This window comes from Oncorhynchus gorbuscha, linkage group LG16 (assembly GCF_021184085.1).
Source record: "Oncorhynchus gorbuscha isolate QuinsamMale2020 ecotype Even-year linkage group LG16, OgorEven_v1.0, whole genome shotgun sequence".
In the NCBI taxonomy this organism is placed as follows: Eukaryota; Metazoa; Chordata; class Actinopteri; order Salmoniformes; family Salmonidae; genus Oncorhynchus; species Oncorhynchus gorbuscha.
Window position 1 is genome coordinate 30120567 of NC_060188.1, and position 60948 is coordinate 30181514.

At 43.5% G+C, this 60948-nt stretch overlaps 3 protein-coding genes across 3 annotated transcripts; 2 read left to right on the forward strand and 1 right to left on the reverse strand.

Annotated features, from left to right (window-relative positions):
- The first annotated feature begins 21757 nt into the window (after window positions 1-21757).
- On the forward strand, window positions 21758-26082 carry LOC124000084 (peptide YY). The gene is made up of 4 exons (XM_046306198.1): window positions 21758-21892; window positions 22533-22720; window positions 25277-25357; window positions 25635-26082. The coding sequence occupies exons 2-4, from the start codon at window positions 22533-22535 to the stop codon at window positions 25657-25659; spliced, it is 294 nt and encodes a 97-aa protein (XP_046162154.1). The 5' UTR covers window positions 21758-21892; the 3' UTR covers window positions 25660-26082.
- Window positions 26083-27084: 1002 nt separating this feature from the next.
- mpp2a (MAGUK p55 scaffold protein 2a) lies at window positions 27085-53394 on the forward strand. The gene is given in 14 exon segments (XM_046307335.1): window positions 27085-27217; window positions 38549-38645; window positions 39682-39785; window positions 44227-44379; window positions 44595-44645; window positions 44647-44751; window positions 45082-45309; window positions 46084-46215; window positions 46375-46480; window positions 49516-49587; window positions 49806-49967; window positions 50184-50386; window positions 50513-50641; window positions 51602-53394. Coding segments are annotated over 13 exon segments (1653 nt in total). The 5' UTR covers window positions 27085-27217; window positions 38549-38614; the 3' UTR covers window positions 51779-53394.
- Window positions 53395-54425: 1031 nt separating this feature from the next.
- Window positions 54426-57626, reverse strand: LOC123999743 (pollen-specific leucine-rich repeat extensin-like protein 3). The gene is made up of 2 exons (XM_046305773.1): window positions 57059-57626; window positions 54426-55818 (listed from the first exon to the last, which is right to left on the reverse strand). Exon 2 carries the CDS (start codon window positions 55185-55187, stop codon window positions 54426-54428), a length of 762 nt encoding a protein of 253 aa, XP_046161729.1. The 5' UTR covers window positions 55188-55818; window positions 57059-57626.
- Window positions 57627-60948: the final 3322 nt, after the last annotated feature.

A 60948-nucleotide genomic window follows, 5' to 3' on the forward strand; every position in this document is an offset into this window, starting at 1 on the left:
GCTGCGGTCATCCCCCTCTTCAAAGGGGGGGGGACACTCTTGACCCAAACTGCTACAGACCTATATCTATCCTACCAAGTCAACAAACAGATTACTGACCATTTTGAATCTCACCATACCTTCTCTGCTATGCAATGTGGTTTCAGAGCTGGTCATGGATACACCTCAGCCACGCTCAAGGTCCTAAACGATATCTTAACCGCCATCGATAAGAAACATTACTGTGCAGCCATATTCATTGATCTGGCCAAGGCTTTCGACTCTGTCAATCACCACATCCTCATCTGCAGACTCGACAGCCTTGGTTTCTCAAATGATTGAATCGCCTGGTTCACCAACTACTTCTCTGATAGAGTTCAGTGTGTCAAATCGGAGGGTCTGCTGTCCGGACCTCTGGCAGTCTCAATGGGGGTGCCACAGCGTTCAATTCTTGGACCGACTCTCTTCTCTGTATACATCAATGAGGTCGCTCTTGCTGCTGGTGAGTCTCTGATCCACCTCTAAGCAGACGACACCATTCTGTATACTTCTGGCCCTTCTTTGGACACTGTGTTAACAACCCTCCAGGCAAGCTTCAATGCCATACAACTCTCCTTCCGTGGCCTCCAATTGCTCTTAAATACAAGTAAAACTAAATGCATGCTCTTCAACCGATCGCTACCTGCACCTACCCGCCTGTCCAACATCATTACTCTGGACGGCTCTGACTTAGAATACGTGGACAACTACAAATACCTAGGTGTTTCTGATTAGACTGTAAACTCTCCTTCCAGACCCATATCAAACATCTCCAATCCAAAGTTAAATCTAGAATTGGCTTCCTATTTCGCAACAAAGCATCCTTCACTCATGCTGCCAAACATACCCTTGTAAAACTGACTATCCTACCAATCCTCGACTTTGGCGATGTCATTTACAAAATAGCCTCCAATACCCTACTCAACAACTTGGATGCAGTCTATCACAGTGCAATCCGTTTTGTCACCAAAGCCCCATATACTACCCACCATTGCGACCTGTACGCTCTCGTTGGCTGGCCCTCGCTTCATACTCGTCGCCAAACCCATTGGCTCCATGTCATCTACAAGACCCTGCTAGGTAAAGTCCCCATTTATCTCAGCTCGCTGGTCACCATAGCATCTCCCACCTGTAGCACACGCTCCAGCAGGTATATCTCTGTAGTCACCCCCAAAACCAATTCTTTCTTTGGCCGCCTCTCCTTCCATTTCTCTGCTGACAATGACTGGAACGAACTACAAAAATCTCTGAAACTGGAATCACTTATCTCCCTCACTAGCTTTAAGCACCAACTGTCAGAGCATCTTACAGATTACTGCACCTGTACATAGCCCACCTATAATTTAGCCCAAACAACTACCTCTTTCCCTACTGTATTTAATTAATTCATTAATTTTGCTCCTTTGCACCCCATTATTTTTATTTCTACTTTCCACATTCTTCCATTGCAAATCTACCATTCCAGTGTTTTACTTGCTATATTGTATTTACTTTGCCACCATGGCCTTTTTTTGCCTTTGCCTCCCTTATCTCACCTCATTTGCTCACATCGTATATAGACTTGTTTATACTGTATTATTGACTGGATGTTTGTTTTACTCCATGTGTATCTATCTCTGTGTCGTTGTATGTGTCGAACTGCTTTGCTTTATCTTGGCCAGGTCGCAATTGTAAATGAGAACTTGTTCTCAACTTGCCTACCTGGTTAAATAAAGGTGAAATAAATAAATACAATAAAAATGCTACCACCTCCATGCTTCACGGTTGGGATGGTGTTCTTTGGCTTGTAAGCCTCCCCATTTTTCCTCCAAACATGATGATGGTCATTATGGCCAAAGAGTTCTATTTTTGTTTCATCAGACCAGAGGACATTTCTCCAAAAAGTACGATCTTCGTCTCCATGTGCAGTTGCAACCCTTAGTCTGGCCTTTTTTATGGCAGTTTTGGAGAAGTGGCTTCTTCCTTTCTGAGCGGCCATTCAGGTTATGTCGATATAGGACTCGTTTTACTGTCAATATACAGTCGTGGCCAAAAGTTGAGAATGACACAAAAATTAATTTTCACTAAGTCTACTGCCTCAGTGTCATTATATATTTTTGTCAAATGTTACTATGGAATACTGAAGTATAATTTCAAGCATTGCATAAGTGTCAAAGGCTTTTATTGACAATTACATTAAGTTGATGCAAAGAGTGAATATTTGCAGTGTTGACCCTTCTTTTTCAATACCTCTGCAATCCGCCCTGGCATGCTGTCAATTAACTTCTGGGCCACATCCTGACTGACGGCAGCTCATTCTTGCATAATCAATGCTTGGAGTTTGTCAGAATGTGTGGGTTTTTGTTCGTCCACCCGCCTCTTGAAGATTGACCACAAGTTCTCAATGGGATTAAGGTCTAGGGAGTTACTTGGCCATGGACCCAAAATATCAATGTTTTGTTCCCTGAGCCACTTAGTTATGACTTTTGCCTTATAGCAAGGTGCTCCATCATGCTGGAAAAGGCATTGTTCGTCACCAAACTGTTCCTGGATGGTTGGGAGAAGTTGCTCTCGGAGGATGTGTTGGTACCATTCTTTATTCATGGCTGTGGTCTTACACAAAATTGTGAGTGAGCCCACTCCCTTGGCTGAGAAGCTTTTTCCGGATGCCCCAAACAATCGGAAAGCTGATTCATCATAGAAAATGACTACCCCAGTCCTCAGCAGTCCAATCCCTGTACCTTTTGCAGAATATCAGTCTGTCCCTGATGTTTATCCTGGAGAGAAGTGGCTTCTTTGCTGCCCTTCTTGACACCAGGCCATCCTCCAAAAGTCTTCGCCTCACTGTGCATGCAGATGCACTCACAACTGCCTGCTGCCACTCCTGAGCAAGCTCTGTACTGGTGGTGCCCCGATCCCGAGGCTAAATCAACTTTAGGAGACAGTCCTGGCACTTGCTGGACTTTATGGGCGCACAGAAGCCTTCTTCACAACAATTGAACCGCTCTCCTTGAAGTTCTTGATGATACGATAAATGGTTGATTTAGGTGCAATCTTACTGGCAGTAATATCCTTGCTTGTGAAGCCACTTTTTGTGCAAAGCAATGATGACGGCACCTTGCAGGTAACCATGATTAACAGAGGAAGAACAAGGATTCCAAGCACCACCCTCCCTTTGAAGCTTCCAGTCTGTTATTCGAACTCAATCAGCAGGACAGTGATCTCCAGCCTTGTCCACGTGAACACCTGTGTTAACAAGAGAATCACTGACAAGATGTCAGCTGGTCCTTTTTTGGCAGGGCTGAAATGCAGTGGAAATGTTTTTGGGGGATTCAGTTCATTTGCATGGCAAAGAGGGACTTTGCAATTAATTACAGTTCATCTGATCACTCTTCATAACATTCTGGAGTATATGCAAATTGCCATCATACAAACTGAAGCAGCAGACTTAGAGAAAATGAATATTTGGCCACGACTATAGATACTTTTGTACCTATTTCCTCCAGCATCTTCACAATGTCCTTTGATGTTGTTCTGGGATTGATTCACACTTTTCGCACCAAAGTACATTCATCTCTCGGAGACAGAACGCGTCTCCTTCCTGAGCAGTATGATGAATGCATGGTCCCGTGGTGTTTAATCTTGCTTGTACAGATGAATGTGGTAGCTTCAGGTGTTTGGAAATTGCTCCCAAGGATGAACCAGACATGTGGAGGTCTCCAATTTCTTTCTGAGGTCTTGGCTGATTTCTTTTGATTTTCCCATGATGTCAAGCAGAGGCACTGAGTTAAAAGGTAGGTCTTGAAATACATCTACAGGTGCACCTCCAATTACATTTACATTTAAGTCATTTAGCAGACGCTCTTATCCAGAGCGACTTACAAATTGGTGCATTCACCTTATGACATCCAGTGGAACAACCACTTTACAATAGTGCATCTAAATATTTTAAGGGGGGGAGGGGGGGTGAGAAGGATTACTTTATCCTATCCTAGGTATTCCTTAAAGAGGTGGGGTTTCAGGTGTCTCCGGAAGGTGGTGATTGACTCCGCTGTCCTGGCGTCATGAGGGAGTTTGTTCCACCATTGGGGAGCCAGAGCAGCGAACAGTTTTGACTGAGCTGAGCGGGAACTGTACTTCCTCAGTGGTAGGGAGGCGAGCAGGCCAGAGGTGGATGAACGCAGTGCCCTTATTTGGGTGTAGGGCCTGATCAGAGCCTGGAGGTACTGAGGTGCCGTTCCCCTCACAGCTCCGTAGGCAAGCACCATGGTCTTGTAGCGGATGCGAGCTTCAACTGGAAGCCAGTGGAGAGAGCGGAGGAGCGGGGTGACGTGAGAGAACTTGGGAAGGTTGAACACTAGTCGGGCTGCGGCGTTCTGGATGAGTTGTAGGGGTTTAATGGCACAGGCAGGGACTCAAATGATGTCAATTAGCCTTTCAGAAGCTTCTAAAGCCATGACATCATTTTCTGGGATTTTCCACGCTGTTTAACGGCACAGTCAACTTAGTGTCTGTAAACTTCTGAACCACTGGAATTGTGATACTGTGAATTATAAGTGAAATCATCTGTCTGTAAACAATTGTTGAAAAATTACTTGTGTTATGCACAAAGTAGATGTCCTGTGTTCAGAATGATACAAAACGTGCCTGTAGTGTCTTAACACTTAGTACTTATTTATGTAATAAGAAAGACTCTGACAGTGCCAATGCATTATATATTGGCTCTAAGAAAATGTCACAAAGCGTGTTTCTCCACCTAATCTGTACTACGACACTGCTGTTATAGAGGCCGAACAATTGATTTTTTGTTGTTGCACTTATTGTACTTTGCAACAATACTTTTTGTATACTTTCAAGTTGGAATTAAATTAAGTATTTTTTTGTACATCTCTGGCTCGTTGGGTTTTTCCTTTTGTGGTTTGAGTGCTGATGCATCAGAATCGAACCACACATGAAATCAAATCCATCACAGCACAGCAAACAAAATAACATATGTAGTTATGGATGAATGTATTCTGAGGATGACCAAACGACTGTAGGAGGAATTCGATCGTAATAATAATTAACCATCAACTTTTGACCCTACCTAGGGCGAACTCAATGTCCATAACCCTCATCGTTGAATTAGCAGCACTCCGCTGGCCAGGAAACAATAGGCTATAACGAAAGGTGTAAAACGTCACACGGATTCTCTAAACCTAGTTACAAACTGGGGGGGTTTGAGCCCTGAATGCTGATTGTCTGAAAGCTGTGGTGTATGTAAGGGATAATCAACTCATGGCGGTATGGATTCTATGGAAAATAACGAACGATGTGGAAGGTCCACGGGAGTTGCATTATTTTCCAGAGAACGCATAGCGACATGAGTTCATTATCCCTTTTATACCATGGCTATGATTGAAGTTATTTTTGCAATGGGCTGCATCTCAATCCACCGCATCCTCTTACGTCGGCCGTTCGCATTTGCAATGGTAGGTGGCCGAGCAACAGAGGTGTTTGTCAAACCACGAGGCACGAACACAAATGTCACAAGACTCGTTCTGAAGGTAACCCGTACAAACGAGTGGAAGTCCGGAGGTAGTTTTGTGCCAACAAAAATAAGAGGTTGAATATGTCCCCAAAATGTTTTTTTTCTTTCCTGAGCTTTCTGATATCACCTAGATATAGGACAGACACTCTCAAACCTTAGTCCTTATGACTTATTTTCTGACTGTCTTTTTGGCCATTTGTGAATGTGATATTCAATGTATTTTTTTTATGGGCTATAGTAGTAAAGGCCCTCCTCCCATCAATCTAAACGATAGGTGCGCACATCTGTGCAGCTTAAAGCTGACCACGGTCCGGCGACCAGTTTAGTTTAGCAGCTCCGTAAAGAGAAATCCATTACACGTATAGTACAGTGGAGATGTGCAGCTCTTTATGAGCTATTGAAAGGATCCAGACGTGACACTTACATTTATAGAGTTACATTCACCACAAGTCAACACAAGTTTCATCAGCCTTCACGTCTCTGAGGGGCGCCAGTATGGAGCTCCGTGGGAATGTCCCGCCCCGGAGGGAGCCACGGGCGAAGGTGTGCTCACTCCCGTGATGTGTAAACATACGGCCATGCATTCGGACAGTGCCGTAAATCGTGTTCAAATCATCAGGCTGTGCCTTCGTGCCGACAAATCACCGAGGTGTCTTCATCACTACCTTCATCATCGGTCACCCACATGCTTGTCTGGGCTTCTGGGCCGACCATTTTGTGTCTGAGACAAACTGCTGCAATAACAGTGGTGGCCATTTTGCTTGTGGCTTGTTGATGCTCGTGGCTGTGAGCCTCTTGGTCAGTTTTGAATAAAACAACAAAATTAGGGCATCAGTCACTTTTTAATAGGCCTAGCTGTATTTCTGCCATTATTTGATAGATGTTTCAAATAAGAGCAATATAATTTAATGCGACAAGACAGACTTGTTAAACACTAGAAGCTAGCTGTTCAAAAAATCTTCTAAAAATGATACCTTGAGGATACCAGTATTGTCTATGTCTCAATAATCTGTGTTATGTCCGTTCCTCACTGCTTAACAGACCCCTCACCCTCCCTCTCGCTGTCCTAAGGTAAAGAGACAACAGATGCTTCATTCCAAAAGGTGGATTAATGGTCGAAATGAGCTCTGTTGATTCCGTCAAAAAAGCACTCCCATCTTTCCAACATCCACCGTCAGAAACACACTCCCATCTTTCCAACCTCCCCCTAGCACTGACAAAGTGGATGAAATGTTAGGAGGATGATAAAAATGTATGTCCTGAGTCTGCCCGGTGGTCAACCCCCTCCTTTCACACCTCGCCTTCTCAACATAAAACTCCTGGTAAGCCCCTGAAGAGCCAATGCAGCCCTGTGGATTTCCAGTAATGTTTCACTTGTATTGTGTATCCTAAAAGCCACGGAAAAACTGTCCTAACCATGATAAGTCACCTTTCATAATAACAAAGTACAGGTGACAGAGTACAAACGTTTCTTTCGGGACACATGCAATGACTACAAAGTGGCCATTTGGCAAACCCCCTTTCTCTGCCTCCTTCCACTCCAAACAATTCCTCCGATTAGTGGAAATTGCCAGCCATTAACATTACCTTGTTACAATACCTCGATGACACTTTCAATTTAGATGTGTCACTTTTGTGAGACATTTGCGACCCATGAGCAAACCAAGTATTTGCTCCTATCCTAACCATGGTAAACTGTCACAGCATGAATGGACATGAAATCATGAAGAAATGCTCTGTATTTTTCAGGTATGGATGTTGTTCACTGGCCTGACGTGATTGCAGTTCTCTTGTTGTTTCCTTTCTTTCGCAGCTGTTCGTGAAGCCGTCTTGGTCTTCTAGCGGAATCCCTTGTGGAGTTCATACCACATCACTGAGTCCCTGCTTCACTCTTTGTTGAGTGAAATTTCCTACGGATCCTGTGGCATATAAACATGCAGATATACTATACATGCCTTCACTGACAGTGATAGCTGTCTCGTGTGGCAGGCTTTAGGCTTTGATAAAGTTATAGACGAATGGGCATAACGTGTGAATTCATTTCTTAGGGATATTTCAATGTCATTTTGATTTTGACATATGGGAATATACAGCACACTGTGTACAAAACATTAAGAACACCTTCCTAATATTGAGTTGCAATCCCACGCCAAATCCTTTTGCCCTGAGAAGAGCCTCAATCCATCAGGGCATGAACTCTGCAAGGTGTCGAAAGCGTTCCACAGTTGTGTGAAGTTGGCTGGATGTCCATTGGGCGGGGGGACCACATGGGACACTGTTGAGCGTGAAAAGCCCAGCAGCGTTGCAGTTCTGGACACGAACCGGTGCGCCTGGCACCTACCACCATACCCCGTTCAAAGGCACTTCAATCTTGTGTCTTGCCCATTCACCCTCTGAATGGCACACACACACACACACACACACACACACACACACACACACACACACACACACACACACACACACACACACACACACACACACACACACACACACACACACACACACACACACACACACACACACACACACACACACACACACACACACACACACAACCCATGTCTCAATTGTCTCGAGGCTTTATTTATTTAACCTGTCTCCTCCCCTTTCATCTATACAGATTTGAAGTGGCTTTAACAAGTGACAATAAGGGATCATAACTTCCACCTGACGTCTCCTGGTCAGTCCATGTCTTGGAAAGAGCAGGTGTTCATCATGTTTTGTTCAAAACGACACAACTTTCTTCACAGACCATAATATGTGCTGTACGGGTTCCTCCGGATGACATCTTCCTTATTGCCTTTGAGACCCGGACAGTATGAAGTCTTTTATTGACCAGGCTTAGCCTCAGTAAGCTGAGTTGCTCGCCAACTGTAATATCCATCACGAAAGACAGATCTGGAGGCAAAGATAGATACGGCACATCTAAGAGAGAAATCAATCAAACGAGCAATTCCACTATTTCTGGAGGACCTCTTTATATCGCACAAAACAATGGACAAAACGCTACGAGAGCAGATGCAAAATTGTCCAACTAAATATTTTGTGACCAAATGTTCTGTCAAACCGTAAAAGACACCGGGTGGTTTACGTACACTGTTCTCTCTGGTCAAATAAAGAAAGTCCCCTTGGACAGAAGCGACACCAGTAGTGCCTTGACGTTTCATATGCAGCCATTGATCTGTTCACTTCCTTTTTGTGTGTGTGTGTGTGTGTGTGTGTGTGTGTGTGTGTGTGTGTGTGTGTGTGTGTGTGTGTGTGTGTGAATTGAGTAAATATATTAAAATACGGCCTGGGAAGCCAAGCAGATGTGGTATATTCCCTGGGTTAAGACATGATCTGCCTACTGAGCCTTGTCGCTCTCACATCTACATTGCTTTCTCTGTTGTAGCCTGAGCTAAAATCTTGACGTGATTCCTGTCCCTTCGGTGATCGGCCACTTATAATAATAATAATATAATAATAATATATGCCATTTCACATCTATTGTATGTCACGGCTGCAGCTTTAACAAAATGTATAAACCAACACTATGTGTGGATTAAATTAGCTGAATTTCTCTCATATTCAGAATAGCCACAATTACACAATTGAAAATAAAGCTTGTGTTTACACTTTTAACTCAAAATCAATGGTTGCTTTTGTGGTTTCGCGCCACAATACACCCCCCCAAATATCAATGTACTGCATTGAAGTACCTATCGTAGTATCTATCCAACTTTATAACCCTAGTACACCTAGTACTAGTAATACACCTGGTAGTTGTGCATTATCTGTATATCGTGGCCATTGGGCAGTCTTCCAACTGTTGTTTGCTTGCCTTGGCTCTGGTGAATGACACTATCGGTGGGTAGCTTATCGGCCATCCCATAGACAAACACTGGAGTTTAAACAAGCAGTGCTTTCCTAGAGTGCTCTGGACCCCTCACTTAGAAGATAAGACCCGGGATCAAATGCCTGTTTCCTGTCTAAAAGAAAGGAAGAGATGCGTATTAAGTGCAATTGCCTAAACGTTAAAGTTCTGCCCATCTAAGTTACTCTGGCTGACCTGGAGCATTGGTCAAACCGAACATCCTGCTGATGAAGCTGTAAAACCTGTCATGTTGTTAGATAAGAATGAACCGATAACACAGAAATCTGTGACCGATTGAGTAACTTCGGGCATCAGAGAACTGATTAGGGTGAGCTTTTAACATAATGTCCCGACTATCATATTTGAGAAGCAATTTGTATAACATGTAAATATAGTTTTGATACAGATTTGACCAGATTTGTTGGCATTTGATCGGAGTATGACCTTTTCTCTGCCCTCTTCAAACGCATATCTAGCCGCATTGTCTGTAGTTATACTACTCAAATAAATGCCCATTTCCATAATGCACAATGGCACAGCTCAACCACATGATTCAAGTCGTTCAGTCTATCAAGGTCTTTGGAGGTCTCCTAATAATGCCATGTTGACATTGAGAAATTTGCGAGGTCACGGTAGATTTGAAGCCTACATGGCAGATTTCATTTGTGTTATTAAGGAAGTTAAGTGTTTTCCTTGCTTGTAGGCCCATGCTAGGATCGCTGTTTTGGTGCATTTCTACAGCTCATACAGACTGACTTTTTGACTAATTCCTGGACAAGCTGGATACAGAAATTGATTAAACGAGGCAATGACAATCACATGTAAGAATGAAAGCTGCTTCTTGTTATCTCCAATAGCGGAAAGGTTCTCTGCTAGTCTGTTTGGTACCTCCATTTGTGATGACCTTTTGTCAACGTCCCGTTTGACATCAACACGAACATCAAGCAACCTGTCAAAACAGTCAGACGCAGCCTCGACGCAGCCTAGCGCCTATCACGCCATCAGCCATGCCTGACATATCCTCGGCGCTGCTAAATACTTCCAAGCGCCAGAGATGGAGAACAAATGTACTATCAGATATCACCGGGAACCAGATTGGCACTGCTCCCTCTATTAATGTGTGCCATATTGTTGTCTTCACGGTCTGGTTTTGACAGGAGCGGTTCCGTTCGGTCTGGCCCACTCTTTGCTCAGTGCGTGCCTAGTGCAGGGCCCAGGCGTGGCACCCTCCGATCTGATGTCCACCGCGAGTTAGCCTAATGTTGTTTTAACATCATTTTCCCTTCCATTAGAGGTAATGCTGCACAGGCTGCTGGAGGAGAGGGTGTTTGCTCAATTAAACTTGGCCCTGATGTGGACAATTTCGGGGTTGGAGCGGTCTGCCCTGAAGGTGCAAAGGCTCCGTTCTAAAGGCGCGCACGTACAGAACCCAGGTTCTACCAACTACCCAGTTGGCTCTGCTTCCCAAAGTATACTTAGCAACTCTGAGAACTCCCTCCATTCCAAAGTATACTAGAAGCTGGTAAGAACGGTCTTTTTCAAATTCGACTTATCACAACTCTATACACGGCGCATTGGGATGACAGAAGATGGACAGGGGGAAATCAAACAAGAGCACACGTCAACGCACTTACGTTTTTGCAAAGACCACCACCATCATGCACACAGGTTACATGCATGATGCAGTACTACCTGCCCACATCAAGTTCCTGGCTGTGATTATGAAAGTGTTGAGTTTGGGTCACCACTGCTGGACTGGTTAGTGCACAGGCAGCAGGTGCTAGACGCAACGGAGACCCTTAGAGAGGGGGGAGAGCTGTCAGCTCTGATCAAAGCCCAGACTGGATCCGTAGCAGTCTCATGGTGCCTCTCTCTCTGCACCACCCCCGCATGAAGGATGGACACGGCGGATAGTGGGCTCTGAACCGTCCCTCTGAGGTGAACCTTCAACGCAGTCGGCAAGGTGTGGGCTGGGGATGCCAATTCAGGCCAGCAAGTAAAGCTACTGGGAACAATCACTGAGGTGTATAAAATAAGCATTGTGCATCGCAGCTTGACCAAGACAAATGATTATTCCCGGGCAACTGAATCCCTATTTGAGCCAATTGGCTCATTCATCCTCCCTCCTCTCCCCTGTAACTATTCCCAAGTTTGTTGCTGTAAATGAGAATGTGTTCTCAGTCAACCTGGGAAAACAATAGTGAGATTAAAATAAATGCAATTATTGAATGGAGGTAAGTTACATATAAATGATCCAACACGTCATGGGTGGAGTTGAGCAGTGGCAATATAGGCTAAGGGTCATCCATATACTACCGTGTATAGGTAAAGACACAACAACAGCGTGACTACATATCCCATCCCATAGTGAACATCAGATGTCCCTAGAATAGTTCCGGGAACATTTACTCAGCCCAAGAGTCACTCGCTAGAAATCACAAACATCCCCTCTTCTCAGTGGTCTCAATTGTAATTGCCCTTTCAGGAACACATTAGCTCAAGACGTGTTTGAGGAAGGAACTGAGGCGCATCGCCTTGTCCAAACAGCCTCTATACACATGTAGAGCTTCCGCACACAAACACACACATGTTTGCTCATACATATAGATTGGAGTGGCCACATGTAATCTTGGCTTGGTAGAAGGGGGGGGTGTAGGATGATGGTGGGGAGAACGTATAGGTCATAGTGTTGTGGGGTTGCGGGGGTCAGGTATGGATGTCCTAGCCTTACAGTTGGCATGCAACAGAACAATTTTCACAATGAGAGTCTGGGTCAGCTGGACTTGTGTCCGTATAGTAGAGTTTTAAAGGACACACACACGCGTCTGTCTGTCTGTTTGTCTCCTGGTGTGCCAGGTGTGTGTGTGTGTGTGTGTGTGTGTGTGTGTGTGTGTGTGTGTGTGTGTGTGTGTGTGTGTGTGTGTGTGTGTGTGTGTGTGTGTGTGTGTGTGTGTGTGTGTGTGTGTGTGTGTGTGTGTGTGTGTGTGTGTGTGTGTGTGTGTGTGTGTGTGTGTGTGTGTGTGTGGGCCAGCCAATGGTATCTGTCTGGGGGTGTCTGTCTGTCTCTTTGTCTCCAGGGGTGTGTGTCTGTGTGCAGGTGTCTAGGCCAGCAGCTGAGGGACGCACTACATCTCAGCCGTAACAATGTTACACAAAGCTGATTCACTACCACTCAAATTCAGTGGTTTAGGGGCCACTGCTCACACACACAGGTGCGCACGGACTCACACATACGCACCCACGGACACGGACACACACAGACACACACATACACAGCTTAAAGAAATGGAATAAAGGCCCAGTGCAATCAAAAATGTGATTTGCCTGTGTTTTATATATATTCCCACACTATGAGGTTGGAATTATGATCATTATGATAATGCCCTTTTAGTGTAAGAGCTGTTTTGAAATTGCAGCTTGTTTTTGTGGGATGGAGTATTGGCCTGACTGTTGACATCATCAGGCGGTAAATTACTTAATAGACCAATAAGAAAGAGAGTTCCATACCTCTCTGCCAATAACAGCTAGATTTCAGTTTTTCCCTCCACATTCAGACCACTCCAAGGCAGCTCTAGCAAAATTCTTGCTTGAAAAGTTTCTATTTGCTAAGAAGCTATTTTTACTTTTATATTTTACCATTTTAATTGAAAACAATCACAATAAGGTACTTAATCAGTACGCAGATATGTTTTGATATTGAGACCCAGAGAGAGGCAAGGATAATGGGATTTGTATGGTGATGAGATGTCTGTATTTTCATACTCTTTTTCCAGGAAAGATGGATCCCCTGGTGTTGTCAAAGGCAGTGCTGCCCACTAGAAAAAATACATTTTTTACATTGAATGATTTTCCTTTTGGAAGAATTGCATGGAAACTACCCTGCTAACAATAACGTGTAGTTAGGACGTCCCCAGAACATCATGAAATGGTCACCTAAAGTGCTCAGGATGTTGTGTCATGGTCCCCGAGGACATTTTTAGGACGTTCATGTGACATTATTTCATGGTCCTCTGGTGGTTTTTGTCTAGTTCCTGGTTTGTCTCGGCAAAGTCCCTGAGGACATTCTTAGGATGTGGTGTCATGGTTCCCTGGACGTTTTTGCCTAGTAGGCCTACCCGGCTTGTTCCAGGGACGTCAACTGATCACACCCTAGTTCCATTACACACACCCCTTGTTAATGTTGCCAAGCTATGATTGGTGAAGCACTAATCCATCATGGCTCTTTGTGTTTTGGCAATGTTAAGGATAGCCCCTCACACACTGCTTTTAACATATAGAAGAATGATCATTGAATTATCATAGTGAATTATTGTAATGTTTGTTTATGTGTCAATTAATGCCATAGGGGATGGGTTGCCAATTGGACACGAAAATAGAATTTCACTCATACAGTGTATTCAACTTTATACATATTTGACACACATAATTGCACATGTTAATTCTTACAGTAATTATTATTCAATTTGACCTCAGAGATTTGAACTCACATCCTTTTGGTTCACAGCATGCTATTCTTCCTTCTATGCCATCATGAATGATTTCACCTGTATTCCTACACTTTGTAAATCTCAGCTCTGTTAAACATACACTCAACAAACAAAAAAATGATTATATTTATCATAGTGATTCAGGAATGATATTAAACTAGGATAATATGCCCCACCAACGTTAGACAACTGTACTGATAATCCAAACTCAAATTGCTGAAATAAGTAAATGACATCAATGACGAGAGACTAGTCAGATGAACTGATAGCAAAAGAGGACCATGTGCACGTTTACTTTTAGTTAAGTGCCGAGATGTCTTCTATGAATGCATAGGGGACTGCTGGAATTCTACAGTCTTTGTGGCGCAGCAGAATGATCACCATACCCCAAATACAGAGGTTGTGAGTTCAAATCCCACATGGGGTCATACTGAAAAGTCAATACTAAGTGTAATATTATTGTCATTGATTAAAGACTAGTACACTATTTTAGCTGAACAGTGTAACACTTACCTTAATTAAGTGATCATGCCCGAGAAGCTGGTGTTTGGAGGATATATTGTCAAGGGCTGGCAAACCGTGTCAATATATCCTCCATACACTGGCTTCAAGTGAATTATCACTTTTATACAACGGGTTACCAACATATTCAAATAATGATTGACAGATGTTCATTAAAAACATTATTTTGAGGAATTTACATTTACATTTACATTTAAGTCGTTTAGCAGACGCTCTTGTCCAGAGCGACTTACAAATTGGTGCATTCACCTTATGACATCCAGTAGAACAGTCACTTTACAATAGTGCATCTAAATCTTAAAGGGGGGTGAGAAGGATTACTTATCCTATCCTAGGTATTCCTTAAAGAGGTGGGGTTTCAGGTGTCTCCGGAAGGTGGTGATTGACTCCGCTGTCCTGGCGTCATGAGGGAGTTTGTTCCACCATTGGGGGGCCAGAGCAGCGAACAGTTTTGACTGGGCTGAGCGGGAACTGTACTTCCTCAGTGGTAGGGAGGCGAGCAGGCCAGAGGTGGATGAACGCAGTGCCCTTGTTTGGGTGTAGGGCCTGATCAGAGCCTGGAGGTACTGAGGTGCCGTTCCCCTCACAGCTCCGTAGGCAAGCACCATGGTCTTGTAGCGGATGCGAGCTTCAACTGGAAGCCAGTGGAGAGAGCGGAGGAGCGGGGTGACGTGAGAGAACTTGGGAAGGTTGAACACCAGACGGGCTGCGGCGTTCTGGATGAGTTGTAGGGGTTTAATGGCACAGGCAGGGAGCCCAGCCAACAGCGAGTTGCAGTAATCCAGACAGGAGATGACAAGTGCCAGGATTAGGACCTGCGCCGCTTCCTGTGTGAGGCAGGGTCGTACTCTGCGGATGTTGTAGAGCATGAACCTACAGGAACGGGCCACTGCCTTGATGTTAGTTGAGAACGACAGGGTGTTGTCCAGGATCACGCCAAGGTTCTTAGCGCTCTGGGAGGAGGACACAATGGAGTTGTCAACCGTGATGGCGAGATCATGGAACGGGCAGTCCTTCCCCGGGAGGAAGAGCAGCTCCGTCTTGCCGAAGTTCAGCTTGAGGTGGTGATCCATCATCCACACTGATATGTCTGCCAGACATGCAGAGATGCGATTCGCCACCTGGTCATCAGAAGGGGGAAAGGAGAAGATTAATTGTGTGTCGTCTGCATAGCAATGATAGGAGAGACCATGTGAGGTTATGACAGAGCCAAGTGACTTGGTGTATAGCGAGAATAGGAGAGGGCCTAGGACAGAGCCCTTAATTTATTCATACTAATTCATCCTTCCAAAAGATATAGTCCCGAAACAAATCAAGGGATGCTACCCAAGCCGGCTGGTCGTTCGTTCTATTGGTTCGGTTGCCAGAGACGCGACCCAGTCATTCAGTCTTTTTATTCTGTATCTATGTACACAACCCTGTTGTTCGTTCTAAATGTTCCATTGCCATATTGGTTGGCAACATTCTTATCTCTAGCTTGCTAGCTAGCCAACTACGTCAAACAGTGCAGACAGAATAACAACAGTAGATACATTTGTTTAAGCTGTTTTCTAGTGATATTTATTTGGATACATCCATAACAATGAGCTAATGAAGCACGATTTCGCCTGGCATAGAAAATGTGCTCTCTCGTCAGGACACTGTTGTTCAAATGAGCTAGCCAACAACACAGCTAACACAATGACTTCAAACTGAAGCTGGAAAGACTGCAAACTTGCTGCACTTCATTTAATTTGACCTTTTTTCAATTTACATTTCTTTGTATATATCCATAAAAATGTATGCTTTCAACTGGCTGAGAAACGCAGCCTGCGTCCCGACCCCCGACCCCAGCATGTTCATTACTATGGGACAGTTGGAGATTGAATTTGAATATTGAAACAATGTTACAAATGTTGGAGAGACAGACAGCAAGGTTTATACAAATATCCACTTTTGAAAACTAAATGTTAGTAGAAATTAATGTCAATAGAAAACAGCTACTTTGCTGTTATTCTGGCAGCAGAGGTCATGACTGCGTTAGCCATAGCTAGCTGGCTAGCTAGCAAGCGAAGGACAATAACTTTGCCAGCGAGCATTGCAACGGAACATAAAGAACGAAAGACTGGGTCACGTCCATAAATATCAAACGAATCTAACGAGCGACTGGGCTGCGTCTCTAGCAACCGAGAGATGACGAAGTATGTACTTGCTTACATAAATGAAAATATCAACAGAACAATTGTATTTCTACACGTAAATGTGTGCTTAGAGTATTGTTTTCTATGGCAACTGTGTATAAGTGGAATAAACAGCTTTAAGCAAATGCAACAGCATCAACTTTGCTGTTATTCTGGCTGCAGAGGTCCTGACTGTGTAGCTGTAGCTCGTTGGCTAGCTAGCAGCAAGCAAGGGATAAGAACGTTGCCACTGAAAGAACGACTGGGTCCCGTCTCTAGCAACCAAAATATGACAAAGTATGAATTTGCTTATAAAAATCTAAATATAAACAATACTGTTTATTTGGTAACTGTAGTATACGAGCGATAAACGCCTCCGTTCTGTAAATTACCTTGAAATGAACTCCGCAAAAGGGACTTGGCTCTGCCTCGTTCACCTGCGTCATCCATTATTTTCAAGGTAATGTACAGAATGTCTGTGTTTAGCCCTTACATAACGGTTTGGGACATCTGGGGCCATTATGTGACAAAAACCTCCAGGGGACCATGACTCAACGTCCCAAGATAGTCCTAAAAATGTCCCCGGGGACGTCCCAGGGACAAAACGGGAACTAGACAAAAACCTCCAGGGGACCATGACACAACATATTGACCACTTCAGGTGACCATTTTGTGATGTTCCCGGGACATCCTAACGGCAAATTTTTGTTTGCAGGGACGTTCCCTTGGGATCATTACGCACCGTACTAATGACTAGTAAAATGAATGTTTGACAACGTCCTGAAAAGTCCTGACATGGTCCTCCGTGATGTCCTGGTAACTAGGGAACTAGACAAAAGTTCCCCAGAGAATGTTCCTTGGGACCATCATGCGACAAACCATTGACCAACATGAAACATCCCCTTGTGGTCAATGAATGTCCCAGGGGTAGCATCCTAATAGGCAAGTATTTGAATGTGGTGGAAAGAGTTGGTAAAAATGTCAAATTCCTAGAAAAGTAGAGGCCATGCCACCGTTCTTACTCTGAAGATCATGTTAATTCATTATAATGAAAAATACATAAAGAAATGACATTACTTTAGAATTACTGACTAGGATACAATTGCACAATATTGCTATATCTCATCAATTTATTCATAATTGCATTAGCATGTCTGAATTGTACGCTTCATAACTGAGTTCATACCTCCAATATGATATGCGAGAATTTTCTTCTCATAATAACCCGTCAGTATTATGTTCAATTTTCTACCCGTAACGCATTTACTTTATAAGAATCGAACTCTCCTCCCTTCATCACTAATGACAATCTCATGTTCCTGCAGTAGGTTAGACTTACGAGTTGTCTTATCTCGAGGTACTGTGTTTAATGACGTCTCTAGTAAGTAATCAGTCTGTCGACTGAGGTAAAGTAAGTGTCTGATTTCACCAGACGCTTGAATTGGTGCTTTTGCATCCACAAGCTCATTGAAGGTTGTAGGAACAAATACATTCAAATCATTTGTTATTCAAGCAATTTATGTGACAGGGTGGACATGCCATCTTTTGTCTAGCAAGGCACATTGATAACTCTTGACGGACGAATGCCACTGTGAAGACCTCTTAACATTTTGGACACTCCAGAGTCAAAGGTAATGGTACTGTCCGTCAGCCTTTTGCCACACATTGTCTGTGATGTTTTGTCCCATAATGGCACTTATGCCTTTTTCATCTCTTTTTTTGTAGCCGGAATCAGCTGGAAGATTGATATTTATTTATTTTTGGAGCAGACAATTTTAGGGTGACATTTCAAAGCATGGGAATAGACAGCCACCTTTGGAATACATCTGATCTTTTTGTGTGTGTGCGTGTGCGTGCGTGCGTGCGTGCGTGTGCGTGTGTTCACTGATTAGATTAGATGATTAGATTATTCACAAAGTCATGATGCAGTTGTTGCTAATGGTAACACTATGTGGATTAGATTGCTCTATTCCTCTTAAAATGAGACACAGCTATATTACAGCACGTACACCAAATTCATTCATGTAATCTGCCTCTCTTGCTTTTTAGAGAGAGCAACTTGATACTCGATCTGTTTGAGATCAAAGCTATTAGTACCTAATTGGATCTTAATTTGCAAGCCACTTGACACGCAATAAGGACAACAAGAAGACGTGGATTGTTTATCTCTTTCTCTGTCTCGCTTTCTCCTGCCGATCAAATGTGTCCCTTCTTCTCACAAACTGCTTACCCTCCATCTCTCATTGAGTTCAACTGTAAACAGTGGGATATTGAGATGGAGGTTAGGTTGGTGTTAGTCTCTTGGGGCCTTCATGACTAGCTCACACCACGAGGAGTTGTGACGGACGCGATCTGTGTGTGTGATGATAGGCAGAGGAGGATCCGTATGGATGTGAAAGCCACTGACGTCTCCTGTGGAGCCACGTCAGACGCTTTGGCCGTCTTTTCTCTTTTCGGAAGGGGCCCTTGTATACGGGGAGAGGGCATGAGCCATGAAGTTATTTTGATCCATTTGACGTCTCATGGGTTATGGCCGGGTGGGGGAGTTGAGTGAATCGACAACAACAGAAAGGGGAGAGACTGGTCTTAGTCAATCAAGAGGAAGTGTCAAATGGGGGAGAGGGCCAGAGAGCAAACGGGAGGAAAGGAGGGGAAAGCCTCTGGGCCCTTAGAGATACTTCTGTACGACTGGTGTTTTTTGATTCAGTGTCATACACTGACTGACGAACACTCATATGGATTTTTTTTCCTGAAATAAAATCTGGCCTCTGGCTTATTGAAAATAGACCTAATCATTCCCATTTCGAACATGTGTATTCAGGTTGTGTGTTGACTGTATTTTAAATGCTTAGCCCGTGGTGATGATTTCACACATCTCTGCTCATATTCCGACATACATATGCATTGTAAATGCGGTTCTTTGTACAAATACAGCCCTCTTCACCTGTGATAAAATATATGACTTGTATACTCCTAGTCCACCCTTGATTCACACTGACCTGAGTAAGTTATCGAATGCGTCTCTTGATTGGTCCGATAATTACTCCCTCATAGTCTTAGCCAGTAATTGATGGAAGACATTGATTCGGCCCGGACGGCAAACAGTCCGTGAGTTTTATAATCCCGTGGAAAACTGTGTTTGATTTCTGATTCACCCGACTCCCACATCTTCTCCTCTCCAAATCACCTGCAAATAATTTGCAGTGCCATTAATTATCGTGAACCTAGAAAAGAGAACAATGAATCTCCAATTATTAACACTTTGTTTACAGGACGTGGATTCTAATCAAGTCTAATTATAGCTAATTGAAGATATGTTGTTATAACCCGTAGCAGCTCGATTACTGTGAATAATGAAATTAACTTGATTATTTATGTTAATAAAAGATGGATATAAAACACAGGTAGCCCTGTAGAAAGTGTAGCTCGTATGGAAAGTGTAGCTCATATGGAAAGTGTAGCTCATATGGAAAGTGTAGCTCATATGGAAAGTGTATCTCATATGGAAAGTGTAGCTCATATGGAAAGTGTATCTCATATGGAAAGTGTATCTCATATGGAAAGTGTAGCTCATATGGAAAGTGTATCTCATATGGAAAGTGTATCTCATATGGAAAGTGTAGCTCATATGGAAAGTGTATCTCATATGGAAAGTGTATCTCATATGGAAAGTGTATCTCATATGGAAAGTGTAGCTCATATGGAAAGTGTAGCTCATATGGAAAGTGTAGCTCATATGGAAAGTGCAGCCTATTTCTCTTAATCATATCACAATCAACTGTTAACAGTTGAATGAAGACACGTAAAAAATATATATATATTACTTTTTTTCTGATGTTATTAAACCATGCAATTTATGCTTGTTAAATGTGCACATATTTGCAAACTGTGCAAATACATATTTCTGGACACCGAATGTAGTCAGCCTAAATATTTTTGTTACATTTTGTTAAGACACTCCAGGACCCGACTTGTTCAGAGCAGATAGTGAATAAATACATTTTTCCATCTGTAAAATACTAAAGATATCTATGGAAAATGCAGTTTTAGCATTTTTTTTCCCATGTAAAATGTTACCTAGAATTTTCTTTGTAAATGGATAACATATCAATAAGTCTCTCTGGGCCAGTCTGGGAAATATATCAAAGGATAAACACAGACAATTTGGTGAATACAGATGCTTCTGAAACTGATTATTTTTGTTGGCCTGTGGGAAGAGTCTGACTTTCAGGAATTGGCATTTAAAGACAAGTGAGCCACTGAATTAAGACTACCAAAAGCCTACAGTATTTAGACCCAATCAACATTTCTTCAAAGTCACTAAATGTACTCCAGTTTTGTAACATTCTCTATGAAATGGGCTTAGTAATTATGTGTAATTCATATAGTTCTCCTTGAAATTATTTATGCATGTCCATTTTAAGGGGTTCAAATTCATACAAATGTTGAGGGCAGTAGTATGATGAACTTAAGAAAATAAACATTTTCATCAAGCTTTTTTACATTTTTAAGTTTACTTTTTGAAAATACTAATATTAATGGACCAAAATGGCAACAAATCTCAAAATTGATATGTAGATGCAGAAAATGGAATTTCAGCCTGTAACGATTGGCTTTAAGGGCATTACCGTACCAATAGGAACTTGTGCGCCACCTGGTGGTTATTGGATTAGGCTCCTCCACCAGACTTTTTTTTCACTTTCTGACCAATAGGGAGTTTTGTCCCTTGTAAATAATAATAATAGGCAATATTAATAGGTATTTAGCCCACTGATGTCGAATCAGTGTAATCCTTATATGTCGAGGCCCGGCCCTATGTGTTGTTGCTGTTTTAATCAAGATATCCATTGGAACTTGTGAAAGAATGAGGAAAGGCCTAATGATTAGCAATATTTAGCCTGTTTGTAGCTTTAATACCATTTAGCTTTTTTTGGACATCGTCTGTCCAAATTGTTTGACATCATTCCATTGGTTTGTCAATAGGACAGGTGTGATCCAAATTGCCCTTGTGTCCTTATAGCATAAGTCAGATATTAAAATTGCGTAAACCCACATAGTTCGACTAGGGTGATGCATTAGTAATATGTTACTCATCAGGTGGCGTCGGTATTATGCCCACATCCCCCTTCTCACCATCACAGCCACCCCTCTCACCCGGTGGACGAGGCGACGATGGGTATATAAACCCCCTTGTGTTGGAGTGAAACAAAAGACCAGCGATTTGCTGCAAAGACACCAGTTGAAAAAGGAACATTGCAGAATCCAAGCAATAGAATCCACACTGCTGGACACAGACACCCGTTGTCTTAACTACTTGTAGCTCACGTCAAGTCTTCTGAAAGTAAGAACAACTTTTAGTCTTGTGAATTTTAAATGTTTGCTGGTTTTACTTGTATTACTTTTAAAGCTTTCATGATGCGGACGCTCACATGTCTTTGCATATTTGGACATTTAAAAAATGAGTAGCTATTTGTGCAGTTCGTCATTGAAAAAAAACGGGAATGGTCCGATCACCTATGCAGAGATCTGCATGTTGCAACCTACAGCGAGGATCGTTTTCCCAGCTGTAGTTGGTTTGAAAATGTTAGAAAATACCAGAAAGGGCTTTTCAGAACCACGGACAGCTACGGAGCGAAAGTTGCGCAAATGAAGTCGTGATTTCTGCACGCACAACATGCATTCCTATAACAGTTGCAAATAATTGACAATAGCATACCAATAACTAGTGAATTATAGCGAATACATGTTTCAAAGGTGAAATATAATATAATTGGTCAACTTTAACCAATTATTTCTGCTGTTATACTTGTTGCTTGTTCCCTTTCAAACTCATTCCTATATACTTATTAGGATGCCTGCTCATCTTTGAAATTGGTGTAATAGTGATTGGTGGGCTATTTAGCCTAGATTATTTAGCTCCGTTGAGGCTTTTTAACATTTAAAAATCACGTGCTCCCTTAACCCCCTTCTCCTGACCACAGATGGCCATTATACTGAAACCCTGGACGGTCTTGGTCGCCTTGGTGTTGTGCGTGCTGGTGTGTCTCGGGACTTTCGTGGACGCCTACCCACCTAAACCGGAGAACCCTGGAGAAGACGCGCCTCCTGAAGAGCTGGCCAAATACTATACCGCGCTCAGACACTACATCAATCTGATCACGAGACAGAGGTAAGCAGACCGTGCTCGCGCTCTACGTAGCAGCTTTTCTATTCAAGTTATCTTTCTTCCTAGTCCTAACATCAGAGGACATTTTTTTATATTAAGTTATAATAAACCACATACCTCGATTTATATGGAACGGTTTTTCATTTGAATTCCGATCTAGGTTAGTCTAGTGTGACAGTGACCGCTGAGTTTTCTGCTCTTATTTTTGCCGCAAGCTCTTAATGCTCCATATACCATTATATATATTTTCAACATTTTATTGCAGGGCACTCTCAAAAAGCTTTAGGCTTATTATAAAGCACACACTTCGTTTTTTTAATGGCAAATTGAACTGTTTTTCATTTGAATTCCGATCTAGGTTAGTCTACTGTGACAGTGACCGCTGAGTTTTCTGCTCTTATTTTTAGCCACACGCTCCTAATGCTCCATATACCATGATATATATTTTCTACATTTTATTACAGGGCATTAGGCTCAAAAAGCTTTAGGCTCTCCATATAAATAATGCCATAGCAATCAAACCTGTGAAGACAGCCCCAGGCGAAATCTCCAAATCAAATTATGGATCCCTATGTGCCTGCAGGTTCCCTAATAACATATTCTATACCAATATGGTGATGTCTGGGTTGAATAGGTGGTCTATGTCTTATGCTGAAATGGCACTGAATCAGGCACACCTGATAGTATTCATGATATTCAAATAGGCCATTTATCTTAAAGAAAATAAATCCAACCCTATTACATTCAACTTAGAGGGCAAAATGTTTACTCTTTTACAATCCATTATCATAGAGCATCCACATTTAAGTTGTCATAATATAGCAATGGCTTGGATGGTAACCAACAATATACTGGAATGGTGTAGATCAGAACTATAAAGTCCAAGAGGAATGGCATTTGGTGGAGTTTCTTCTTCTTGTCTGTCATAATAAATCATTGGACTACATTTAACATTTTAGTCATTTAGCAGACACTCTATTCAGAGTGACTTCCAGGTGCAATTCGGGTGAAGTGCCTTGCTCAAAGAGCACACAGGCAGGTTTTTCACCTTGTCGGCTTGGGGATTTAAACCAGTGACCTTTTGGATACTGGCCCAGAGCTCTTATCCGCTAGGCTACCTGCCGCCAAATGTGAATGATCATTCGGAAATGCTATTTGAACAGCAGAGAAGATTTGCCTGCAGCAAGAGCACGGATTTTCCTGGAATCCAAAATACATAACAGTAATATTGTCTTCTGCATCCTCACAAAGCGGTTTCTAAGTGGAGAGATGAGAGCATGGTCCGACAACGATGGTTCCCTTTTACCATCTTGTTACAACCGCCTGTCTATGGAGAAGGTGAGATTGCCTCACTTTCTCAGAAGGCGTGGTTGATCATGCTTCCCTCCACTTCACTGGCATCACTTTGGAGTGCCGAGTGGGGTTGAATTGGAGTGTGAAATTGCACAGCTGCTATGAAAGTGCGGCAGGTAGCCTAGTGGTTAGAGCGTTAGGCCAATAACTAGAAAGGTTGCTAGACCAAATCCCTGAGCCGACAAGGTAAAAATCTGTCGTTCTGAACAAGGCAGTTAACCCTCTGTTCCTAGACCAGTTAACCCACTGTTCCTAGACCAGTTAACCCTCTGTTCCTAGACCAGTTAACCCAATGTTCCTAGACCAGTTAACCCTCTGTTCCTAGACCAGTTAACCCACTGTTCCTAGACCAGTTAACCCACTGTTCCTAGACCAGTTAACCCACTGTTCCTAGACCAGTTAACCCACTGTTCCTAGACCAGTTAACCCACTGTTCCTAGACCAGTTAACCCTCTGTTCCTAGACCAGTTAACCCACTGTTCCTAGACCAGTTAACCCTCTGTTCCTAAGCCGTCATTGTAAATAAGAAGTTGTTCTTTAACTGACTTGCCTAGTTAAATAAAAGAAAACGTTTATGAATGCCAGGTTAGGTGACCTGATGGGAAAGTGAACATTTTCCACTCAAAACGTTTTCCACACAGAGGAAGGAATTCCAGCCCAATCCCGCTGAGATATTCAACTTCCAATTTCAATTTCAAAGAGAAATTGATTGTTTGTACATACATTCAACTGTGCAGGGAATGCTTATACACCAACAGACAAACACACCGGAAAGAAAAACAATTAGATCTTGCCTGAATGATCCGAGCATAGTGTCTCAGTCTATTACCTACCTTAGTACAGAGGACCACATTATTGTGCCATGAAAACCCCTCGTTATCTTTGGTTGTTGAGCAAGAAAAGGCCTCGAACAGCATCTTTTCAGAGGAAAGGAGCTCTGACACTAATTGGCCTCGTCGGGGGGCTCCGGTGTCTGTGGGAGTTTGTGGGATGACATGCTCAGGTTTCACACATGTACACATAATTACATCACCCCTCTCCCATGACACACACCTCAGACAGCTACCGTGGTACCTTTAGACACATTCAGACAGCAAAATGTTCTACCTGTCATTGAGAAGCGGGATCCTCCTGCAGAATGCTGAGAGTGGAGTGGTTTGACAGTCTTTGCTCTCTCTCGCTCTCTTCCTTTCATTTTTCTTCTAGGTACGGTAAGAGGTCCACCCAGGAGGGAGTGATGTCAGAGTTGCTGTTTGGCAACAATGCAGAGAGAGACCAGAGATCAAGGTCAGTCCATCAAAAGATATCAAACATTTCCAATACAATTTCAACGGCAGGTGCAAAGACTGATATCTCTTTGTTTCTGGGGTTATTTCAATAGTGTCGTGTCAAAGAATTGTCACTCTATCGGCTACATACACCTACTGTACAGAAAATGACTGGCATGCACAACCTTTAGTAGGTCTGCCTTTGGGTAGCCCAGGATTAAACCAAATGTTCATTCCCACAGGACTCATTGTTCCCTTCTCTCTCTCTCTCCCTCTTTCCCGTTTTCCCTCTCCAGATATGACGACTCCTACATGTGGTGATTCCTCGTCCTCATTGAGCATTCTCCCCAGGTGTCCACCAATAGCTGGAGAGGCCGACCAGTGCTCCCACAACCACCTCCCCCTCTGACCCCTGACCACAACCAATGACCATCACAGACCTTTAAGACAACGTTAAAAAAATCAACCTGAAATACCGAACCTTCCTTCCCCCGCTTTCCCTCCCTCTCTGACTTCTCTCTCTCTCTCTCTCACACGAAGTCTCTGACTCATTTCTTCACATGAAGACAGTTGTACATAATGAATTATTGAATTAAGATATAGACTACAAGATATATAATGATTGATATAATCATGTGTAACCATCACTGCTGTGTGTCTTAATAACAGAGAATGATCTTTTATGGTTGGTACTGTATAAATGCATTGTGTGTGATTAAAGTTTGATGGATGGCTATGACAAAATGGATGATTGCGTCTCATTCATTCTTACAGTCAACATTATTGTGGTGTTTCAAAACGATCTCTCGGATGTAAAATCACTTGTCGATGAGCAGACGACATTAAATCTAGTTGAAAATGTAAGACCCCCTCCGTGAGGAGCTTTCCAAACCATGTGTCTGGTGCAAGTACTGGACATCAGGCTGTGTACATTCTGCCTTACGCTGATGTCTCATCTCGATCAATATGCAGATGATATACCTCTTAACTGTAATACTCATCTTCGTCCAGTAGATGTCACTCCTGACATGAACATGAGTGCAGGGTGAATACAATGTGAACACTGATTGAATGAGTAAATAATGTTTTTCTGAAATACATATATTATAATGGAGTTTGCACAATCCGACGACATATTACAAACGTGTATACACGATATAAGTAAAATGATTTACTTAGCAATTATTTACTTAGCATGTTTGCAATAGTGTGTTGCATGAGTTGAAGAGCATATGGATGTATTGCATTTTCGAGAGATCTCGACGATTCAGTTCCATTAAAGCCACAATCCGTAAGATTTCTATTTGCTCATTTGCCATTTCAACGAACGGAATAGCCATGCTTTCTGAGGAATGTGACTCATAGATGCCCTGTCCTACCTTACCATAACCAAAGCAATAAGGACACATTACGCCATTGTGTATGATACTTCAATAATACTCTGCACAATTTAGAGATTGGCTTTAACCCAAACAAACGTGGGTTAAAATATGAATATTCATTGGAAGCGTAAGGATTACACACAGCTCATGTGATGAAAATCAGGTAAATTCATGACATGTAATGCTAGTCAATTATTAGCGTCAAAGAATATGTGTGTTCTCGACTTATTGTAGGTAATTGTCTGTATTTGTTATTGTGAAAACATGAAATGGGTCTGCAATAATTATTTGTTTTCTAGTTTAGAAAGACTGTTAAAAAGACAATATATCTATTCTACGCTCTGACCGTACGTAGTTGGTGGGGCCCACATTGAGGAAAGAAGTGCATTGCCCGTTTAAATCTCAATCGCGACGACTTTACAGTGGTTTGACAATCAGTAGCGGTTCAGAGATTTCATATTAAACGGAGACAACGACGCGACCACGAGACGGAACAGGTTAGTGCAGTCCCGTTATGTAAAATTGCGTTTTTATGTTTTGTATGTATAAGATATATTTTCATTTGAATGCATGGCAGGTGGTCTATTTGATTTGAGGTATTTTTCGTTGTGCTTTGTTTACGTGTGGGGGATTCATGCAGTCAAGTAGTAGGTGATTCCGATAATGTAGATACATAGTCAGGCAAATACTCAAATGGTGCGATCTCTAGACATAGATTAACCGAACCCAATTTCTATTCAAATATACAAAATTGTGTTTCGCATTGCATTTATGTTAGATACATTATGTATGCGTTTCTCTGTGTCTCAGTTGCAGACCCCCAGCGTTTTGGTGGATGGATGTGAGCCATCGGCTACGCACCAACGATAACGGTTCTCTTCAGTCATTTTAATTCAATCTAAATACACAATAATATTAAGACTGTTTTGTAATACAGTATTTTCGTTAATGGGGGAATACCATTCGTGAATAGTCTGGTATATTGGTGCATGCTGCAAGCAAAACAATACAATTCGTTCCTACACTTCCGCACGCACACCACCTGCACGCGCAGACTTTTGGCAAGGTGCAGTAGTATCATAATATCACACATGTCATGTAGGCTATAAGACGCACCGAACCACACTCTTTCTCTTTCTCTCCATCTGGGGGTGGAGGAGTTTTCTCAGGTGTAAGAATCAGACCTTTGGAACATTGTGTTTTCGGTTTTGTATCCTGTAGGTTGAAGCACGATAATGAAAGTGGACTTGAAGAGATCAATGTCTTAAAATTAAACATCAATTTTTCTATATTTTTCTCACTCACTCTCTCTTGCTCGCTCAATTGATTCTTTGGGACAAACCACAAAATGCAAAGTGACTGGCTAACACACTGTGTTGGTAGGAGCCATGCACACACCATAGTCTTTAGAGAGAGGGGGACAGATATTGTGACACAAGCAGATGGGGCATGTAGCCTATCTCTTAGGGAGTGGGGTGGATGAGAGGGGGGTGGGGAGGGGTGGGGGGCAATGAGGGGAGCAGATGGAGTTCACATCAGCGTGTGATCTCGTTAGGGCCTGGACATGGTGTCGTTAGCACAAGAGGCCACAGCATGGCGTGTGTGTGGAGGAGGAGAGAGAGGGAGTGAGAGAGGGATGGAGAGAGAGAGAAGAGAGAGGGATAATGAGAAGGGTGGAGAGAGGGAGAGAGAGAGGGGGGGTTGGGAGAGAGGTAGGCAGAAAAGTGGAGAGGGATGGGAGAGAGTTGAGAGAGGGATAATGAGAAGGGTGGAGAGAGAGGGGGATGGGAGAGAGGTAGGGAGAAAAGTGGAGAGGGATGGGAGAGAGATGAGAGGGAGAAAAGGATGGGGAGAGGAATGGGAGCGTGGGAGGAGGTGGAGGGATGCGAGAAGGATGGAGAGAAAAGAGAGAATATGCACTACCCACGTGGTCTGCCCATTATGAGTGAGGAGAAAGGGATAGAGAAAGGCAAAGGGAGGGATGGAGAAGAGTGGAAGGATGTTATTGACTACACAAGTGGGCGTCCTGCCCTACGGTTCGTAGCCCCCCAATATGAGTCAACATGAGGGAGGGAGGGAGGGAGGGAGGGAGGGAGGGAGGTGAGGAAGGAAACCTCCATAGGGATCTGTGTGTTATTGCTGAGCTTGCATATTATCTACCATCGGCTAGGAGCACTGTGGCAGGTCATGTGGTAGCAAGGTTCACATTTAGGAGTAGAGATACTGAGCTGGTTTAGTAGGGGAATAATGTACAGTAAGCAGGATCTCTTTATGCAGAGAGATAAAATAGGTACAATAGAAGAAAAAGCAAGTGGATGTTTTGGGTGCTCTCTAAAGTTTTTTTTTTAGGTTATTTTCTATCCAATTGATGTTAGCACAGAGAGAAATGAAATCAGTTCAATTGGGATGAACAGTGGAGAGAGAAACGGTTCCATTAGGTCACGTTGACTGGCAGTGAATCGGCCACAGCAGTGCAGGCTCTGCTGCGCTCACACATTCTGTGGGTTTTTGCTTCCCCAGACATCCTCTAGACGCCACAATTTCCTACCTACTGTCTGTTTTTTTCATTTTAATTTATTATAGGGGGTAGATCAGATTTAATATTGCAGATAGATTGTTGCTTCCATCAATGTAAGTGTCTTCATAATTTCCAATCCCCCATATTGTTTTGTGAATATATATACACTGTATATAAATTATATATATTTATATTTATTTTAATGAATTATTTTCCACTAACCCTACCATCCTCCCCTAATTGGAGTAAAGTAATGGACGACAACACTTAGGCTTCTACTTCCAGCTTATACATACTATATACATTTTACGGATACAATCTATTTCACAATAGTTATCTTTAGTTTGTTTTTAGTCCCATTCTTCAGCTCCACTCAACCCCTCCCATCTATCTCTGAAGGACGTCCAGTTTTAGATTTTTCGCCATATATTTTTCAAATGTGCTGTGATGTTTAACAAAAGTTCTGAACCTTTCTATTCTCATAGATTGTACATATCGTAAATTAAATATATATATTTTTGTTGCTAAGAGTATTATTCAATTATTGATCGATTGACTATGCCTTTTTAAAATCACCCAGCATTGCTATCTGCAGAGTTAGCACCAGGTAAATGTTGCAATTCTTCCGCCATTCCTGCGACCAAAAACAAGCTACATATGGACAGTACTAAAACAAATGATCTAATGATTCTGTCTCTTCGCAGCAAAATATGCAGACCTGGGATGGTTGTATCCCCCATATATGTCAGGTGTGTTTGGTTGCAAGACATTTGTATAATAATTTAAATTGAAAACGTTTTGAATCCAGCGTTGTTTTGTGTATCAGTTCATAAACCATGTGCCATGGAATCGATACATCGAAAATCTCTTTCCAACTATTTCGCAATCTCAATGGCACATTCGTTAGCTATATCCATGTGTATTAGTTACATTATAAAATAAACAAATATTGTTAGTGGCCTAAGCTACGTCTCTTCTAGTTATTGTTAGGCTAAATATTGTAACGCTTACTGCTTTGCTAAATGCGCAAATGTAGCGGCAGGTAGTCTCGTGGTTCGAGCGTCGGACTTGTAACCGAAAGGTTGCAAGATAGAATCCCCGAGCTGACAAGGTACAAATCTGTCGTTCTTCCCCTGAACAAGGGAGTTAATCCCACTGTTCCTAGGCCGTCATTCTCAACTGACTTGCCTAGTTATTTTTTTTAAATGAAACTATAAAAACTATACATTTGAATGTTGTTTCATACTGTTTGGCAGAATCATAATTCAGCCATTGTATCTGCCAATTTATGGTACAAAACCATGTACAGGGCATTATGCCATTAAAATAGTTGACTACACGTAATAATCTAATGCAACTGCAGAATAAATATCCGAACACACAGACTTGCTCCTAAAAAGAGACATTTAAATTCAATTATTTGAGCATGGTTTAGGTCAGACATTACAACCATTGCTTCATTTTCGTGTTAGATTAATCTTCCCTGTGTATACACTCTTAGGGGACATTTTGTGTTAGATTAATCTTCCCTGTGTATACACTCTTAGGGGACATTTTGTGTTAGATTAATCTTCCCTGTGTATACACTCTTAGGGGACATTTTGTGTTAGATTAATCTTCCCCATGTATACACTCTTAGGGGACATTTTGTGTTAGATTAATCTTCCCTGTGTATACACTCTTAGGGGACATTTTGTGTTAGATTAATCTTCCCCATGTATACACTTTTAGGGGACATTTTGTGTTAGATTAATCTTCCCTGTGTATACACTCTTAGGGGACATTTTGTGTTAGATTAATCTTCCCCATGTATATACTCTTAGGGGACATTTTGTGCTAGATTAATCTTCCCTGTGTATACACTCTTAGGGGACATTTTGTGTTAGATTAATCTTCCCCATGTATACACTCTTAGGGGACATTTTGTGTTAGATTAATCTTCCCCATGTATACACTCTTAGGGGACATTTTGTGTTAGATTAATCTTCCCCATGTATACACTCTTAGGGGACATTTTGTGCTAGATTAATCTTCCCCATGTATACACTTTTAGGGGACATTTTGTGTTAGATTAATCTTCCCTGTGTATACACTCTTAGGGGACATTTTGTGTTAGATTAATCTTCCCCATGTATACACTCTTAGGGGACATTTTGTGCTAGATTAATCTTCCCTGTGTATACACTCTTAGGGGACATTTTGTGTTAGATTAATCTTCCCCATGTATACACTCTTAGGGGACATTTTGTGTTAGATTAATCTTCCCCATGTATACACTCTTAGGGGACATTTTGTGTTAGATTAATCTTCCCCATGTATACACTCTTAGGGGACATTTTGTGCTAGATTAATCTTCCCTGTGTATACACTCTTAGGGGACATTTTGTGTTAGATTAATCTTCCCCATGTATACACTCTTAGGGGACATTTTGTGCTAGATTAATCTTCCCTGTGTATACACTCTTAGGGGACATTTTGTGTTAGATTAATCTTCCCCATGTATACACTCTTAGGGGACATTTTGTGTTAGATTAATCTTCCCCATGTATACACTCTTAGGGGACATTTTGTGCTAGATTAATCTTCCCTGTGTATACACTCTTAGGGGACATTTTGTGTTAGATTAATCTTCCCCATGTATACACTCTTAGGGGACATTTTGTGCTAGATTAATCTTCCCCATGTATACACTCTTAGGGGACATTTTGTGCTAGATTAATCTTCCCTGTGTATACACTCTTAGGGGACATTTTGTGTTAGATTAATCTTCCCCGTGTATACACTCTTGGGACATTTTGTGCTAGATTAATCTTCCCCATGTATACACTCTTAGGGGACATTTTGTGTTAGATTAATCTTCCCTGTGTATACACTCTTAGGGGACATTTTGTGTTAGATTAATCTTCCCCATGTATACACTCTTAGGGGACATTTTGTGCTAGATTAATCTTCCCTGTGTATACACTCTTAGGGGACATTTTGTGTTAGATTAATCTTCCCCGTGTATACACTCTTGGGACATTTTGTGTTAGATTAATCTTCCCCATGTATACACTCTTAGGGGACATTTTGTGCTAGATTAATCTTCCCCATGTATACACTCTTAGGGGACATTTTGTGTTAGATTAATCTTCCCCATGTATACACTCTTAGGGGACATTTTATGTTAGATTAATCTTCCCCATGTATACACTCTTAGGGGACATTTTGTGTTAGATTAATCTTCCCTGTGTATACACTCTTAGGGGACATTTTGTGTTAGATTAATCTTCCCCATGTATACACTCTTAGGGGACATTTTGTGCTAGATTAATCTTCCCTGTGTATACACTCTTAGGGGACATTTTGTGTTAGATTAATCTTCCCCGTGTATACACTCTTGGGACATTTTGTGTTAGATTAATCTTCCCCATGTATACACTCTTAGGGGACATTTTGTGCTAGATTAATCTTCCCCATGTATACACTCTTAGGGGACATTTTGTGTTAGATTAATCTTCCCCATGTATACACTCTTAGGGGACATTTTGTGCATAAAAGCCAAACAAGCCACCACATCTATCAGTGGCTTTATGGATTGATTAACCACATTGCCCCTAGATGTCTCTAGATGTACTCCATCTCCACCTTCTCCTTCTTACAACAATGCCTAGCAGCAGTGTGAATGTGCATTAAAGGGGGCGGGTAGAAAGCGGTACATCCCATTGGTTGCCTACCTCCCATCATGGCATAATCACCCTTTTCCTTCATTTGGGTGCCCAAGCTGGGGAGGCTGGAAGGCTGCTTTGTTTCCCCACCTATAGCATTGGCATGAGTGGTGGAATGATGGAACAGTGTGTGTCTGTGTGTGTGTGTGTGTGTGTGTGTGTGTGTGTGTGTGTGTGTGTGTGTGTGTGTGTGTGTGTGTGTGTGTGTGTGTGTGTGTGTGTGTGTGTGTGTGTGTGTGTGTGTGTGTGTGTGTGTGTGTGTGTGTGTGTGTAGCTTAGATGAATCACCCCTGCTGACGGTGCTCCTCTACCCACGTCCCCCCTGCTCCCCTTCCCAATCACAGCAGTCCCGATAACATGCGCCATGCGCTGAAAATATGCGTCCCGATCCCTTTCCCTAAGCATCGTTACTGGTCACCATGGCGGCTGCAGACTATACTAGCAGATCGTCATAGCAACTGGCTGACGGGGAAGAAAGGAGGCACCTACAGAGAGCTAGGCTTGTCTCACCACAGATCTATAGGTCGATAGCCCTAGGAGATGTCAGAGTGTCGGCAAATATAGCCTACCAGATCGACCACACTCAGTCCTTGGTGTGAGAATAGCATACTGGGGAACCTGGGATTTCTGGCATAGGTGGTATTGGACTGGGCATCTGTGTGTCTGTGTGTATGCTTGCGTGAATATGCACACTGTACATACAAGCATGCATTTGTGTGTGTGTGTTGTGGCTCTCCCTAGAGAGGGGCTATTTTCAGCCCTAGCTTATTAAAGCAGACCAGCAGACAGGGAGGAAAGGAGAGCTGCTGGCTTGGTACTCTGGATGGATGAATAGAAGGTAGCCATCGGCCAATGGCAGCCAAGTGCACACATGTTGTAACACCATCACATCTAATGAAATCATTCACAGGATAGATACTGTATGGCTGGATTCACAGATACATGGCACAGTTGTCTCCTTACCATTTTACAGATACAGTATGTTTCTTCTACGACTGTTTTGACAAGTCATAGCTTTCATCTGAGATGCAATGTTATTTGAAGATGAGCAATGACAATTTCACTCCTTATCACATTCACAAGTTTTGTTTATCTAATGAAATGCAATTGGCGCCACTGTCTATTGTAAATCACACCAACTGTCAGTATTACTATGGGAAAATATGCCTCAACAAATGTTTGTGGGAGTAATAAGTAGGCCTAAAGCCACTCGTCACCGGAGTTGTGTATGTAATGGGTCTACTGTTGGTCAGTGTGTTGTTGTTGACCACAGGACTGCCCTCTGACTAGACCTGTAAGGCAGGTGGACTGGGACACGTGGATTAGCTGGCTGGGGTGTGTTGATAGGCTACTGAGGGGGTACTGAGTTCAAAGGTCACAAATGAAAAATGTTTCAGCAGCAGTGGTTCTCTATTTTGACCTTAGATCAGCAGTAGGAGAGAAGAAACGTTTGTGGTCACGAGAGTTTGTGGTCGGCATGCCGATTCATTTGTTTGGTGCCAGATCTTTTGTTTGCGTCTCCACACATATTATGCTTTCTATTATGTTCAAAGTCGCCTGTATCCTAACTACAGTGATTTTGTCAGGATAAAAGGCGAAAGTTAAGCTAACGTAAATCCTTACTTTATTTGTCCTTGACTGCAATTGTAATTGTAGAATGGTCCTTCGTGTTACCTGGTCGAAGATTGTGCGAGACAAACGGGGTTGTGTTCCAGAGGGCATGCTTTTAAACTGTGTTGTGGTTCAATGCCAAATTGCTGATTGTCCAAGTGAGAGGATAATTGGTAGCCTAAGCATTGACATGTGAAATGGTATATTCCATGGCTACTCCTCAGAGTCTGGTTCGTATATAGATTTTTGCCTCGGCTCCTGCCTTTTCCTAGGGACTTTTTCCTAGCCCCCCGTGCTTCTACATCTGCATTACTTGCGGTTTGGGGTTCTAGGCCGGGTTTCTGTATAAGCTTGAGACACCTACTGATGTAACACGGGCTGTATAAATACATTTGATTTGATGGTGAGATACATTATGGGTTAAAGGCTTGGCCAAACAGGGGACGGCCGGGCTATACTTGCCGCTGCTCACGCTAATTCATATCGGGCACTACTGAGGCATGAGTTAGCTAGGTCAGATCTCTGACTTATGGTGCTCTTCTTCCTGTTAATCATTTTGTCAATATTGTAAGTGCTTTTGACGCCTATTTATATCCACTTTCCAAATAAAAGCTCTGGGAGAAAAACATACCATCCTTGTCTGCCTCCTCACATGCACCGTACATCCACCATAACGGTCCACCTAACAGTCAGCCACGCGGCACATTACGTCAGGATTGTGTTTTGCAGTAGGTCTTAATAGCCAGGAGGAGGGGAGTTAGTTCATGGAAATCCAGACTTGAAGGCACTTGTATCATTATTCTCTTTGAGTAGATTGCATTACGAATAATCAGTTATAGGAGGTGGATGTGTCGTGGTGTGTTATTTCCCCTACAGTAGGAGTCCCTACAGGCTTCGACCGTTTAAACAGGGGCCTACTCTAACCTGTGCTTCATTGTTATAGTGGATCATTTATGTATCCTGCATTTATTGTCTTACGGGTGTGTGCGGCTCCTCTAAAGTCACATCGGTTTGTGCAAAAGGCATGTCACTATGACAACGGTTACCATCGGAACAGCGCAATGTGAGCGGAGGCCTAGCCATGGCAACTGTTTCTATCAAGTTTACTGCCTACTTACTACTGGGGCATTGCTTGACAGTTCTGGTCACGCGGACTCACAGGTCATGCTGGCTTTTGTTTCAGTCCAGAACCAAAACAGAAACACACCTGGTAATCAAGTCATTGATGATTACAAATTAAACTGCAATATGCTTCAATGGCTCGAATGAAAAACTAAACGTTGCCAAAGTGAAGTGATACACATAACTATTATGAAACAACAGCGACAAGAATAAGAATAGTACCTATAATAGTAAAGAAAAAAGTATATATATATATATATTTATATATATAAAACAGATTAAACAAATAAATATCCAATACAGAAGTGTAATAACTGTAGTAATGGTAGAAGCAGGTGTAATCTATGTGAGTCATTCATGTGGATGCTATTCTCCTCCTCATGACTTACTGCCTGTCTTGTTGCCCAGTAACATGTGTTGTTTTGATCCTGAACAAACAACCACTGACTCAGAAGAGTCTGCAAATGAGGGGAATCTGGCCGATATCTGTCGAGCAGAAGTGATCAAAACACTGTGAAGTAGCAAGATGGCTTCCTGAGTGTGTCGGTAGAGTACATTTATCTACCTGATTTGTCTGTCTGACGCCTCAGGCTATTATTATTGTTTGCGTAAGTAGAATTTTCTGCTCTTCATTCTGCTCCTTTAATTTGACTCTCGCTCCCTTTCTGTGTCTCTCTCATGCACTCTCTCGTCTTGCTGTCTAACTCTCATTGTATGTCTCAATTGCACACTCTCTGTCTCTCTTTCTCTATCTGTCTGTCTTCCCTCCCTCTCAGACTCCCATTTGTCTCTCACTCTCTGTCTCCCTGTCCTTCTTTGTCTGGTTTCTTCTTACTGTCCCACTTTTTGCCTCACTCTCACTTTCTCTCTCTCTTTCTCTTTCTATGTATCACGCTCTCTCTTAAACCATCTCCTTTCAGCATTCGACATATACAGAACCTCTGTGCATGGTTCTTCTCTTTCGGGGGGGGGTGAGACAGTGTTTTGGTGGGGTGGTGCTGGAGTGGGGTGGGGGCTCTGCACTCTCTTTTTGTTCTCCTTTATTGCCCCCACCTCCCCATTCTTACCATACATTGAGCCCGTTGTCATGGATACAATGGATTAGCTACACCAGATGCCCACTCTGTCTGTGACGAAGGAGGCCTTCTCTCTTGTTCGCGTCTCCTTGCATTGTCCCGTGAGAATCGACACCCGCACACCGTCGGAGGGTTAGAAGAAATACGAAACAAAGGCTTAGATCAGAGGTCTTCACGTTCCAAAATGGAACTGGGCCTTTCCCACCCGAGCCCGACATGCATAAATGAAACGTGTTTTATATAGATATCCATTCTGAACGGACCCAAGGACATCGAGACCCGTTTCCTATAAACTAGGATCCAGACCCGGTCCGATTGGATCAGAGGAAAGCTCCTTAATTAGCCAGAGCTGATAAAGGGTGTGGGAGAGGAGGGAGAGAGAGTTGCTGTTCTAGCAGGCGGGAGATTGGCCGTACTGTGTGAGCAAGTGAAACGGGAGCAGGGAAGGAGAGACGAGAGACAGCAACCAACTAAGCAGACTCGCGCTATAGTAGACTAATAGCTGCCATAACTAGGTGATTTATCGTCAAATATGATATGACTGCATCAAACCTCCCAACATGGAGGCTCTATGACTGTAGCCTATTGCCGCTTTGATGACTTATGATTGTCCAACAACAAGCTACCTGGTCGGTTCCCGGATCAGGCCTCGGGTATTCGGGTACAGGTACATTCGTGAAGACCTCTAGCTCAGAATGCAAAAAATTTTGGCAAGACAAAATAAGTGGCTTTGAACGGGGTATGTTAGTAGGTGCCAGAACTGCAACACTGCTGTTTTTTTTTTACTCTCAACAGTTTATTTTGTGTATCAAGAATGGTCCACGACCCAAAGGACATCCAGCCAACTTGACACAACTGTGGAAAGCGTTGGAGTCAGCATCGGCCAGCATCCCCGTGGAGCGCTTACAACAGCTTATAGAGTCCATGCCCCGACGAATTTTAGCTCTTCTGAGTGCAAAAGGGGGCGCAACTCAATTTTACGAAGGTTCTCCTAATATATTGTGCACTCAGTGTATATAGATCAAGGAAAACATCCGTGCTTATTGGTAGTCCATCGTTCAAACTTGAATATAATCTGCTGATGGGAAAACAGCACTCCCTACTGGTGAATATTATACTAAGAAAAATGCCTGTATGCACCTGTTGGATTCTATGCTGGTGTAAACGTGTATCATTACTGCACATTAGAGCTCTTCATGGATCCACTTGTACCCGAATAAACGGTCGGATCGGGAATTGTAAATAATGTCACAGGTCTGGGTTGGATCTGATATGATTGTCGGGTCTCAGTTATGTGTCATTTTAACTGACGTGTCCAGAAGAGACTATACAGGTCCGAACGCGACTACTACAGTAGAGAGAGAGAGAGAGAAATTGAAATTGCAGTAACCTACACACACAGCACGGCCCCTGCACCTCTCTCTACCTCCTCTCCCTCGTGCTTTATCAGCTCAGGTTAATTAAGTAGCTTTAAAATGGATCAAATCGGACCGGGTCTGGATCTGACCAGGTCTATACGGAAAGGGTCTAGTTGTCCTCGGGTCCGTTCGTAACAAGTTTTATATTTTTTTAATGAATTTATGCATATCGCTTCCGGATGGGAAAGCCCCAGGTCCATTTCTGAACGGGTCCAATTTTTTAGATCCTTGAAGGTCTCTACCATACATTTTAGCTCTGACGACTGCATTCAAAATGGATGTCTGTTCTGGCTCACATGAGGGAACACTCTCAATACAAATACATTTTTGATTAAACGAAATGTTTATTAATGTTCCCCTCTTTATTTCTCTCTAGATCGCTCTCTCTTTCTCTTCCTCTCCTCTCTGCCGACAGCTGACACAGTTTGACTAAAGCCTCAACATGCCTGTGGCGTCGACTGGCACAGAGCCTGGTGAGTTTTGTTTTCCTCTCCCTTCCTTTCCTTCCTCCATTCCTCCATTCCCTACTTTCCTCCCTCCCTCCCTCCTTTCCTTCCTCTATCCCCCTCTTCCTCCTCTCCTCCCTTACCCAGCCCATTACCTTTCTCCGTAGCTCTGACAAATGGGGCCGTCGCACATTCTATATGACACCCACATCCATGAACACACCACACAGCCATTAAGACCCACAGTTTCTCACTGCCACAGCCAGAAAAGGTCTACTTTAATGAAGCCATATAATGTGGCCCCTAAATGGAGATTGAACTGACACGGTTACTTCCTGGAAGTAGACCCATTTTTCACTGCTTGTCCAGATAGCTGCCGCCATCTTTTCCGCATAAGTTTTGGGCTTTGGTGGAGGGAGTCTTGGGTCACACTTTACATTAAAGGGACATCTAGAGTTGCTACATCCATTTGTTGACTTATACATGAATGATATCTACCCATTGATTCTTGAAGAATATAACTTAGAAATGCCTCGTGAGCATAGTTCAAGTGCCGTACCCCATCAGAACCCAAAATAAGCTTTTTGAAACAAAGTAAACATAAACAAACCCGTGGAGCCTCTAAGCATGGTTAACATGATACTGTTGATATCATTGGATGGCCATTGATATTGGTGTTTCTGTGTGAGGCTGGGTGTAACTCCTTCCTCTGAATCTGTATCTGTGTTTCTGTGTGAGGCTGGGTGTAACTCCTTCCTCTGAATCTGTATCTGTGTTCCTGTGTCTCTGTGTGAGGCTGGGTGTAACTCCTTCCTCTGAATCTGTATCTGTGTTCCTGTGTGAGGCTGGGTGTAACTCGTTCTTCTGACTCTGTAGCTGTGTTTCTGTGTCACTGTGTGTAACTCCTTCCTCTGACTCTGTATCTGTGTTTCTGTGTCTCTGTGTGAGGCTGGGTGTAACTCCTTCCTCTGAATCTGTATCTGTGTTTCTGTGTCGCTGTGTGAGGCGGGGTGTAACTCGTTCCTCTGAATCTGTATCTGTGTTTCTGTGTCTCTGTGTATAGCGGTTCCCCCCCAGGTCCTGGATACTCTGAGTGACAGCAACAGCTCCACCACCGCCAATGACCTGGACCTCATCTTCCTCAAGGGCATCATAGACAGCCCCGTGGTGAGAAAGAGGGAGACCTAGTACACACACATTCAAACATGGCAGGATGTATTCACACACAGGCCTACAGAGAGCCTCGTAGTGTCAGAGAAAGGTTAAATATGTAGGTCTAGTATGTAGGATTACACACACACACACACACACACACACACACACACACACACACACACACACACACACACACACACACACACACACACACACACACACACACACACACACACACACACACACACACACACACACACACACACACACACACACACACACACACACACACACACACACACACAGAGAGTGATTGAATAAGGCCCACAGTCTTAAAAACCAAGACATTTCAGTGCCAAAAAAACACTGCACGTTCCCAGAAGCTATAACTCATTCAAACCTTCACAAACTCAAAACCCTGTATGGCAACAGAGACAATGCCATGTGAACTGACACCCTCCCTCTGAACATGCATTCTACAAAAGGTGAGAGGCATCACAGCATGTAATTGCAACTGATACCCCCCCCCCCTTCTGCCGACATGTATTTAAAGAAAAAGGTGAGACAGATCAACCTTTCCAAAATCCGTTCAAGGATTTATTACCAAATGAAAATAGCAGTGAAAGCTGTAAGTCATTACAACACTCTACATGGCTGAGGGGAAATGGAAACCACGGCCGTGAACAAAAGAGGCAGCAAGGGGAATCTTTCAATTGCTTAAGAAATAAATTGGGTGTTTAGCCTTTTGTTTAATGAATGGTCCCCAAGGAGAAGGGTTGTGCACCTTTTAATTGAAGTTGCTCAGTGATTAAAGGGGAAGTGTCTGGGTACAGTTATTGGAAATACAGAGGAATGTTCTGGAACAAAGGCTACAAAGACGTATCTTAAAAAAAAAAAAATTTAAAAGCACAACAGGTCTTGATCATTTTGTTATTCATTTATTCATGATGAGCTGGGGTCAGTAAATGTAATTATTTAAATGAGGTAATCACTTGCGTCAAGGAGGACTGATGAAGAGGGTAATATGATCTCAAACTAGTCGACATCTGAGGATGTGGAACTGTCATGCCCCAGCACTAATGACTGCTGCTGGACCGCTTTGATGTCAGATGATGGGAGGGATCTCTCTCTCTCTCTCTCGCTCTCTCCAATCAAATCCAAATTGTACTTGTCACATGCGCCGAATAAAACAGGTGTAGACCTTACAGTGAAATGCTTACTTACAAGCACTTAACAAACAATGCAAATAATTAAAGAGCAGCAGTAAAATAACAATAGCGGGGCTATAAACAGATGGTAGTGGTACAGAGTCAATGTGCGGGGGCACCGGTGTCGAGGTAATTGAGGTAGTAAGTACATGTAGGTAGAGGAATTACAGTGACTATGCATAGATAATAACAGAGAGTAGCAGCAGCGTAGGAGAGAGAGGGGGAGGGGCAATGCAAATAGTCTGGGTAGCCATTTGATTAGATGTTCTGGAGTCTTATGGCATGGGAGAAGAAGCTGTTAAGAAGCCTCTTGGACCTGGACTTGGCGCTCCGGTACTGCTTGCCGTGCGGTAGCAGAGAGAACAGGCTATGACTAGGCTGGCTGGAGTCTTTGACAACTTTTAGGGCCTTCTTCTGACACCGCCTGTTATAGAGGTCCTGGATGGCAGGAAGATTGGCTTCAGTGATGTACTGGGCCGTACGCACTACCCTCTGTAGTGCCTTGTGGTCGGAGGCCGAGCAGTTGCCATACCAGGCAGTGATGAAACCCGTCAGGATGCTCTCGATTGTGCAGCTGTAAAACCTTTTTGAGGATCTGAGGGGGAATATGTTTAATCTTTTCCTCTTTCCCTCTTGGTGTGCTTGGACCATGTTAATTTGTTGGTGATGTTGACGCCAAGGAACTTGAAGTTCTCAACCTGCTTTACTACAGCCCCGTCCATGAGAATGGGGGTGTGCTCGGTCCTCCTTTCCATGTAGTCCACAATCATCTCCTATGTCTTGATCACGTCGAGGGAGAGGTTGTTGTCCTTACACCACACGGTCAGGACTCTGTCTTCCCCCCTATAGGCTGTCTCATCATTGTCAGTGATCAGGCCTACCACTGTTGTGTTATCGGCAAACTTAATGATGGTGTTGGAGTTGTGCCTGGCCATGCAGTCAAATGAACATGGAGTACAGGAGGGGACTGAGCACGCATCACTGAGGGGCCCTCTCGTTGAGGATCAGCGTGACGGATGTGTTGTTACCTACCCTTTCCACCTGGGGGAGGCCCGTCAGGAAGTCCAGGATCCAGTTAAAGATGGAGGTGTTTAGTCCCAGGGTCCTTAGCTTAGTGATGAGCTTTGAGGGCACTATGGTGTTGAATGCTGAGCTGTAGTCAATGAATGGCATTCTCAAGTAAGTGTTCCTTTTGTCAAGGTGTTGGGGTGGTATGCAAATTGGAGTGGGTCTAGGGTTCCTGGGATATGGTGTTCATGTGAGCTATGACCAGCCTTTCAATGCATTTCATGGCTACAGATGTGAGTGCTATGGGTCGGTAGTCATTTAGGCAGGTTACCTTAGTGTTCTTGGGCACAGGGACTATGGTGGTCTGCTTGAAACATGTTGGTATTACCGACTCAGACAGGGAGAGGTTGAAAATGTCAGTGAAGACACTTGCCAGTTTGTTCAGCGCATCCTCAGAGTACACGTCCTGGTAATCCGTCTGGCCCTGCGGCCTTGTGAATGTTGACCTGTTTAAAGGTCTTACTCACATCGGCTGCGGAGAGCGTGATCACACAGTCGTTCGGAACAGCTGATGCTCTCATGCATGTTTCAGTGTTTCTTGCCTCGAAGCGAGCATATAAGTTATTTAGCTCATCTGGTAGGCTCGTGTCACTCGGCTGTGCTTCCCTTTGTATTTTGTAATAGTTTACAAGCCATGCCACATACGACGAGCTTCTCAGCCGGTGTAGTACGATTCGATCTTAGTCCTGTATTGACACTTCGCCTGTTTGATGGTTCGTAGGAGGGCATAGCGGGATTTCTTATAAGCTTTTTATCTCGCTCGCACACACACACACACACACACACAAACTCTCTCTCTCTCTCCCCTACAGGGGAAATGAGAAGTGACAGCCCAGACTAAAAATAGCACTCCTAATGGAGGCCTGACATTGATTTGCACAGTTTGTCAATGAACCAGATATACGGTGTGTGTGAACTCCTAGTCCACCAGGTGGTATGATTACCAAAGAGTTTAAATTACAGTTTTGCTCTGGCAGTGAGGCCCATATATTCTGTGTAGGTAGGTCGCATTGCCCTTAAGTGTTGATCCCAGTACAGATTTGCTTAATCCCTCTTCGTGGTAAGTTTATGCTTAAGGAAGGATAGGGTGATCCTAAATTTGCTCTTATGACAACCACTTGGCTAGAAGCCTAAATTCCTGGCTGGTGCCAGATGCCACTCAGTCCCAGACCTCAGGGTCGTGTCTGGCCCATCCCTTCAGTTGTTAATGTCCACTAATTCTCTCAAGAATTACTTTCAAACATCTGCTTTTACATTAAAGACATGATCAGCTGACTTTGAACTCAATTGAATGAACTTCAAAGGGAAAGTCAGTCAGCCAGTCAGCCAGCCAGCCAGGACATTTTGGGCGGATCTTGGAACTTCTGTGAAATATTAATGGCTTCCACTCTACTTTGATGAAAAATAGTTAATTAATCAGATAATAGTCACAGAGAACAAAAAAAGTACAAAAAATGAAATAAAGATTTTTATATATACTTTAAGGTGCAAAGTATGTGTACTTACTATTTTGAAAGTACCCAAAACCATTCTGAAGCATACTTATTTCCATCTTAAAGAGATTCTCCAATACTTTTGTATACTTTGTAGCCAGTAGTTCTGCAAATTGTTTGCACATTTTGCTCGCTGTCACTCAAATGGTGAGGGGCTGAAGAACATTGGCTAGAACTCAAATTGTTAGGGGGCTGACCCACGTGGCAGAAAATATAGGAAAAATGTCGCAGCACAGCTTCCAGAAAAACAGTCGCTTTCAAACTAGGGATTTCGTAGCTTATTGAGGTAAAACAATTCTGCTCATAGATTATGCATGTATGAACTGTACATTGACACATCCAGCCTAAAGCGGGAGGTAAAAAAAAAAAAAAAGTTCCAGAGCATGTCTTTAATAAGTGTACATTTGTATGTCAAATATGTATTCAAATAAAAGTATAGGTGTGTGTGTCTCCTTATGTCTCCTTGTGTCTCCTTGTTGTGGTGTCTCTTGTCGTGATGTGTGTTTTGTCCTATCATTTTATTGAATTTATTTTGTATTTTTAATCCCAGCCCGCCCTTCCCACAGGAGGCCTTTCGGTAGGCTGTCATTGTAAATAATAATATGTTCTTAACTGACTTGCCTAGTTAAATAAATGTTCAATTAAAAAAATATATATAATAAAATAAAATTAAATGTCCCGTAGGAGCCAGAGAGTCTGGAAGAGACCAGGTTGGAGGCGGTGAGGGACAACAACGTAGAGCTGGTCGAGGAGATCCTCAGAGAGCTGAGTCCCTTCACACACCAAAGCAACAGCGCAGCCGAGCTCACGCGCATCCTCAACGAACCCCACTTTCAGGTACACACACAGAAGCACACATAGTGTGGACACACACACCCACACCCATTAAACCACACACTCATGTGGACATCAATGCATTCATACACTTACCTAGACGTGCAGAGAAGAAATGTCCTTCATCACATAATCCACTATTTAGTCTTATGAAAGTATTTCTGGTAGCCTCAGTCTGCTGTCAATCTAATGTTCTCTCTCTGCCGACTGGTTCCCAGTCTCTGCTGGAGACCCATGACTCGGTGGCGTCCCAGGTGTGTGACACCCCACCCCCCCAGCCCCTGTGCCTACATGGAGCTCCCTGTCAGCAACCAGCCCGTGCCCCCAGATGCCGTCCGGATGGTGGGCATCCGCAAAGTGGCTGGTGAACACTTGGTTAGTACCACCTTGCTCTTTGTCTATCACCTATCTGGTATAGATAGCATGGCACCCAGAGTTTAGGTGTTTTAGTCAACTCTTCCTTCTTTGGCTGAATCACAAACAGGCTAGTGGTTTTAACCATAGTGTATAATTGTAACCGTAGTGTATCCTCATTCATGTCCTTTTTTCAAGAGAAGGAATTGCCATTATTTTGTCATTTTAGATATTTGATTGAACATGTAGGACATTGTAGAAGGACAATTAAGAGAGGAGAGAGTTTGTGCCAAAGAAGCAACACCCCATGCCACACATCCTCATTAGTTTATATGTCTTGAACCTGTTCAGGGCGTGACTTTCCGCGTGGAGGCGGGGGAGCTGGTGATTGCCAGGATTCTCCACGGAGGGATGATTGACCAGCAGGGACTCCTCCACGCGGGTGACATCATCAAGGAGGTGAACGGGAAGGAGGTGGGTGAGGACCCGAGGGTTCTGCAGGAGATGCTGCAGGACGCCAGCGGCAGCGTGGTGCTCAAGATCCTCCCTAGCTATCAGGAGGGCCACGCGCCAGGACAGGTAAGAGTTAGCAATAAAGTACCAGAGTTAGCAATAAAGTACCAGAGTTAGCAATAAAGTACCAGAGTTAGCAATAAAGTACCAGAGTTAGCAATAAAGTACCAGAGTTAGCAATAAAGTACCAGAGTTAGCAATAAAGTACCAGAGTTAGCAATAAAGTACCAGAGTTAGCAATAAAGTACCAGAGTTAGCAATAAAGTACCAGAGTTAGCAATAAAGTACCAGAGTTAGCAATAAAGTACCAGGGCACCAGTCTGCTAGAACGCACCCCTCTTCCCAGGCTGGTTGTCATGGATACCACCAGGCGGAGGGAGCTGAGTATTTCCGTACAATATGTCTTTTGGGGGTGATTTCTTTCCTTTTATCTTCACTCGTTCCATGGCTGGTAGACTGTGGAAAAAAAGAGGGTTGGGAAAATAGTCTGAAAGTACAAACCAGTTGTCAGCAGAAGGGTGTTATGGCTGCCGAGGAAGTGTTGATATTTACAGTAACGTATTTCAACTGCGGATTGTAAGAAAGTGGTTTGTCTTTATGCATTCTTGTTGATAATGGCATCGATCAGCAGAAATACTGTATACAGCTGTATACTCTGAATGCACATACTGCATGCTCTAGAGGAAAACTTCCACTTCGATAAACAAATGTAAACTTTGCAAGTTAGAAGTGTGACAAATCGAGCTTCTCCTTTTTTGAATTTGGTACGAAATGTTCAACACTATCCAACAGTAAGAGACTCGTAACCATCTGTATGGATCTACTTCCTGTTCCCCACAGGTGTTTGTGAAGTGTCACTATGACTACGACCCGGCCAATGACAACCTGATCCCGTGTAAAGAGGCGGGGCTTAAGTTCTACACCGGTGACATCCTGCAGATCGTCAATCAGGATGACCTCAACTGGTGGCAGGTGGGCCCATAGGGATTATTTTGCCATGTACTGTACTGTATGTAACACACATTGTTTTGTGTATTGCTTCTGTTGTCAATACTATCAGCCTATCGGTGCACGGTGTGCATGCTGGTGGGTCTAAGTATTGACGAGAGAATCATCCTGTGGGTCTGTCAGGCTCGTCGTTGTGTGGAGGGAGGCAGCGCCGGGCTGATCCCCAGTCAGCTGCTGGAGGAGAAGAGAAAAGCCTTTGTCAAGCGAGACGTGGAGCTGGCGCCCGCAGGTAGGACCAGTGCATAGGGCTGTGGCAGTCATGACATTTTGCCAGACGGTCATTGCCGTGCAAAAGACTGCCGGTCGCGCGGTAATCGACCGTTAATTAACAGAAACACGTTTGGTATCTCCAGGTCTCCACACATACAAGCCAGTGATGTGTGCCGTTGGAACATCTACATGTTTGAAAAGTATTATAAATCAATGTAATATACATCACAATAAATCCATGATTTATCTTAGTCAGGTCTAAGGAAACGTTATCAAATGAAAATGCATTTCAGAAGAACAGAATATGACCTGGCCTACTGTATGCTGTCTGGCTGTGCTCCATGCCATAGGCTGCAGGCTTGTTCATTTAGCGGACAAGATATGCTTATAAGTCCCATGATATTATTTCATTTTATCCGATTTTATAGTAAGAAGAACATAATAGAACTCAATAAAATAGAAAGGATACGTTTCCCATTACAGAGCGAGTGTGAAGTGGCTATGTTGAGCATAAAATGATTTGAAACAGGTCCTATGTGCTAGCTTTAGAGTTATTTGGCAACTTTAGTTGTGAATGATTACAAACCTTAGAATGTCTTAGAAAATCAAAACATATATGGGCCGCTGATTTGATTTGAGATGATTTGAGAAAGTAACAACAAAAAAAAGCTTGTGCTCTCTGTTCCTTGCCTCAGGCTGCACATCTGTTTTCTCATCAACTGATCATATTTACACCCATCAGACTATTCTCAATTTAATCTGGTCTTTACTAAGAAAAGATTGTCTTTATCTTGTCTTTACTCAAATGTGTTTCGATTTAGAATGGCCCGTTATTAAATGGGCAGGAACAGGGGAGGAACAGGGGCATGGGGGGGGGGGGGGGGGGATGCATGTCATCTGTATGCACTCAAATAGCGAATGGAGGCCGTGTTTTGAAGGGTACTTCGGTTTTATAGCGGGGCATAGGCTTAATATAAGCTTAATATGAGCAACTGAGAAATAAATATAAGAAGACTCCACCCATCAACCACTGTTTGAGGAGCTTGCTCTCTCTGCCCGACACGTGATATTTTGCCCAAACTCTTGTGTACCACGGGCTCTCAAACCTTGTTCCTGCAGCTACCCAGTGCTTAATTTGGGACACCAAGTGAAATCTGTTATGGAACATCAATAGTAACATCTTTTCGCAACAAAACATATTTCACTAAACTGTTGACAGCCCGTCTGCGCGCTCAGGAAAGGAATAAAGGAGAGAGTGGAGGAGATGGAAATGCATGATGATGAGATATTCTGTATAGCTGAAGGTAATGTGACTCTAAAAATCCTGATTACTAGGCTATTCAAAATCAGGCTAACTGTAAACCGCCCTGCACAAACAATGAACCAACAGCATCACCTAGGACTGGCTATACGTTCTCTCCCAGACTCGTGGAGAGACTTTGCAGTAGACTTTGCAGAGACTTTTCTCTCCCAGACTTTGCAGCATAGCATAAGGTAACCAGTCCACCCAGTATGTATAATAATACGGTCCACACTCAAAAGCGATTATTCACATTAGTTTAATTTTGGAGCATAGGCTAGACCAATTCTGTACCAAGACATCTTAAACAAGTTTGGTTTCATTTGTTTTCTGCCATGCGTAATATGCGGTAGGCTATGCATTGTATAACGGCACAATCATGTTGGGTACAACCAAAGCACGACGAGAGTACATAAAAGGAGATCACTGTGACTCAATGGTCAAATGACATTTTACTGTGGTCATGACTCATAACTGCCGGTGTGGCTGTCATTCAGTCACCCAACAACCCTACCAGTGCAGCCCACCTTATTAACACATCATAACACTTACCCCCCGTCTGTCTCTCACTCCTCACAAATGAACAGACCGCTTTTAATATGAGCCAGATCGTCAGATCCTTGATGTGTGTAGCTTATTATGTAGAGGGGAATGATGTTGTGCTGGGCATTAGAGGTCTTCATAGATCCACATGTACTCTACTACAGAGAACCGATCCGGGACCCGAATGGGTCTGGATCCAGAATTCAAAATAATGTCACGGGTCTGATATGATTGTCAGGGGTCTCACGTCTGTTTAATCGTAACTGACTTGTCCGAAAGGACCCTTTACGTATCCGAAAGGCGAATGCTACAGTAGAGAGAGAGAAATTGTATAATTTACGCTGCTGCTCTTTTCACGATGGTGGCACGTGTAGCTTGTTGTTGGTCAATTATAAACCATCAAAGCCATCAAAATCCATAGAGCCTCCATGGAAAGAGTTATGCGATATCTAATCAATGGAAGATGAAATTAAAAGTCAAAGGAGCAGGATAGGCTACAACAACCATGAGCCAACAGTTAAGCTTCTACTTAATATTCTGATGTGGTTGTTGTTCTTTCTAACTGTAGGACGTGAAAGCTCATGCAGCCTCAATTGGCCTAGCTAGCTAGCTTCTCCCGGTTTGATGCCGTCAAGACAGGTACTACTTAATTATATTGGATGATAAATAACCTAGCTATGGCAACAAGTCGGCTTGGCTGGTTGCTGTCTCTCGTCTTTCCCTCCGTCCTCCCTGTGCCACTCGCTCTAAGTAACACACCCCTCCCCCACATGCTAGAGCGGCACCTCTCCCTCCTCTCCCTCATGCTTTATCAGCTCTGGTTAATAAGTAGGTTAAAAACTTCCCTTTTCTACCGCTTCCTTCACTCGGATCGGTTCAGGATCCGACCAGGTCTATAATGAGTGGGTCTAGTTGTCCTCGGGTTCGTTCGGAATGGGTATCTATATTTAAAATATATATATATATATATTATGCATATTCTGTCGGGGGTGGGAAAGCAACAGGTCCATTTTTGGAATGTTTCCAACTTTTTGGACCAATGACCTCTACTTGGCATTGTTATATACTGCCCCCTAGTGTAAAATCAAATGGTTGATTAATAAGAAAACCATGTGGATACCTGTGGATAAATGGAGCTTGTACGGGATCATGTTTGTATGGGATTACATTTGTATGGTGTCATCATTGTTTATTGTGTGTTATTGTGACAGGAAATCTTTGTACTGGAGTGGCGGGAAAGAACAAGAAGAAAAAGATGATGTATCTAACCACTAAGAATGCAGGTGGGAATTTGTTGAATTCTGATCATTCTGAGTGTTTCTGTAAATTACATTGAAATGTTAACAAATAAACAAAGCTATCAATTTGTCTCGGTTTTATTTCTCTCTCTCTCTCTCTCTCTCTCTCTCTCTCTCTCTCTCTCTCTCTCTCTCTCTCTCTCTCTCTCTCTCTCTCTCTCTCTCTCTCTCTCTCTCTCTCTCTCTCTCTCTCTCTCTCTCAGAGTTTGACAGGCATGAGTTGCTGATCTATGAGGAGGTTGCCAAGGTGCCTCCATTCCGCAGGAAGACGTTGGTTCTGATTGGTGCTCTGGGAGTGGGCCGACGCAGCCTGAAGAACAAACTGCTGCTGTCTGACCCACAACACTACGGCACCACCATCCCCCGTGAGCGTTGCTAACGCTAACTTTCCAACTAATTAAAAACAACAACAAAATGCTTACATGCTAAAGCCAGCCCTTTTTGATTTTGGATTGAATCCATTGTGCTAGGACACCTTCATACAGTAACTAGGGATTGTTGAAACCATTTCCAGCAAGTTGCTCTGAATAAGAGTGTCTGGTAAATGACTAAAATGTAGATCATCTTCTTGCCTCCTCCAGACACCTCCAGAAAGCCAAAGTCAGGGGAGCGGGAGGACCAGATGTATGCCTTCACCTCGCGGAGCAAGATGGAGGCGGACATCAAGAACGGCCGCTACCTGGAGCATGGCGAGTACGACGGCAATCTCTACGGCACCAAGATGGACTCCATCCATGAGGTGGTGGAGGCCGGTCGCATCTGTGTACTGGACGCCAATCCTCAGGTAGGAGCGACTGGCCACATTGTGGCCCCACGCACCACAATCTGGAGCCCTATCTGGGTGAATTCAGGGTTCTAACAGTGACATTGGTACCTCATACAGACATTGTATTCCTTGTACTACTTCCAGGCCTTGAAGGTACTGCGGACGTCGGAGTTCCTGCCTTACGTGGTGTTCATCGAGGCCCCTGATTTTGAGGTCCTTAAAGCCATGAACCAGTCGGCCATCGAGACTGGAGTTGTCACCAAGCAGCTGACGGTAAGCACCAGGGTGAAGCCAAACAGAGGATAATGCCTGAATGGAAAACTCAATGACAGCTACTGACTAGGTCTTTCATTCAGGACGACCAACGTGCCTCAATTTGTTTAGCCATTATACACTGAGTGTACAAAAACATTAAGGACACCTGCTTGATCCATGACATAGACTGACCAGGTGAAAGCTATGATCCCTTATTGATATCACTTGTTAAATCCACATTAATCTGTGTAGATGAAGGGGAGGAGACAGGTTGACGAAGGATTTTTAAGCCGTGAAACAATTGAGACACGGATTGTGTGTGTGTACCATTCACAGGGTGAATGGGAAAGACAAAAGATGCCTTTGAACAGGGTATGGTAGTAGGTGCCAGGCTCATCTGTTGTGTCAAGGATCTTTAGATCTTTAGATGGTTCTTCATACTGTATGTCTGTGCAGTGTGATTTTTGAAAAAGTTAATCTTAACAACCAGACAGTTATATCTGCATAAACCCATTTGAACCAGGAGCTATCCAATCACAAGCCTGAACAAATACAGACGGACCAATCGGTACACGTCTTTGCCATCAACACTGTCAGAAATCTTAAACTAAATTGCACATCATTGTTCAGTGATGACAGTAATCTGTCTGATTATAATGCATTGCTTATCTGGGTAAAATAGTGTTATTCTATCAATTATGTATTCAAATAACTACTGTCTTCTTAAAAACTAAACATGCATAATGTCAGGTAGAAGTGTCAGGTAGAACAATACTTTATGCAGATAGAACCTTATAGTCCCACGGTCACAACTTGCTGTAAAGCTGAAAGGCCCTAATGTTGCTCACTAGCTACATGCTTGAACTTCCAGGTTCTTACCTATTGGCGCCTTCCTAAACAGAACTAATTAGCTTGTTCAGGGCCTGTTCCCTTCCTGTTACTCTTAGTTCTAACAGCTGACATCTTTGTCCTCTGTAGGACTCCGAGCTGAAGAGAACAGTGGATGAGAGCACCCGCATCCAGACGGCCTACGGACACTACTTTGACCTCACCATCGTCAACGACAACCTGGACGAGAGCTACAGGAACCTGAAGGCAGCCCTGGAGAAGGTCTCTGCTACCCAGCAGTGGGTCCCAGTCACCTGGGTCTTCTAGTGGGAGACAGAAGGACAAGAGGGTGGTGTCGAACACTTGTTCTCTCATTCATCCCCACAAGACCTCTGAAGATACTGTCTGTCTCATCATCACTGTGACCTTTGGACCTCTGACCTTTGGACTCCATACTGTACATAAGACTGAACTGACAGCATTCTTTTTGCTGTGTATGTATTGCTTTTGGAAATTTGTCGACAAATTTGGGCATTATGGGATTCTGGTGTGTGTGTGTGTGTGTGTGTGTGCGCATGTGTGCATGTGCGTGCATTCGTGTGGTTGCAGCGTGTCTTTACCATTATCCTGTTCATGACATTGACTCTTTAGTTCAGCAAGACTTCATCTATGTTTACATGAATCATAAATGGACATTCAGATTAGTAAATAGATAATCTTACATCAAAACAGTAAACAGTGGTAGATGGCCTTCTACTTTTTATGTCTTCACTACAGGCTCTGACACACACACACACACACACACACACACACACACACACACACACACACACACACACACACACACACACACACACACACACACACACACACACACACACACACACACACACACCAAATTCTATTTTTATTACCACATTCTATTTTTTGTATGGTTGCGTTCAAGTCGGAACACTTTGACACCTACTGTTGGGTTTTTTTTTTTTCTTCTATCATTTCAAAAAGTCAAGACACCAAGGTGTGATAGTAAAACATCTAAATGATTTGGAGATGACATATAGATGCATCGAGAGATGTGTATGATAGATGGACTGGAAGCACAACCGTTATTTAGGAAACCACACAGATACTTTAGGTATGTGTTTTTGACGTGCCAAAAGCCTCCTGTCTCTTTTATTTCATAAGAATACTATTCCCAGGTCTGCTGTACAGTACAGTACAGTACACACCCGTTTGACAAGGTAACGGCTCCGGAATTTTACTTGATGGGTCCCTTGGTGTTTACTTGTCAAAACTGGGGCAGACCTTTTTATTCCACTTTCATAAACAGAGGATCTTGTGATGGAGTGGTACAGGACGTCTATTGGGTCAGTTGAAATCGATGCACCGCAGGCGTTTGGGAAATTTGGCGATGATTCGTTTGGGGTCGTATTCACTAGACACGAAACAGAAGAAAACAGACTGAGGACGTACTCTGTACTGTATGGGGATAGCTTGTTTTCGTTTTCTGTTTGCGAAACATTTAGCTAGAATGTGCCCTAATGAACACGACCCTGGAAACTCCAGAGGAACGACACACAACAATGACACGTTTGTGTGCTCCTGATGAGTGCACGGTCATAGTTTCTTCCTTTTAGCATGGTTTCTACATTCCATGATGCTCACGTGTATCCATGGCATTTTCAAATACCTAGAATATGAGTTTGGAGATTTCAATGAGTTGAATTCACGGTTGAACGATTTCAAGAACCTTGTGTATTTGACTGTGTATCAGTCGCCTTTTCTAGACGTACTGTAAATGACAGACTGTGAATGTAGATATACAGTAGACTAGAGGCAAACACTAACTACAGTGACAGTGTGTTGTTTATAGGAAAATGAACTGTACATTTGATGATGTCCACAATTAAACGTCTAAAATCAATGAGACCAAATTGATGTTTGATTCCATGGAAGGATCAAATAGCATCCCAGTAAAGCTACATTTATTAGGGGGTTTAGGAAACAACGGGCCCAAGTGCAAGGGATTTCCAGTGTTAAGAACAAATGTGGTGGCCAAGCCACTGATAACTTTCTATTGGTAAGCCTATCAGGATGATATGCATTCCAAGTCACGATGACCTCATCTAACTCCATTTTCCACTGTCACTAAAAAAAAGAATGGATGGTTCCAAATAACTCATTTTTAATTCAAATTGCATAAGATATTAGATGATGGATGCCTCATCCGTATCTATTGATAGAAACAGTTCCCCGTGTTTCTAAGAGCCAATTGTCACTCTTCATCCCCAAAGGCCAAAGCACCAATGGTGTGTGTTTTAGAATATTTATTTATCTAAACTTCTTTCTTTCCATCCCTCAGTTCCCCCACTGCTTCAACCTTCAGTCTCTTCCACAACAGACAGGGAATCTCTTTGTAGGTCAGAGAAGGTCTGATATTTTTTAGGTTATTTTCCACCTCAGGACTTTCTGCCATCTACCAACCAACAAACAAAATACTAAAAACATTTCCAACAAACGTAGGTGTTCCCTTCAGGATGTGACGGATAAGGCCTTAATGTGTATGTACTCAAGTTGTTGGGTCTGGTAAGGCTATTCTCGTTTGTTCATCTCAGTTAAAAAGCAGAACTTGTTTGAGGACCTAAAAAGCGAAAACTCGTCTCTGGTGAGTGGTGACAGACGGCCAGAGGCCACGCAAGAGTTTGTTCAGGGTTGCAGAGATTAAGGAGAACGTAATGGCGAGCGGTGTTTAAAACAATACATTTAGGCACAATCATAAGGGAGGATCATTGGGTTGGATAAGCTTCTAATACAAACCCAAATGATCCAGCAAATATTCTCTCACTACCTCAACCCCCTCCCTCTGTCAGAGATCCACTACCTGGGCCAGCTCCATGAGGACAGCATGTTGTGTGGCCCTGGACCAGAGCCAGTTCTCCAGGATGGAGCAGCACTTTTACACACTGATCCTAGGTCAGAGTGAAGGTGGGCATTGCTTCACGGCGGTGGCTCTGGTGCGGGACGTAGACCCCCCTCCGCCCGCAGTTCCCTTTGCTTTGGTGGTGGCCCTGGTGCATGGACCTTCACTGGAGGAACCGGGCCGCAGATCATCGCCGGAGAAACCAGACCACCCGGACCGGGGACCTTCGCTGCAGGCTCCGAGCAGTGGATCAGGCTCCGGGCCGTGGATCGTCGCTGCAGGCTCTGGGCCGTGGATCGTCGCTGCAGGCTCCGGGCCGTGGATCGTCGCTGCAGGCTCCGGGCCGTGGATCGACGCTGCAGGCTCCGGGCCGTGGATCGTCGCTGCAGGCTCCGGGCCGTGGATCGTCGCTGCAGGCTCCGGGCCGTGGATCGTCGCTGGAGGCTCCGGGCCGTGGATAATCACTGGAGGCTCCGTGCCGTGGATCATCACTGGAGGCTTCGTGACGTGGATCATCACTGGAGTCTTCAGGCCATGGATCATCACTGGAGGCTTCGGACCATGGATCATCACTGGGGGCTTTGAACGTGGAGCCGGAACAGATCTCACCGGACTGAGGAGACATACTGGCAGCCTAGTGAGTGGAGCTGCCACAACACATCCTGGCTGGATACCCACTCTAGCTCGGTGAGTGTGGAGAGCTGGCACAGGACGCACTGGGCTATGACGGTGCACTGGGGGCATAGTGCATAGAGCCGGCGCAGGACACACTGGACCGGGGAGGCGCACCGGAGGTCTGGAGCGCAGAGCTGGCATAACTCATCCTGGCTGGATACCCCCCTTAGCCCGGCATGTGCGGGGAGCTGGAACAGGCAGCACTGGGCTTTGCTGGCGAACCGGGGACTCCTTGCGTAGAGCTGGTGCAGGATAACCTGGGCCGAAGAGATGCACCGGAGGCCAGGAACGCTGAGCCGGCACAATCCGTCCTGGCTGAATGCCCACTTTAGCACGGCCACTGCGGGGAGTTTGCACAAAGCGCACCGGGCTGTGGCTGAGCACCGAAAGGCATGGTGCTCAGAACCGGATAACACTGTGCTTGACCAGTCATTCTCTCCCCACGGTAAGCACGGGGAGTTGGCTCAGGTCTACAACCTGACTCCTCCAATCTCCCTGTGTGCCCCTCACCAAACATTTTTTTGGGGCTGCATCTCGTTCTTGCTTCATTGCCGGACTCCCTCGCTGCTTCCACCTGTTCCCATGGGAGGCGATCCCTTCCGGCCAGGATCTCCTCCCACATCCAGGATCCTTTTCCGTCAAGGACGTTCTCCAATGTCCAGTCCTCCTAACCACACTGCTTGGTCCGTTTGTGGTGGGATCTTCTCTAACATCCGTTGTTAGAAGGAGACCAACGTGCAGCGTGGTAAGTGTTCATGATTCTTTATTTACCCTGAACACCAAACAAAACAACAAAAGAATATCGAACGTCACGTTCTTCAGGCTTCACAGAGCTAACAAAAGAACCCGACATCCAGGTAGCTGTCTCAACCCACACATGCACCAATAATAAATCAATCACATCCAATGTGTGACATGCTTCGTAAAAAACAAGTGCAGACTAACAGTGAAATGCTTCCTATATAAAATATAACACTGTATTTGAATTCATAAAGCACAGTAAATCAAATTTAAAAAATTGAGATGATCAGTGATGATCCTTCAATTCTGCCGAAGGTCTATTTTCATACAAAAAAAGGGCGGAGAGTTTGAGATATTAAGGATGAGAAGCAGTTTTTATAGTTCAAATGATTGTGTTCTAAGACTCTCTATCCACCTCCCAACAGGGAAGTCCTTTATGACTCTGTTGACCAGGGCCAAGTTTGAGTGGTTTGAGAACTGGAAAGATGCCAAGCTAAACAAGAGAGGGTTCGATTACGAAGAGCTGAAGAGGAGCATGGCCAAGGAGCTCCGAGATTGGGCACTGGTTGTCTTCCCTCAGCTCAGGGATAAGGTACTTCGAAAATATAGCTTCATTTGAACATAACTGGTCAAAATACATTGTCATATTCAATTTTAGGATGTATACCGTAGAGTAGAGTTTTTTGGACAATCCAAAGAGGCATTATAATTTGTTACCACACCCATTGTGCTTGAAATCAAGACTTCTTTGAGGCAATAATGTCATCCAATTGTAATGATGTCTCATACCTGCTGGCTGTCTCTGTACCTACCAGCACAAGATGTTGAAAATATGTATTTTTGGTTGAAAGAACAGGTATTTCATCCAATTTTGCTCACTGGGTACCTTGTGTCTATAGGTGGTGTATTTGGATGGAGGCTTCCACACCCCTGACCAACATGCACTAACTGGGCGCCCCGCGTGGGGAGATGCATGTGGTTGAACACAACATGGACTGCTACAGCCGGGAGACGGTGGCCAGAACCCGGCCCCCCCACGCCCATCAAGGGATTCTACCTCACCGGTGAGAAAGAAATTGTTCAATGTTGTAGTATTTGAGCTTTATTTGAATAGATTTCTCACAAAGGCACAAGGTGATGCTTGACTGTGGCGGTTGTATGAGTTCGTCAGTGGAATAAAATGCAAGGACTGAAAGTCATTTTAAGGCACTACCGTAGATAATACTGTTTCTGGTCTATGCTAGACGGTTCTAGACATTGTACAAACTTACCATCAGTAGTTTTCATTTCAGCAAACCCTTTTTCTTGTTCTGAACCCCAGGCCAGGACGTGTTCTGTTACGAGATGGCTCGGCACGGAGGAATCCTGTGTGCCTCGACAGTTCTGGACCGTATTCTCTACATGGACAAACAGTTCAAAAAGCAGACTCATGAAAAGGCTCGTAATAATGTAGGTTACTGCGTACAGTCACATTTCTTCACCCTATCAATCAGTTTAATGTAACGGCGCCATTTTGTCTGATATTGAATTGAAATACTGCGTCTTTCTTTATTACCTGTTATGGTCACTTTGCCATCTCCTTAGCCTTGTTTAATGATGTTAGAAAGAAATGACATCACTGGATTCCACACAGTCGTGAATGATTACTGCTCTTTAGTCAGATCACACCAGGCAGAAACGTGGTTTTGTTTTATGCTTTGTTTCCATTGAAGTGCTTCTGTAGTACAGACACGCCTCATTGAGGTGCACTTTCCCCCCTGAAAGTCTGTTACATTTGTCCTCTCAAATGTGGGTAGTTTCAACCAGATTATGTTCAAATGATACTTGTTACAACCAAGTCATTCTGTAACTGTAATACCTGTTACACTGTGGTTACACTGCTGTAACTTTTGCGCCTAGCCCTGTAGCAAGCCACCTGGTAGGTTTCAGCTTGTTCTGTTCTATTGACTCAAATGCAGACAGGAGAAAATAAATCACTCTCGCTGCACCTCACATCTCAGTACAACACTGTGCTGGGAACTATACTTTGAACTCTCAAGCCATTAAAAACACTTCACAACAAGTATTACAGTGCATTCGGAAAGTATTCAGACCCATTTTTCCACATTTTGTTATGTTACAGCCTTATTCTAAAATTGATTAAATTGTTGTTTTCCCTCATCAATCTACACACAATACATCATAATGACAAAGCAAAAACAGATTTTTTTGTACTTTTATTTTTATGTTGTTAAAAATAAAAAATGGAAATATTAAATTTACATAAGTTTTCATACCCTTTCCTCAGCATTTTGTTGAAGCACCTTTAGCAGCAATTATAGCCTTGAGGCTTCTAGGGTATGACGCTACAAGCTTGACACACCTGTATCAGAGGAGTTTCTCCCATTCTTCTCTGCAGATCATCTCAAGCTCTGTCAGGTTGGATGGGGTGTGTCGCTGCATAGCTATTTTCAGGTCTCTCTAGAGATGTTCGATTGGGTTCAAGTCCGGGCCCTGGCTGGGCCATTCAAGGACATTCAGAGACTTGTCCCAAAGAAACTCCTGTGTTGTCTTGGCTATGTGCTTAGGGTCGTTGTGCTGTTGGAAGGTGAACCTTCACCTCAGTCTGAGGTCCTGAGCGCTCTGGAGCAAGTTTTCATTAAGGGTCACTCTGTACTTTGCTACGTTCATCTCCCCCTCGATCCTGAGTAGTCTCCCAGTCCATGCCGCTGAAAAACATCCCCACAGCATGATGCTGTCACCACCATGTTTCACCAAGCGTCCTACAGATGTGACACTTGGCATTCAGGCCAAAGAGTTCAATATTGGTTTCATCAGAACAGAGAATCTTGTTTCTCATGGTCTGAGAGGTGCCTTTTGGCAAACCCCAAGCGGGCTGTCATGTGCCTTTTACTGAGGGGTGGCTTCCGTCTGACCACTCTACCATAAAGGCCTGATTGGTGGAGTGCTGCAGCAATGGTTGTCCCTCTGGAAGGTTCTCCCATCTCCACAGAGGAACTCTAGATCTCTGTCAGAGTGACCATCGGGTTCTTGGTCACGTCCCTGGCCAAGGCCGTTCTCCCCTATTGCTCAGTTTGCCCAGGCGACCAGCTCTAGGAAGAGTCTTGGTGATTCCAAACTTCTTCCATTTAAGCATGATGGAGGCCACTGTGTTCTTGGGGACCATCAATCATGCAGAAATGTTTTGGTACCCTTCCCCAGATCTGTGCCTGGACACAATCCTGTCTCAGAGCTCTACGTACAATTCCTTCGACCTCATGGCTTGGATTTTGCTCTGACATGCATTGTCAACTGTGGGAGCTTATATAGACAGGTGTTTGCCTTTCCAAATCATGTCCAATCAATTGAATTTACCACGGTGGACTCCAATCAAGTTGTTGAAACATCTCAAGGATGATCAATGGAAACAGGATGCACCCGAGCTCAATTTCAAAACTTCTGAATACTTATGTAAACAAGGTATTTCTGTTTTTTTGAATGTTTAATACGTTTGCAAAAAATGTTTTTCACTTTTTGACTGTTTGTCATTATGGCGTATTGTTTGTAGATTGATGAGGACATTTTTGTATTTAATCCATGTTAGAATAAGGCTGTAATGTAACAAAAGGGGTCTGAATAATTTCCGAATCCACTTTATACTATATAAAAGTTGATGAATCACACTCACTGATGAGTAACTTTGCACTGAGACCTGTCCTGAAGACATGTGTTAGTTCCCCAAGTTAATGCCTAGGGCCAACACAGTCCACAAGCAAACAAGAGACCCAGGTTTCGAACCCAGTCTGTCATATTTGCAAAATGCTAGTATTGCTCAGAATGTTCCATAAAGTAACGCATCACACATTTTGAGACCCAAAACAGTGTTGGGTTAGTAGCATTGAGGCATCTCAATAACAACTGCTCAACCTCTGGTCTAGTCTTGGATAATGAATAACAGAGATGGGCCATATATCTGTTCCTCATAATTTTGATCATAGTTTACGGTCATAGACAGAGTCCATCCAAATCATCTTGGCTCCTGGACTCTGTCCACGCATTTCAAGGCTGTGTTGAAACAATGCCTTATCAATGATCCAAGACCAGCTCAGTAAATCCCTGCCATTGTGACAATGTGTCATCATAATGCTGCATCAAATGTCCATGATCCTCAAGGCGTTGTCAGACACAATGTAAGTAATGTAATGTATGTCCCCCTAATTGCCCTGAATACCACTATTGATCTTACGGCTATTGTATGCAGTAATCATTAGCCTATGAACCAGAGTTATACAGTTAGCACTGATGCGGTATGCCCTAGTAGGAAGACCGCTGTATGCAGCTCACCCTGCACTATCAGCCCCAATATAAATCAAATGACCAAGTCTACTTCTGATAAGCTTCCCAGTAAAGCTGTCACACCCTGATATGTTTCACCTGCCTTTGTGCTGGTCTCAACCCCCCACCGGGTGTTGCCCATCTTCCCCATTATCCCCTGTGTATTTAAACCCGTGTTCTCTGTTTGACTGTTGCCAGTTCGTTTTGTTCGTGAAACCTACCAGCATTTGTTCCCCTGCTCCAGTCTGTTTCTTGCTCCTGTTTTCTAGTCCTTCCTGGTTTTGACCATTCTTCTTGCCCTGACCCTGACCCTGACCCTGAGCCTGCCTGCCATTCTATACCTTGCCCCACCTCACTGGATTATTGACCACTGCCTGCCTTGACCCTGAGACGGCCTGCTGTTCTGGACCCTTTGCACCTTCTCTGGACTTCTGACCCCTGCCTGCCTTTGACCTGTTGTTTGCCTGCCCCTGTATTCTAAATAAACTTGTGTCTGCATCTGGGTCACACCTGAAACGTGATAAAAGCATTCAAATTAATCAAGCAGACCAGAGAAGTGCTAAAAAAACTGTCCACATTAACATATGCAGCCTGAGAAACAAGGTCCATGAAGTCAATAACTTGCTTATAACAGATGACGTTCACATTCTGACTAGCTCTGAAACTCATTTACATTATACCCTTGATGATACAGTGGTAGCAATATATAACGTCAACAGAAAAGACAGAAATGCAAAAGGGGGCGGTGTTGCAGTCTGTATTCAGAACCACATTCCTGTAAAGCTTAGAGATGATCTCATGTGAAATACTGTCGAAGTAATATGGCTACAGGTTCATCCGCCTCACC

Coding starts and splice junctions, on each gene's coding strand:
- LOC124000084 (XM_046306198.1), top strand. CDS start 22,533: ATGGCCATTATACTGAAACCCTGGACGGTCTTGGTCGCCTTGGTGTTG. Junction 22,721..25,276: donor AATCTGATCACGAGACAGAG/GTAAGCAGACCG, acceptor TTTTTCTTCTAG/GTACGGTAAGAGGTCCACCC. Junction 25,358..25,634: donor GAGAGAGACCAGAGATCAAG/GTCAGTCCATCA, acceptor TTCCCTCTCCAG/ATATGACGACTCCTACATGT.
- LOC123999743 (XM_046305773.1), bottom strand. CDS start 55,187: ATGCCAGCTCTGCGCTCCAGACCTCCGGTGCGCCTCCCCGGTCCAGTG.